The 72,089-nt window shown below is 43.1% G+C and overlaps 2 protein-coding genes across 2 annotated transcripts; one reads left to right on the forward strand and one right to left on the reverse strand.

The window, feature by feature from the left end:
- Positions 1-5,397: 5,397 nt before the first annotated feature.
- slx4ip (SLX4 interacting protein) lies at positions 5,398-34,660 on the forward strand (the record flags this gene model as incomplete). Its single annotated transcript, XM_079248752.1, has 6 exons — positions 5,398-5,532; positions 5,833-5,959; positions 18,268-18,336; positions 23,340-23,428; positions 33,773-33,879; positions 33,955-34,660. The coding sequence occupies 6 exons, from the start codon at positions 5,398-5,400 to the stop codon at positions 34,658-34,660; spliced, it is 1,233 nt and encodes a 410-aa protein (XP_079104878.1).
- A 1,538-nt stretch (positions 34,661-36,198) lies between these two features.
- jag1b (jagged canonical Notch ligand 1b) lies at positions 36,199-60,361 on the reverse strand. The gene is made up of 26 exons (XM_079248570.1): positions 60,064-60,361; positions 59,493-59,798; positions 53,320-53,371; positions 50,814-51,071; positions 50,502-50,562; positions 48,325-48,455; positions 48,125-48,244; positions 46,805-46,918; positions 46,601-46,714; positions 46,402-46,515; positions 45,899-45,945; positions 45,300-45,473; positions 44,624-44,774; positions 43,711-43,875; positions 43,504-43,617; positions 43,281-43,394; positions 42,996-43,109; positions 42,551-42,667; positions 41,789-41,816; positions 41,352-41,437; positions 40,621-40,734; positions 40,412-40,521; positions 39,563-39,802; positions 39,009-39,140; positions 38,612-38,753; positions 36,199-38,060 (listed from the first exon to the last, which is right to left on the reverse strand). The coding sequence occupies exons 1-26, from the start codon at positions 60,118-60,120 to the stop codon at positions 37,585-37,587; spliced, it is 3,651 nt and encodes a 1,216-aa protein (XP_079104696.1). The 5' UTR covers positions 60,121-60,361; the 3' UTR covers positions 36,199-37,584.
- Between the last annotated feature and the right edge of the window lie 11,728 nt (positions 60,362-72,089).

A 72,089-nucleotide genomic window follows, 5' to 3' on the forward strand; every position in this document is an offset into this window, starting at 1 on the left:
ATGTGTAGTCCACTAGAGGGGAGTATTGATCTGTGTTGCAGTTGTCCTGTCCCCACGGTGTCTTTCTGTTTATTTTTGAATAAATGTTATTCTGAGTCTCTTGTCCCCTTTTGAAATCTTGACTGGCTGCCCCCCTATGAGCATTTTGTTAATGGACTCTGCTATACAATCCAGAAGAAACTCACTCTATTAAAAAGCCAAGCTGTTCATCCTCAGTCTGTTCCTCTGTCAGAAATAATGCACCTCAGATGTTTTTGTTAAGTGCAGCAAAAGCAGCTGGTCTCTCTTTTGTTGATGTTTCATTTATTGAGAGTTTTGGATGAGGGCTTCAGACATTTGTGCTGATCTCTCACATCCTCCATAATGCCATGTGTGCCTAGTTGGCCAGATATTGCATTCACTCCTTTTTATTTGTTTCATATGCATGCCTGCATATGGGTTACCCTACTGCCCTCTTCCTCCCTTGGCTGGTTGTGGGACAGTAAAGCCCTTAAGGTTCACTGAAGGTTCCTCCCCACTGGGCACATAATGATACCGTTGGGTTAGTCTGACTGAGAAAAGGCAGCTTCTACTAAACTTAACAAACCAATAACGAACAAGTATGGTAGAAGGAACCAGTCCAAACAACAGAGTTCAAGATTCTACCTACAACTTTTCTTTCCCAAAACAAACACCACTGCTTCCATGATTCTTTTTTAAAGAGCCGATTGACTTCTTAGAATATAAATAAACAAAAGTCTCAGATATTGCTGCCTCTAAGGCACGCTGAAAACATTTCTTTTGCTAGCTTGCATGGAGAATGTAGATTATTAAAGCAGTTATTTATAATGTTTATGGATTCACTTTGTGATTTTAAGTAGGCTGCTCAGCGGTGTGTTTTATGATCCTGTCTCTCAAAGTGTTTTCAGCTCCCTCAGTGATCTGTGGTACTGCAAGAGGTGCTGGTATGCTCCTTCTTAAAGGGGCTTAGACTATATAGTGACCTGCCACATCTCAGACCTCCCGAAAAGTGCCTGCCGGCTAAAACACTGATCCACTGATGTGCTTGCTGTCTGCCAGGACATTACTGCAGCAGAGCTCTGCAATCTGCCTTCCATTAGCAATAGTCACTGCTGACTTTCTAACCATCTAAAGTAATAGGTTGAAACAGAGACTTATATGTTTTAAGAAACCAAAGTTTGAGTTATCACAGAACAGTTTAATGTCAAAGGTTTATGTGCTGTGTAGTGTTGTCACTCTGCAGATGAGCTCATAAAGGACCACACATCATGTCTCTGTACAAAATCACTGCAACTTCTGACAAGAAGCATTTTGACACTTTCCAACGTACAAAAGAAAATGTCATAACTTAGAAATAATAAGAATGCTGTCTTCTTTGATCTCAACACTGCCCTACATTGCTGCATAGATTTCATATTTCCTAATGGGCCGAAACACTTCTCAGCTTGTTATTTCCATCTACCAATTTCTCCAGGATGTGAGTGCCTCAGTTTTGTTTACTGAGTGTTACCTGGAGATATTCCTGTCTGTTCTTGCTGCTCAAATTCCACTCCTGGGCTGTGTCTCTTTTTGTCATCAAATAAAGAAGACTCAGGTGTGCTAACATTCACCTGAATGAAAAAAGGATTGTACACTGCTCACTTCTGTCCAGTGGTTTTAAATAACATTAGCCTTAGAAATAATCATGTTTCAATTTTTTCTTAGTATCTGACTGTTAGGAAAAGTGAATTGTCTTGTTTTTTTTCTTCTTCAAGGGGAAACCCAGGTGACTCACAACCCAGAAAGCGCTGGGAATGAGGCAAAAAAAGTCTGAGTGAGGCTATCACACCCACAGTTCTAAAGAGCTCCCCTGGGTTCTTTGCAGATTGCAGAAAAGAGAGAGAGAGAGAGAGAGACGCAAAGGCAGAGGGGGAAAGATGCAAGTTTTATTGAGTGAGACCGCATCTGCTGCCCCTTCTCTCCCAGTGTAAACATCTGTGGCTGGTTAGTGTTAGCCTCTGAGCTAAGTGCAGTCCGAGAAGGTCTGGTTCTTATACTGTGCGATAGCAATGGCAAAGGGCATTGGGGTGGGGAGGCGGGTAGGACTGCTTGTAGAGCCTGGGCCCCGTGCCCAACTTAGGAACAGCACAGGCGGGAGGACAGAGAGTTGGGTCTGGGAGAGAGATAAGGGAAGGTGGAGAGTGTTTTGGGAACTGAGAGTGATATAGACCAGAGCTCCCTAGACTAGAAAAGGCAAAGGAGCTGTCATTGGGTTTAAGTTGGGACTTGTTTATTTACAGACAGAAAAAAGAAAGGATTTTCCCATGTTGTTCTGTGGACTGTAGGCAGCTTTAACCTCAGTTTCTAATGTTTTTTTTTTCCATTTTTAACTTTTTCCCCTGCAGGTGATATTCATCACTTTGGCATCAAGGACACTAAGGATAGACGAGTTGAGCTTAGCCTGCAGGAAAACTCTGTCCTATTCATCCACTTTGTGACAACATATAAAAGATGGCACAATAAAGGATTTGGTATTAAGTAGCAGTTCTTGGTGCCACTGCCTCTGTATATAAGTTTGAAAAGCATGTGCAAGACATTAGAACAAAGCACGGCTGGCCCACTTTAGTATGTATGAAAGGAATAACTTCCTTCAGAGCTTTGCCCTTTATCAAAACATTTCTTTCCAACAACCCTGTCAGTTGCTCAGAGTATTGCCTTTAATGTGTCAGATCAACTACAAAAAGTAACCCTTGCTCACAGATTTGATAGACTATTTCAGATTAAATTAAATCCTTCAGGATCACAATACTGAGAAAATCTTTTGGTATTCCGATTTGAAGTGTAGTTGTTAGTTTTCATCCTTTCAAGATGGATGCAGGACTTTTCAAAATCAATACATGACTCATCCAGTTTATAATACTATAGCATGAGACTTCTTGCAGAGATTTTACTTTAAAAAAGGGTCAGAGCTGAGCCTTAGAGGATATTCAAGGGTCATGGTTCATGACATAGTTCAGCAAGGAGATCACCAGTAACTCTTTGAGCTGGGAGTTAAAATATTTAGATCACATGATGTGATTGTTGTCAGAGCCTTAGTAAAGAATTAGATTTAGTCTATTTTTTTTTGTCTTTTCTAACACCCTCAACTCAAACATCTATTGTAAAACCTCTAGTAGCTGCACCTAAGCAGCATAGCCTCAAGTCAAACATTGTCACTTTTGTAAAAAAAAAAAAAATTTTCCTCCAAATTGCCACTTTTGCAGGACAAATTAATTGGTTTCTCATAAGGATGATTGCATTACTTTGCATTCCTGACAAACTCCCCCGTTTCTGAGAGGCCCACAGAATCACATGCTGTTTTTGTCTAAGGGGCTGACCACTGTTTATCATTGACGTCCAGCTCTCAGTCGAGTCTTGTCTGCCGTTCTAATGTGATAAAAGGAAGTTCGTCTAAGGCTCGCTCAATGTCTGACTATCGGCACCAAAACACACTCAGTCAGAAGCACTGAAACTATGTTAGAGGGTTCACCATGCTGTTCTTCCCATTCTCACTATACTATACTATTTAGTAACCATTTTCATTTAAAGATATTTATCTAATTAATGTTGCATCACTTCTAAGAATTTGCACATTAAATCATTATCATTTCATTGAATAAGCAAAATTAAATTTTTTATAAACATCTGTAAAAAGCTTTGTTAAGGCTCAAAAGTTAGAGACTTAAAGCAGTTTATGAGAGGCAATTCTGCCTGTGTTAGGTCCACTAGTAGGGCCCTGTGTTTTGATTGACAAGGTCTGACCCTTTGTTGCTAGGCTTTTCCACGCCTGGGTAAGCGTAGGAGGCCACCAGTCATCGGTGGGCTGCTGTGAGACAAAGGTCACAAAATGAAGAGAATGCCGATCTGCAGGGATGATCTGATATTGACAGGTCACATATACGAGGAGCTGACACATCACATGGGTCTCCTGGTCTGTAGTATTGTCTTTTGAAAGAGCGGTTTTGTATAGCAATTGTATTTTTTTCTTTTCTTTCTCCAGCATGAATGAACATGCAATAGGAGTTTAGGGTGGACGTGTTTGCTAAAAGAACAGCAAGATGTGACAAGACAGTACTGGAGAGATTCAGTGATCGGTCATATGGGGGCGCCCTTTCCTCTGGTTGAACTTGCAGTTGATGGAAGGAAGCAGCTTAACTTTTGTTTTTTTTTTTCACTTTCAACAGAAAGACAACAAGAGTGAAAAACGCTCTCATGGGAAAAGAATAATGCAAAGTATTTGGCAGCTTGATTGGCTCATAGTCACTGCAGCCTTTTAGCACCATTTGGCTAAACAGTTGCAACCCATCTTAAGTCACACAGCAGTAAATTATACTTTATCAACTTCCTTTTTAACCAAGACCTAAGATTATTTTTTTTATTCAGAGGATGATATAACTGGACAAAGTCTGATGGGTGAGATGGGAAGACTTTTTCTCAGAATTAGGACCTTCCCCTTCACACCTTCTTAATTCATTGTCACATCTTCCCAAGAGTGAGGCCAGAGGAATATCCCTCAAGTCATGTTTATCACTTTAAAGTCATTCTCTGTGACAGTTAAACCCACAGGACCAGCATGAATCAGAACAGCGTGTTTCAGTATTTCCCATTACTACACATGTAACCTCAATTTTTTGTCCATGCATCTTTTCCAGCTCAACAATGTGAGCCCAAAATCTGTGTCAGCATTTTGTGGCTGTGTTTTTGCTCCCCATTCACTTCAAGTCAATGCTTTCTGCTGCATTATCACTGGATTTTTTTTTTTTTTTTTCTTCAGGGCATGCTTGTTTCTCTTCTGAGTTGTGCCGTGGGTGGTCTCAGTCCATCCATTACTTCCTTGTCCATGGAGAGGCGAAGTTCACACGAGACCCACATTTATTTGCTCACTGCAGCAGGCAGCTTTTGCACTCATGTGTAAACCATAACCAAGCTAGCCTGAGAAAGATGTAACAGCAACTTACAGCAGTGCTAACTTTCTTGTCCCTTGCAGCTAATTGTCATCGACTATGATGACTCTTTCTAACTTTTCTGCAGCACGAGGAAGATAAAAAAAAAAGGCAGTTCTGTATGTTTCCAGAGTATGACAAGCTTTGTTTTTCTCTTTGAGGATGTTTTTTGCAGCCTATTGTAACTTGAGACAGTTACTGCATTACAAATACATAGACATTTTTTCTGTGCTGTTGGAGGTAAAATTTGAGGTGGTAGAAGGGGGCATACCTTTTTAGTAAAGAAATTGGTTGAGATATGACTAGACAGAGAAAGAGGAGAGTGGGGACTGCTGTGAGAGGCCCAGGGGTGATGTTTCAGGACACAGGGGGTCGTTGTGGTTTGTCTCGCTGTCAATCACCCACACTCTGATTTTCTTTGTTGCCTATGTGCTCAATGCCCCTCATCAACCTGTTGCTGCCCTTTTTCTTTGTATTACAGTGTGGGAACTTTGCTGTGCTGGTGGACCTCCATGTTCTGCCCTTGGGCAACCAACAGGACACCAGCTGGTTTACTACAGGCTACATCGAGGTACTAACATAGGGTGTGCTAGTAAAAATGTGTGTGCAGTAGGTATTTCAAAGGATGGGACCAAAGAAACTAAAATGACTCATAGCTTCTTTTTTTCTTTTATCAATTAGTTTTTCTTTTACATTCTCAGTGTAGTGCCAGGTGCTTGAGGCGTTCCTGTACTCATCTGTCGCTTCATATTTCTGTCCTGTTATTTTCCTCCTCTCATCCCAAATCTTTGCTCAAAAAGTCAGATTAAATCTTGCATTCTCTCATTAATTTGACACCCTACTAATATTCAGTTGGCTCACTGCTCTTTAGGAAGTTACAGCCCTGGTTCAAGATGCTGTGGAGCAGAGGGTAAAGCAGTACATGGAGCTCCTGACCAACAGAAGGCAGCTTAAACAGAAGAGGGACCTGCCACCCGCTTCAGCCTTTTTGGTGAAAGGTAACAGTCTTGTGAAGCCAAATAGTCTAAACATTTACCTTTGTGACATATCAACTATGGACATCTTCATGTACTTACTAGGAAGTGTAGATTTGCTCACTTCCTTGGAATATTGAACATTTATTCATTTTAGATGTGGTATTCATTTACTCAGGAAAACTTGAATGACATACTTGAGCAATAAAGTCAAACCATTCTTTACTCACCGGGATCTTGGGGTAGATATATTGCTGTGAGTAGGATGGAATGCAGTTGCTGAATACTGTTTTGTGTCCACCTTTTTGAGAAGATTGGGGGTGGAAATACAACAGGAACAGTTGGGATGTGGAGGCACCGTACACCCAGGGTGTAACCTGGGAAGGATAGAGCTGATAGCAGTTTTTATATTGTGCTCCACTGTTTAACTTGGCATGTCTCCGATGCCTTTTTATGTGCAAGATGTTAGTCTATTAAAACCACTAACTTTTGTGTTCCTTCTGATAATAAGATGTTGCCACACCTGCCTTTTCCTGTTCTTGTAGATGAGCAGATAGTTGCAAAAAAAGCTGCTGCTGCATGTGTGGCTAAATACGGATGAATAACAAAAACCTTTCTGTAGCAATTGAATAAATTCAGGCTAACCCTTCTTATCAATTGAGAGCACATTCACTCAACTACTCATACACTTGACTTTGAAACACTTTAAACCTAGCATCTGAGGAACCTCCAGCTGCGTGCTGTAAGACAGAAAGGTTTGTTATAGGTAGCAGTTAAGGGCAGTTAAACTGAGCTCACTCAGCAGTGCAGTCCTGAATGTGAGAGTGGGATTAAAGGGCAGTCAGCCTCGTAAAGTTTCTCCTGTGGCTACAGCACTGCCTCTCACGCTAACCCCCTTTCACACACACTCATGTAAGTCTAACCATCAACTCAGTATTTTATTCACATAGTTATGCTCTTCAAGTTCTGTGTTTTTTTTTTTGTTGTTAGACATAACTTTTGGTTGCATTTTGCAGGTTCTTGTACGCATCACTATGAGAGAGAATCAGAAGAGCGATAGTGTGTTTGAGAGCTATATCCTCCCCTTGGGCAAGGTGTGAACAGGCTGATAGTGTATGGTTACTGAATCGCCTGACTCATATTCTCTGTGACAGACTGGAGAGAGACAGACATCTCTAATGATGGAGATGACAGACTGAGGCTTCATGCACACACACACATACCCACACTGATTCACTCCATTGTGTGAACTAGGGAGTGATCATTAGTTTATCAGTGAAATCTACATGTAAAAATGATTTGGCTCCTTACAGCTTTGCTACAAACAAGGTAGCTACTGCAACAAAACTCCATTCCATACCATATTGTAGAATTTATGAACATAAAAAAATCTGGGTCCTCAAAAAAGCCGGTTCAGTTTGTGTGCTTTGGTCTTATTAAAGGTCTTAAGTGAGTGTAATGACATTCTTGGTCTTTTTATTGTCCTGTGTGAGAGGGGCGGCACAGCAGTAAAGACAGAGACGGTGACTTAAAGAAGTGAGCAGGCAGGAGCCATAAAAAGGGGAGGGCAGACTATAGGGAGGAAAGCCCAGGACACCTCAGGGTGGGTATTAACAATGGGCTTTTCTATTATGAAAGAACATCAGACGCTAACCTGTTAACCAATACAGGCCTTCCAAACTGTCTGAAAGCTGTTTTTTTCTTTTAAGAGAAGCACATTATAACTTTACAGTGAAATTAAGCTGAAGTTAGACATGTGTGTGGGTTGGAACATGTCGTCATTTACTGTATGCAATTGCATTTAAGAAGAGGGTGTCACGTATGGGAGCTGATGTGTAGGCCAAGAATAGGCAGGTGAGCTGCAGTGATATTGAGGGAGGGGGATTGGGGGTCTTGTGTAAGGCACTGAGCCGGTGCCAGTGTGAAATCACAGGGGCTTCTGCCAACAGACAGCAGTAAGAGCAGCGTAGCAGCCTCAGCTGTTGGCACTTCAAATGAGCCATCAACAGCTTTAAGCATACCAAAGCTCTTCAGTTCAAGTGTTTGTATCCAAATTATCTCTATGGGTTATTGTATCAACATACTGTATGTATGCCGTGTTAGATACAGACAATGTATGTCTGTTTATAGCAACCAATGGATGTGTTGGGAGAGGTTTTTAATCTAATGTCTTGTACCAATGTGAAGTTAAACTAAAAAGAAAAAGAAACTCAGCTGCAGAAGCAAATTCCTAACTGTCAACCCACCATCCCCTTTAATTCTCTTTTTTTTATACCCTAGCTACTTGAGGCTTCATGATTAGCTCATAGTTTTGTGATTTATTTATGTTTTTCAAGAGATGACCAGAAGGAACTTTTCCCACCACACATTTTGGCTCTGGACATGCAGAATGGACATGCTAGACTTTAGCAGTCCAGGGAAGGGGAACTTGGGAGAGGCCTCATGCATTCTCACTGGTAGACCGTGTTGAACACACCCACATTTCTTAGAGTAATTACAGATTGAAATGGTGTATAATAGGTTCTCTGTGCTTTGAGGAAGACATTTTTGTCATTCAAAGTGATATTCGAGTAAAAAGAGCTGGAAGTTTTGCTCTACAACAAAAAGAGTGTTGTAATTATCTTCATAAAAAAAAAAACTTTTCTCCACAACTTTGTGCACATTAAATATGTATGTCTTTAAAAAAATAATATGTCACTGAATGCAGTATCTTTAATGATATTTTCCAGTTTCTGTCTACTGATTGTGTTTTCCTGAAGCAGAAATGTTTGATCAGTTCTGTACTTCACAATCCTGTATATATTTGTGTGCGTAGGTCAAGTGTAAACTGATAGGTCCCATATTACACGGATTTAGTTAATATGCCATTTCAAATTCACAAAGTACATTCCCAGATGTGTGCTTCTACCATTGGTGTATTGATATGGCTGCATTGATCTGTTGAACACAACAGGGCTCAGATGTAACATGGTTTGGTGTTTGAGAGTGTTCCTGCCAGTTTGTGGTTCAGGGGCCGCTGGCAGAGTGGTACCGAAGCATGTTTGAGCTCAGGGCCGAGCTGGTTCCTTCTTCCTCTACCCGCACAGGTGCCAGGGCTTAGGGGGAGGGAACACCTGCCAGCCTATTTCCCCATGGCCACGGCAGGCTGAAGAGGCATTTTCCCAGGCTCCCCAGATGAATGGTCACTAATAGCCGTGGGAGAGGGCTTTGCGAGTGCTGCACAGTGTACCACTGACTCCTCTTGGCAGGCCTATGAAGGGGGCTTAAGACAGCCTGGCCACAACCATTGCAAGGAAAGAACAAGTGTTGCTGGATAACTTTACTTTTAGAGAATGTGTTTACAAATGACCATCTCCCTCCTAAGGAAGAATGTGAAGGATGTGTAGGGGCTACAAGGGTGATGGTCCGTTTGGGATCTGTCATAGATTTATCTTTGTTCAGCTTCTTTGACCATTTAAAGCTGCATAACCACAAGCTAATATGGTTTATGTTATTTAGAATAGCTTCCCGGTTGATTTGTGAGACTCATTGTGAACAAAGCACACACAAATTCCTTGTGTGTTTTAATGGAAAGTCAATATCTGCTAATCATTTGGCCTCATAGTGCTTCTTGTGGGATGAACTTAAGAAGACTGTGCCACAAGCAGTTTTGTGGTGACAACCTGTATTAAACCAAATTCTGTTTAGTGCTACCTCTACTATAACCATATATGTGAGTGGCTATTCTGCAGGGGCAGCTCTGTAAATACAGAGGCATGTTTGTGGCAGAGTTACCTGCTCTGCTCTGTTACTGGGTGTGAGGCAGGCTGGGATTAGGGCAAGAGGGAAATGGAGACCTGTGACAGGAACAAAGGAATTCCAATGCCCAGGCTGGAAATGGATCCTGATCAGAGTAGCCGCTCCAGCCAGCCCCTCTCCCTTTTTGCTTTCTCTCCTTTGCTTCTTTAGGGGCAACCCCCTTTCCCCTGGTGTTTTGTGGTGTTGCTGTGGCTCTTTAAATCCTCCTTGTAAGCCCCTGGCCTTACCCAACAGCAACACATAGGACATTCTGACTCCACTGCTAACCCTACTCCTTACAATTGCATAGACGTATCTGCTCCCACAATTTCTTTTAATCTCTCTCTCTCTTTATACATATATATATATATATATATATATATATATATATATATATATATATATATATATATATATATATATATATATATATATATATATATATATATATATATATATATATATATATATATATAGTTTATATACCTTGTGTATGTCCATTTGTGCTCTGCATTTCTGGCCTTCCCTATATGATCTCTTAAAGTTTTTCTCACTCTCTGTTCTTTTATTCTTCTGCAGGGTCAGCTGCAGTCTTTTAGGACAACCGCAAGCCCCACCATAGCTGTCACACCACACTCTTTTCCCATATAATTAGGGCCTAAGCCTAAGCCTGAGCCTGAGCATGGATCACATTCATGTGACTGTTCCCTTTTACCACAATCTGGTCTGAGAGACAGCAGACACTCTCTTGAACTAAAGCTAAGTGTTCTGGCTGACCAGAATGCCATGTTTCAAGACTTACTGAAACGTTTCAGAGGGTGCCACTGTTGTTTGGCTCCACTTATAAAGAAATGGGCTTGTGGCATGTGGTCCTGTGAGTGAGTGAGTGAGTGAGTGAGTGTGTGTGTGTGTGTGTTTGTTTGCTCTTACTGTAGACAGGTGTCATTATATAGTCAAGTCTTGTGGTGTCAGGAAAGCTTGGCCTTGTGTGATCTTAAATAATAAGTGCAGAGTTTTTTTTTTTTTTTTATCCCCTTAGTTGTCACCTAACTTGCCTGTTATCATTTGACACTGGCAGCAAAACTGAAGTAAAATCAGACTGTGTGCTATGGCCATGTTTGGATTTCTAAATGCAGATTTGCAGAAGACCCAAAAAATCAGAGGCATCTTCCAATGAAACTTTGTTTTGGGCCTTTATGGACCAGCACAGTGCATAACTCCCCGAAGTGCTCCCTGCGCACCACGAAACCAAAGGATCTTAATGCAGAATTGTATCCTCCTCATTCTGAATACTCTTAAACATAAATGGTGGCTGCACTTTGGGGGATTTGTGGCCTTTTAGACTGATTAAGGTATAATTATGATAGAAAATAACATTTAGTATTGTGAGTGCATCAGATTATGCTTCTGCAAAAACACTTTTTTCCCTTGATAATTGTTCTGTGCTCCAAAATGCTCCCCACCACTTTAGTCACATGCTGGATTATGGGTTGGCCTGAGCTACCATGCTGCGGCGTATTTTGTAACTATGATGAAGGGGTCACCCAAATGTTAAATTGAACACTCGTGTGCAAATATTGTTTCAGGTGGACATTGTGCAGGACGATAAGGCGCAGTGCTCTGTTACGGCCGTAGTAACAGTTGCACACACAGAGTGATGTCCTTCCAGGAAAGCCCCCACTTACATATGGGTAACTTCCTCAGGCTCTCTCATCCTTCACCACTCCACCCCACTCTCTCACTCTAAGCCCCAACTCTCCACCCACACTTGAGGACAGAGGGAGGGGGTCCACATCAAAGCTGAGATGTCAAAAGAGCAGGATTCTCAGGCGCTGATGTCTGACTGTCCTGCTGATTCAACTCCTGTTCATAAGGGGCTTGCGTGGGAATTATTGCTCCTCTGACAGTCAGTCGTTGCATTTATATGCACACGAGAAAACATTTATAATGAGAATAAGCTTATAGGAAGAAACTGGATGATGCCTTTAAAGTCCAATAATTGATTTCCATTCAAGTTGCATATATTTGTCTTAAATAGTGCAAATTATCTGCGGTTGCAAACATGCCGAAATTTAGCTCTAAAACCGGTTTTTGTATAAGTCACATTGGTTATGGAAACTTGGCTTTCCATTTTAAAATGACCTTAATGATATCAGCTTGTGAGTAACTTAAGGGCTTGAACAGTGAGTACACTAAGAGAAGAAAAACACTGAAGTATTCCTTGTTTTTGTTCATGGGTTAGCTGTGTTCAGGTTGATGCATGGCCAAGACCTGCAAAGAAAATCCTCCATATCGGAGCAGAAATTCTAATGGATTCCTGCATGAGTCACAAAAGCAGCGGCTGCCAGGAATACAGATGACGAGCAGACGAATGCAGTGTTTTCTGTGGCTGTTTAAATGTTCTTGTCAAAAAAAATGACTGAAGTTAATGAAGTCTGTTCCATGGGGGGCTTACCTTTGACCCTGGACTGAATGCCTCTCGCCTATGTTCCATTTCACAGTTCTAGTCGCTCTGGAAGCTTTTTAGTTTGTTGACTTTTCTTTCCTCTCATTGTTTTCCCAGGAAATGGTGAAAGCTACACAGTGTGTGTGTGTGTGTGTGTGTGTGTGTAATGTTTGTTGAAAGTACAGTATTTTGGTCTTGGCCTAACTTTGTTGAGTCCAAGTCTTTTCTTTTCCTTTCTGTGGCATATTACAAGATGGCATAAGTCTCTCCAAACAAGTGGTTACAATATTATCTACCACATTTCTGGAAACATAGCATGCTGGGTTGTTTACTGCTGAATTGACCTGTCATAATACTGTTGTGGATTGGATTTCAAAACAACTAAGCAAGACCTTCTTTATAAGGGCGTACAAATGAAACCTTTTAAAGTCCCTGCCCTGCAGATTTGGGTATTACACCACTGTGGGCTACAATTGCCACAAGAAGGGGCCACTCGTTCCCAGAGGAGGCACCAGCAAGCTGTTTTTGAGACAGAAACATGAATGTAAGCTTAGCACGAGAGAACCCAGGCAGAGATCCAAGAGCAACTCTGCGTTGCGCAGGACGTTATAAAGTTAGAGCAACAGCTGATGTCTCAGGCTATGTCGTTGGTTCCCACTCTGTGTCCAGACATCCCTGTCAAATTTGTCCTGGGAATTGGCAAGCTCAACCCACCAAGGAAAAGCAGTGAGAACAGTTGTAAAGCTAGACAAGAGGCTAAAAAGTCTAACGGTCTGAATCAGAGCCTCTAAAAACATGAGAGCCATGAGTGTGCAATGAAAGATGTTTGGGTCCTCGTCCCTGTTGGACCCGTAACGGATTGAGAAAACAAAACACAGATAGAGATCTGTATTCTTCTCTGGGGAGACATCCAGAATGTGTGATATATGACCACTGCTTTGCTGTTTAAGGAGTAACAGAATATTTGATTTCCCCTCCCCCCAATAAAGGGATGTTGTTATTAACTAAAACAATGCTCTCAACATACCCATGCAATGTTCTAATACCATTTCCCTTGTGGGTTAAACCAATCTATTTTGAAATTGTTGGCTCTTTTGTTATTATTATGATATATGTTTCTGCATGAAGTTCAAAAGGGACAGAATTTCAGCTGCAAATAGACAGATGATGTGGTAAGCCAGGGCTGCCCAAGTCCGGTCCACAAGATCTGCCATCCTGCAACTTTTAGATGCAATCCTTTTCCAACGCACCAGAATCAAACAGCTGAGGCCTGGTAACGAGCAATTCCTTTGATTCAGGTATGTTGGAGATGGGTTACAGGATGGTAGAGCTCGAGGACTGTACTTTGGCACCCCTGTGGTAAACCAATAACATGTACTCATAATTCCACCTTTTAAGCATGTTTGCTGTTACATATATATTCACCCAGTACAATGTAGCCTATATAAGGGGCAGAGTCAGAAACAAGTTATTTAATTTTTATATATATGTTTACACACCATTTTATTGATCCTCAGGTTGTGTGGTATTTAACTTCCTGAAGCATTAAGTCCCTAGGAAAACAAACAAGGGAAAATGGCCCCATTACAGGCCTGAAAGGAGTCCACTGGGGGAAATTAATGAGCTGATTTCAGATTTGAGTGGTGAAAAACCTTTCAAGCATCATTAACTGCAAAGAATTTGTTACCAAAATTCTAAACACTATGAACACGACGAATTAATCATAGATATAAACCCTCAAAATGGAAAGTTGGCAGTTTAACATCTTACAAATATATGGTGACGGAGCAAAAACCCAGGAATGCAAGAATGTGTCACATGTTAACACTCTAATTTCAGAGCTACAAGATTATAGTTAATAAAACAGCATCAAAACTATTTGTATTATTATTCACTAAACATGTCAGTTGGCTGCTCTTTTGCATGATTTTCTTACTACAAGGCATCCATCCATCTTCTGCCGCTTATCCGGGGTCGGGTCGCGGGGGCAGCAGCCTAAGCAGGGAAGCCCAGACTTCCCTCTCCCCAGCCACATTTGCCAACTCTGCGGGGGGGATCCCGAGGTGTTCCCAGGCCAGCCGAGAGATATAATCCCTCCAGCGTGTCCTGGGTCTTCCCCGGGGTCTCCTCCCAGAGGGACGTGCCTGGAACACCTCACCAGGGAGGCGTCCAGGAGGCATCCTGACCAGATGCCCGAGCCACCTCAACTGGTTCCTCTCGATGCGAAGGAGCAGCGGCTCTACTCTCAGCCCCTCCCGGATGACTGAGCTCCTCACCCTATCTCTAAGGGAGAGCCCGGCCACCCTGCGGAGGAAACTCATTTCAGCCGCCTGTATACGAGATCTCGTTCTTTCGGTCACGACCCACAGCTCATGACCATAGGTGAGGGTAGGAACGTAGATCGACTGGTAAATCGAGAGCTTCACCTTCTGGCTCAGCTCCTTCTTCACCATGACAGACCAGCGCAGAGCCTGCATTACTGCAGACGCCGCACCGATCCGTCTGTCGATCTCGCGCTCCATCCTTCCCTCACTCGTGAACAAGACCCCGAGATATTTAAACTCCTCCACTTGAGGCAGGACCTGACTCCCGACCCGGAGAGGGCAATCCACCCTATTCCGGCTGAGGACCATGGTCTCAGATTTTGAGGTGCTGATTCTCATCCCAGCCGCTTCACACTCGGCCGCGAATCGCTCAAGCGAGAGCTGGAGATCACGGCCAGACGAAGCCAACAGGACCACGTCATCCGCAAAAAGCAGGGACCCAATCCTGAGGCCACCAAGTCGGATCCCCTCAACACCTCGGCTGCGCCTAGAAATTCTGTCCATATAAGTTATGAACAGAATCGGTGATAAAGGGCAGCCTTGGCGGAGTCCAACCCTCACCGGAACCGAATCCGACTTACTACCGGCAATGCGGACCAAGCTCTGACACCTGTCGTACAGGGACCGGACAGCTCGTACAAGGGGGTCCGGTACCCCATACTACCGGAGTACCCCCCACAGGAGCCCCCGGGGGACACGGTCGAATGCCTTCTCCAGGTCCACAAAGCACATGTAGACTGGTTGGGCAAACTCCCATGCCCCCTCCAGGACCCCAGAGAGGGTATAGAGCTGGTCCACTGTTCCGCGACCAGGACGAAAACCACACTGCTCCTCCTCAATCCGGGATTCGACTATCGGGCGGACCCTCCTCTCCAGGACCCCTGAATAGACCTTACCAGGGAGGCTGAGGAGTGTGATTCCCCTGTAATTGGAACACACCCTCCGGTTCCCCCTTCTTAAAAAGGGGGACCACCACCCCAGTCTGCCAATCCAGCGGTGCTGCCCCCGATGTCCACGCGATGCTGCAGAGGCGTGTCAGCCAGGACAGCCCCACAGCATCCAGAGCCTTAAGGAACTCCGGGCGGATCTCATCCACCCCCGGGGCCTTGCCGCCAAGGAGCTTTTTGACCACCTCAGCGACTTCAGCCCCAGAGATAGGAGAGTCCACCCCTGAGTCCACCAGCTCTGCTCCCTCATGGGAAGACGTGTTGGTAGGATTGAGGAGGTCTTCGAAGTATTCCCTCCACCGACCCACAACGTCCCGAGTTGAGGTCAGCAGCTCCCCACCTCCACTGTACACAGTATTGATGGAGCACTGCTTCCCCCTCCTGAGCCGCCGGATGGTGGACCAGAATCTCCTCGAAGCCGTCCGGAAGTCTTTCTCCATGGCCTCGCCGAACTCCTCCCATGCCCGAGTTTTTGCCACAGGCCAAGAAGGCCCGATAGGACTCCTTCTTCAGCTTGACGGCATCCCTCACTGCTGGTGTCCACCAACGAGTCCTGGGATTACCGCCACGACAGGCACCAACGACCTTACAGCCACAGCTCCGGCTGGCCGCCTCAGCAATAGAGGCACGGAACACAGCCCATTCGGACTCAATGTCCCCCGCCTCACTCGGGACATGGTTGAAGCTCTGCTGAAGGTGGGAGTTGAAGCTCGCTCTGACGGGGGACTCAGCCAGACGTTCCCAGCAGACCCTCACAACACGTTTGGGCCTGCCAGCTCTGACCGGCTTCCTCCCCCACCATCTGAGCCAACTCACCACCAGGTGGTGATCAGTTGACAGCTCCGCCCCCCTCTTCACCCGAGTGTCCAAGGCATGTGGCCGCAGGTCCGACGATACGACTACAAAGTCGATCATCGAACTGCGGCCCAGGGAATCCTGATGCCAGGTGTACATATGGACACTCTTATGCTGGAACATGGTGTTCGTTATAGACAATCCATGACGAGCACAGAAGTCCAATAACAAAACACCATTTGGGTTCAGAGGGGGGGGACCATGCCTCCCAATCACTCCCCTCCAGGTCTCACTGTCATTGCCCACGTGAGCATTGAAGTCCCCCAGCAGAACAATGGAGTCCCCAGAAGGAGCACCCTCCAGCACTCCCTCCAAGGACCCCAGAAAGGGTGGGTACTCTGAACTGCTGTTCGGTGCATAAGCACAGACAACAGTCAGGACCCGTCCCCCCACCCGGAGGCGGAGGGAAACTACCCTTTCATCCACCGGGGTAAACCCCAACGTGCAGGCACCAAGCTGGGGGCTGATGAGAATGCCCACACCTGCTCGGCGCCTCTCACCATGAGCAACTCCAGAGTGGAAGAAGGTCCAGCCCCTCTTGAGGGTACTGGTTCCAGAGCCCAAGCCATGCGTCGAGGTGAGTCCAACTATATCTAGTCGGAACCGCTCAACCTCGCGCACAAGCTCAGGCTCCTTCCCCACCAGAGAGGTGACGTTCCACGTCCCTAGAGCCAGCTTCTGCAGCCGGGGATCGGACCGCCAGGGTCCTTTGTCAGTTTTGTGTCTCTGTAATTGGATGTCATTGCCCAAAGACAACTTTATTTTCTTTTAAAGAGGGTAATTAAATGCTGTGAGCTGTACTGAAATTCCATCAGCCAATAGAAAAATGTTCACTAAGGGCTCTTCTAATGTTTGCCTGGGCCAGCACTAATAATATTCTGTCTGCTCTTTATGTTGAACCCTCTTGCTAACTCACAGTGTGGGACATATTTGTCCTAGTTGTAAGCCAACTTTAGGAGGAGACTTGTCCAAGTTTTATTGATGGGTGTTTGTGAGTGTTGTTGCCGATGGGGGAATAGCCTCCCCACTTCCAAAATGACAGCTTTTCAAAAGTTAAGACTGGCTGGTTTTTAGTTTAATGGACGTGCATATTTGACATTATCCAGGGATGTTTGAAAGAACTGGGAGAGCAAGAGGTCAGGATTTTCTGTCACTGTGGAGGACACATAATCCTTTAATTGAAGTTAAAACACTAAAATCCTCCCGAACACTCCACAGATTGTAGTTAAGGAGTTTTATCTTGCAGCAGCAACACAGGATAGAGTGCAAAATGAGAATAAGAAATTGTACATAAAGAAAGGTGGTGATAAAGTTAGGAGTAGTGTTTTACAGTTTAATGTGTCCAGAGGTGCAAAGAGTGCCAAGAAGGTACACAAGAGTTAGGAAGCTCAGCCAGCCTCCCAACACTGTGGTTCTCTATATGAAAAAAAAAAAAGGAAGGATAGCGTGTTAGCCAGATCTTTGCTTTTAGTCAACAAATTCCTGCCAGATTAGGCAACAGGCAACTATTTCTGCACAGCACATCTTACATACCATGACAAACATTCCATGAGAACTAAAGGGCAGACCCATAACATGACTTGTCTGCATGGGCTTAACTGGGAGCTAATTAAGATAAAAATGAGTTGTTTCACATTCAGTAAGTTTGTTCTTCTTACTGTGCAAGACATGAAATCTAACATTTTGCTGGATTTTATAGGAAACTGATGTTTTTATGCAAATCATATCATAAACCAGCATTGTTTTCTGAATTAATGAAGCTAAATTTACTGCATTCTGACTTATTTGTTAACAGCTAGTTAATCAAAAAATCATTTGAGGACCTTTTTATTAGCTCAAATGTTTGCATAGCATGTCCATTAATTTGTTTGTCTGATCAGTGCACCATTGCTTGCATGCAGCATCCAGAATGACAGTAAAGTTGTCTAAATGTTGACAGTTCAAATGTTAAGTCTTTTTGGTTTTTTTTGGTTTTTTTTATAGGGGAAAACTTCAACCTTGTGGCCAATTTTCTGAAGAGACACTCCAATCTCAGATGTGCTGTCAAGCAGAGTACGTGACCTGCATGATTTCCGACTTTGTTCTGAATCTAAGGATCAGAAATAGACGTCTCAGTGGTTCATTTTGAGCCAAATTTCCCACAGAAAGAGCAAGTCATCTGTGGTCCGCATGTTGATTTTTCTCCCCCTCACTTGTTTTTATGTCCTGTCCCTACCTGCTCAGGGTGCTGTTGAGAACAGGCAGCCAGTAAGTGGTTCCCTTGAGAGGCTACTGGGAGTGGGAGAGAGAAAGACTCCGAGGCAGTATATGGAGGGCAGTGAGAATTTATCTCCACGGCCCATCTAGTGCCTGTGACCCTCGGTCACCTTTTCATGAGACCAACATGGTTCTCTTCCTGTCAGTAAAGTTAATATCTGCTCCCTCAGGGCCGAGGCCTGGATGTTAAAGCATCTCTGACCTGCTGCAGAGCGAGACGACGGCTTCTCTCAGCAGGTCCGTTATGCATCAAATTAGACCCGGTCTTCCGGGGTCAAAGGTTGTGCAATTCAGTCCACTGCATTTGCCAGCCTGCACATGTGATTTATGTGATGATATGTTGCATAGTTAAAAAGTTCTTATTATTTGCTGGACTCCTACCCATTCAGCTTTAGCTAAAAACTATTTTGAGAATTACATGGTTAAAACATAGTTAGTCTTTTTAAGTTTACTGCTGCTGTAAATAACAAATCTTCATTGTCCTATTGAAAGTATTCATTTATTCTGTAATTATATGTTCTTGAATCTTTTCTTTGTTTTTGCCAAAACAAAGCAAAGTGGAAGGAAAGTTTTTTTTAAAAAAAATTAAAAAAAAATCATTATTGTTATTTTGTAAAACAAGATAGCATTAAAAGTTAGCCTGGGACGCCAGACTGGAGTGCTGTATATATATTCAGTACAGAGCGACTCAGTCTGGAGTCCCTCCCCTTCACTGAGATTCGCATCGGTATTAAACAAACCAGCCACTCTGATTGGTTGATCTGAGGAGACTCTTGCCTCTTCCCTTGCATCACCACGTATTCTTCAAAACATTCAAGATGACGCCCAGATGTAGCGGGAGTTTGTTTCTTCAAGGATTTCTACGATTAGGTTCAAAAAGTAACACCGAATTGCCAATAATGTCATATAGCCTCAGGTTTTTACAGCGAAAACGACACAGGTCATTTATGTCTTCTGTACTGCACACCATATTTATTTTCTTCTGTTGCATTCACTCTTCTGGACATTGTAGGCTACCACTTTACTGACGTCACGTCCGCCATTTTCTGATTGGTTTACTCCGTGTTTGTTTGTCCCACTCTAAAAATCTGTTGATGCAAGTGAGTCCCCAGACTCTACGCTGATACAGCGAGAGAGTCTGGCTTGCCAGGCTAGTAAAAAGTACTCTCCTCCATCACTTTAAAGAAGAATAAGAACTTGCAAAGGAGGATGCTCATACGTTTTATAATGCTAATCCAGATAGTTTTCCTCTACTGCAATGGAGAATTTTGGTTTTTGCATTGGATGCACTCATGAACACGCGTGAACAAGACCCCGAGATATTTAAACTCCCCCACTTGAGGCAGGACCTCACTCCCGACCCAGAGAGGGAAATCCACCCTATTCTGGCTGAGGACCATGGTCTCAGATTTGGAGGTGCTGATTCCCATCCCAGCCACTTCACACTCGGCTGCGAATCGCTCAAGTGAGAGCTGGAGATGAAGCCAACAGGACCACGTCATCCGTGTGGCTTTCCCCGATGTCCACGCAATGCTGCAGTGGCATGTCAGCCAGGACAGCCCCAAAGCATCCAGAGCCTTAAGGAACTCTGGGCGGATCTCAATCACCCACTGGGCCTTGCCACCAAGGAGCTTTTTAACCACCTCAGCGATTTCAGCCCCCCCGAGTCCCTCGGCTCTGCTTCTTCACCGGAAGACGTGTTGGTAGGATTGAGGAGGTCTTCGAAGTATTCCTTCCACCGACCCACAACGTCCCGAGTTGAGGTCAGCAGCTCCCCATCTACACTGTACACAGCGTTGACGGAGTACTGCTTACCCCTCCTGAGTCGCCAGATTGTGCGCCGGTCTGTCGTGCCCGGACACCCGGACACAGTGGCGGTATTATGTCTCTCGGTTGGCCTGGGAACGCCTAAGGATCCCCCTCCGCAGAGTTGGCAAATGTGACTGGGGAAAGGGAACTCTGGGCTTCCCTGCTTAAGACTGCTACCCCCGTGACCCGACCCTGGAAAAGTGGTAGAAGATGGATGGATGGATGGCATTGGATGCATTTTCCTGCTTTTCTTTCTTGGTGCATGACTGAAAGCTTTGGCCTGAAAATGGCTTAAGAATTGTCTTCAAAATCCTGAAACTTTTCACTGTGTTACAAAGCAATCTACCCTTTGGCCCCCAACCCCCTCACACATACACACAACTTTTAAAATCTCATTACAATCCATCTTAGTTGCTAATTCTCATTAAAATCCCTCCTAGTCACATGCAAGTATTTGCAGGTAGTTGCACAAAACTGAGGAAAACCTACCAAATATAAAATGAGTTTTTCTTGAATACAGTCACAATTATAAAATCTGTGATGTTGCCAAATAAAAAAAAAAGATATCATGCTAGTTTCTTGAATATGTTGATAATTATATCACAGGCAATATTTATGTTTTTGGCCACACATAAAGTCGTGGCAGTGTATTATCTCTCCACTCTTTGCCTGATTTGACATGGTATGTAGAGGAAAATAAAGCATCTGCAATCGCATAATGTTCTTCTTTGGTTTGTTTTTTGCCTGTTGTCTCCACCAATGGCCTCCTGTGAGCACTTAGCAATGCAGGGGTCGACTACAAGTTGCTGCTTGTTGAAAAGAAAAAAAAAATACACGCTTTCACACCACTCTCCACAAATCTCCAAAAACACCTGGAAAAGTTGACACTAATTGTGTTTTTTTTCATAGAGCTGCTGGCAATGTCTGAAAAGTTGATAAAAATAGCAACTGAGTTGCTAAGTGGGCAGTAAATTTAATCTGTCAAACTTCAAGCATATAAGACCCTTTCTGACCACAGAATCAGCTAAGGCTTATATGCACGCCATGATATTTAGTCATATCACCTACTGTTATACCACTTGGTCTCACACTTCAGAGGCCATTTTGAAGCCACTAAAGTCCCTCTTTAAGAGAACACTGAAAACTCTGGACAAAAAGCCATTACACTACCATTATTGTAACATTCTAAGTAAGTATAATATTTTGGATTTCGAAAGTTATCAAATTTTTATGGATGCTTGCCTTATTTTTAAAGTTGTAAATGGACTTGCTCCTCCTCCCTTAATGGATTTTATAGGTAAAAAACCTAGTGATCGGCCAAATACCAGAGCATCGACCAGAGGAGACTGTAACGTACAGCGGCGTAGGACAAAATTTGGTCAAATGGTGGGGTCAATCAGAGGCTCACAAACCTGGAACACACTGCCAGCCCATGTCAGGAACTGTGGCACGTATTCAGCCTTTAAAACAGCTCTGAAACACTGGCTGAAAACCAACCAAGCATGCTCACACTAGGTTTTTTTTTTTTTCTTGGGGCCTCTTAAACTCTGTGAGATTTGTCTATTGTTGTCTATTGTTATGATGTAATGTCTGTATTGTTTTTTTGTTTTCTTGTGTTGGGACTACGTGTTATCTGTCCTTTCCTGCCTTAGGACTACGGATGTAAATTAGCTTTGTGCTAACTCCGGCATATTTACATTGAAGCTTTTGCCGATGTGTTGATGAATATGCATTGTCCTAATTTAAATAAATAAATAGTATTAATTAGTAGCAATGGTGGAGGATCACTTCCGGTATTTACCCAGACACGCCTTCATAAGCAGCGGAAATGAGCGTGACTTATCGTGTATTATCACAGAGTGATTTTTATCGAGGAAATTTTTTTTAATTTTATTGTCAATAACACTGTTTGTGTTTTGTTCTGCCATATTTCCTTGCTTGCTTGCTTAGCTGAGCTCACCTATACTGCTGGGGTTGAAGAAATGACGTCATCCCACCAAAAATGTGCAATAATGTGATTACACATTTTACGTTTTCTGCCCGAGTCAAATGATCAACAGCAGTATTGGTGTGAGTAGCACGATATTGCTCACCCCTAGTCACAATGCAGAAAAACCTTAGACTTAAAGATATCATCCAGGTTGAAGAATGTTATATTTCTGAAAATTGGAAACTCTCCCTCGGATAGCAAAAAAAATGTTTGGCACTTATATAGCTCAAATATGTCCCAAATGCCTTTGTTTGGCCTTAACTTACACTGGTGATTAATGTGATTTTGGCTTGCAAAACTCAGCCATATGATGTGGCCATATTGGCCATAAAGAAATTGCCAAAAGCAGGCTTTGTATTAGGACTACTTCGGCCCCCCAAAATACTAGTCATAATCCACATACAGGCCAACAAGTGGCATCTGGTCTAGTTCTGGTAAACACAACACTTGCCAGTGTTGTAACTGAGCTGTAAGTGCCACAAGTAGCCCAGATTCTACTCAAACATGTCTGCCAACTCAGTCCTCATTCTGTTAGCTTACCATCTTATGTGATAATGCAGATACCTGACTTATGTTATTGTGCAGCTTGTTAATTTACAGGATCCATCACATCTATCAGATAATACAGGTTTTCTGACTTGACTGTCCATTTGAAGTCTTGTGTTCTCACAGACAGATTTATTATAATGATATGAAACATGCAATTATATTGTTGTGTTGTGAATTATCTCTCCCATTAAACAGTCATATTAGTCCCAAAAGTCACTGTTAATGTAAAACCTTCTAATATTTCATGCTGTGTACTCAGCTCGTAAAGTTCAGGAATTAAATGTAATCTGCCATTTTCTCTGTGGTCTGAGGGATAGTAAATACTTGGTGTTTGTAGATGTTAATTTAAGAATCCACCACAGTTCCATCTGTCTGAATCGAACTCATAATTAGAGGTAAGCCTTCATTATTAACCATCAAGCTCTGTGTTGTTTCCCCTGCCTGCTTTCAGATTTGCGCTTGTTTCCCGAACGATACCTTGTGTGTGCGAGCTGTCCAGAGGATGCCTCAGTGCACCGGAGAAACCCGAGCCTGGCCGCAGTGAGTGCTGTTTATGCTCCTCTATTTCCTCTTCCAGTCGCTTGGCAAAAAATCTGGCATTGGTCTGCATGTTATTATAGGGATGTGTTGCCAAATTGCACTCTCACATTATACATGCTGGTACTTACAAAGGGGTTGGGGGGACTGATCCCTACTCAGGCTCCTCTGAGACTCTAACAGACGGATGGTAGGAGGTTGCAGGGGTGTGAAGCAGAGTCTCAAGCTGCAGTCACCCAATTTTGCTAATTTACCCACACATTTATGGTCAATTGTGGGTTTCAAATAGAAAGGGCACTATCATTTTATTGTTACACAGTCTAAACTTGATCGAATTCTTTTCTAACTTCACCCAAGTGCTACAACCAGATTGGTGCACTAAACTAATAAAATGTGCGTTGTCCGTTATTTATCAACTTATACATGATAGTTTAAGAAGGATCTAGAAAATGTCTGTATATCTCTGTTATTTGTACATTGTTTGGGTTTTTAAAACAATTTAGACCTGTGGTTCCCCACTTGTTTTCCCTTAAGACCCCCTTTATGCAACAACCAAAAAGCTGTGGGCCCACCGCTGTCTTCGTGTTGAAACTATGCTCAGCTTTATGATTTTATTATCTAGCTTTCCACCATAAGTGATACATTCTGGCTGACTGCTTTTCTGTGATAAGAACCAAAGTTCATTCATTCATTCATTCATTCATTCATTTTCCTAACCACTCAATCCAATTCAGGGTCGCGGGGAAGCTGGAACCTATTCCAGCAGTCTTAGGGCGAAAGGCAGGGTACACCCTGGACATCTCGCCAGTCAATCGCAGGGCTAGAAGAACCAAAGTTAACAAAAAATTTTTTTTCCCAAAATAAGGACATATGTGCACTGCAGGATTTTTAGACACATCCCACATCCAAACTGGAAAGTTACTGTTCTCAGGGCCCCAAATATTATATGCAAGTACACCTCAACTCATCTATGTGTGGACATGGCCTTCATGTTAATCACATTGGCTTTGAACAGTCAGAGCCTTAGACCCCCTGAACAGTTAAAAGACCTCCTGTGCGCTTTGGGGGTCCCTGGGTTGGGAACCACCAATTTAGAGGATATTCAGACATGGTCCTTAACTGGAATCAAGTATTGACTGCAGATAAATTATGGCTGGAAAATTGCTGTCAAGTAGTTCAGTTCTTTTTGTCCCTTTTTATTATAATCAAATATCCTTCTGTCAGTGTTCATTTGATCCCGACATCCCCAGAGTATTCTGGGAAATGGCAGTGGAGCCTCTCACCTTGGCACACACATCAAGCACAGACATCTCTCCCATCACATCCCATGATCAGTGGCCTGCTGTTTGTCTGTGGTGTTTTTGCTATTGTTTCCCTTTGAAATATCTGCACTTTCCACAGTTTCCCTTCCAATGAAAGCAGCGATTGTAATATTTTTAGTGGAGCAACATAGTCGTCAGTGAAAAGTTCAGATTGTGTAACCAATTTTCCAGTTCAAGGAGGCATTTCTGTCGATTGCGTTCCTCCACTCAGGATGTGGTTCTCTGGGCTTATACAGTACAAGCGGAGGCAATTGGAGGGTGGGAGTCTTGTGGTGGAGCTCTCACTAGCTCTCAACCTCGAGCCTGGTTTGTAAAGGAAAGATACCAGACAGTGTGGCTGAAAGTTTTTCAAATGACAAAAAGAAGAATTTGTTTATATCTTTCTCTCTGTTCTTATATATCACAGAGGGAATTTTTCTCTCTCTTTTTTTTAATTTAAATTCCTCTGGTATGTTTCTTTTGAAAACATGAAAAATCTAAATAAAAATTGGTCCCAACCGTGAGTCACAGCTGATGTAAGGTGTGGTAATGTTGTAGTAACGCCATGTCTAAAAATAATGTGGTCTTTGGAGCTCCATGTCAGAGTTAATCTCATTTTCAAGAGCGGGTCTTTCATCACACAAATTTTGACACCTTGAGTGTGCCTCTGCTTTTGTTGGATTTAGTTTGTGTGACTTGTTGAACAAAAATCTGTAACCGCAGTGGAAATGTTGACTCATCAAATGAGAACATTTCAGAAGGTCAGAGGATTATGTTTTAGGGAATGAAGCTAACATGACTGTTGTCCTTATTGTGCCGTGAGAGCAGGTTTCTTACTTCTTACTGTTGTTGATTTGATGAAAAGAAAAGGGTTAGATTTAGTCTCCTTTGTTTGGGCAGAGGTTGCCATGATTTTCAATACTTAGGAAGAGGCATTTTAAGTGAATGTATTGTCTCTTTTTCTGAAAAAGAAACATCACAGTGTGTTTATTTGTAGAAGGGTTATAGTTAGGAAATCATGTTTTGCTTGCTTTAGAGAAAAATTTACCTTGCGTTTCCACTTTGACCTTTGCACAGTTGGCCACTTTTTGGATAATAGTTGCAGAATAACTATTAGTTTCTGACTCACTTTTGGCATCCACCACAGTCTCAGAATACCCACCATATCAGGTTGACTAGGCTACCCTACCAGTTCCCAGCAACAAAGTGTGAGTAACATCTAATGGGGCAGATGGGGATGTTAAGTAGGTAGTTCTCTGAGGATTGCTTGCTCAGCAGGTTTGTTTGCTGATGGTATTTGTTGCTGTTTGCCTGTACAGCATAACATTAAAATAATCACTGATATTGTTGATAGTTCCAAATCATTGCAGGTTTCTCACATTCATCCTGGATGTGGTATGAAGCAAACACTTCCGTTTTCACCATTTTGTCATCAGGTGTACTGAACCACTGTGGAGGCTTATTGTTAGTAGACCATTTCTAACTTGAGCAGTTGTCTTTAGTTTAGTACGAGGGGACATACATAGTCCAGTCAGGATTCTTCTGGAACCGTCTATGATTTGTAAGTTGTCCAATATGGCTGCCCTCATTTAATAATTTGAAGTTAACAAGCTGTGAAGTATCATGCAACCATCTAACAAATGCATTGCTCCGAACAGAGATATCTTTAGAACAGAAAAACATAAATTCAGATGTTTGAATGAGAGCACGTTACTAATAACCGCTTGCATCATGTTACCTGATTTAAAACTGTATTGTAAAGCTAGACTGTTAAACAGTTTTTTCTGTGTTTTTCTGTTCAGGAGGGATTTTAGGGTGGGTCTGAAATCGTTTCTCTACAGAGCGATGTAGCAGGTATTCAAGGCAAGTGAGGGCAGGTCCTGCACCTAACACTGTAGCGTGAAAAGTTTGCCTCGAACTGGCCAGCCATGACACCTAGCTGTGCATTTTAAAACTAGCAAGCTAACCATTCCCGCTTCAATCACAGGAATGAAACTTTCCAAGAAACATTGATATGTGGAACAATTACATTCATTTTGTGGAGAGAAAAATTGAAACACAACACAATAATGCAGGTGTTGGATGGGCTACACAAGAATTTTGGGCTCTGTGCATTGAAGACCTCCATCGAATTAACAATCTCGTACAGCAATTGTTAAAAAGCAACATGTTCACTGTCTTACTGATGTTACTGTAAAATAATTTAGTGATGAACTGTTAAGGCTGGAGGAAGACTGTATGTCAGTGTTTGGATTCTTACTGTCAACATGTGCGTCATGTTTTTTACCTGGCAGTTTTTTTTGTTTGTTTTTTTTTTTTACAAACTTCCACTACAAAAACTGGGATTAACGGATACACCTGTCACAGCTGGATTAACTTTACCCCTCCCATGCTGACATATTGGAGAGATCATTCCCTCCATGTGACTGTAAAGTGAGCAGTTTAACAGGGTTGGCAGCTTAGTCCACAGCTGGAAGATGACAGAAATGTATCATCTGCTGTGCATGTTTATGATTTCACATCAAAATAGTTTGAATTGGAGAAAATGAGCTCAGTTTGTATTGTTTTTAAGATGGTCCTTGATGGATTTTTCTGTGTTTCAGAGCAGGAACTGTTGTTCTTGATTTCCAGACCTAATTGTATTTATTTTGTTGTTTGTTCCAATGCTATAACACATTTTTATGTCACAATTTCAAAATGCAGTCATTTCTGTTTTGCTAAGACTTTCAAAGTTGTGATTTTCATGTCTTAAATTTAGTAAAATCCTCCTGACAACCCAAACAGCCTGATGCATTTCATCTCATATGACTTAGAAATCTTTAAACAAATATTGCTGTGTAGAAGTAGACACATTGCAAGTACTTTGCATTAGGCAGTGGGAAGCAAACAAGACGTTTTGTGTGACACAGTTTAGTTTTTTTTTACTTGACATTTGAAGCTTAAAATCGCTCATGAAAAGTTACTTGTTGCTTGTGAGTCAGGGCCTGCAGTTAGCAGGCCAGCATGGGAATTAAGAGCAAGTGTTTGGGATTGTGGCCGTTGTTTTTTACTCAGGCAAAGAATGGGCAGCTGAGGTGAGTGGCGTGCTGTGCTGAAGAAGTTTGGATCAAAGGGAGCACAGATGTGTTTCCAGTCCCCCCCCCCCCCCCCCCCCCCTCCTTTCTCTCTCTCTCTATCTCTTCTGAGCTCTGGACGAGCTCTGTGTGTTTATTCATGACCTCAGCACGCCTCTGTTCTTCACAGATCGCAGCAGCTAGCAGCAATCCTTTCCCAAGCCTTCAGTGTCTGCTGACCTCCTGGACACCTAGGTCATATGCTCGGGTGTGATCTCTTACAGTACAAAGTTGCGTCCCTTCATCTGGTCTGAAGCTGTTTTCATTGATTTTTCACAACGTGTGTCCAAACAGTTAACAGCTCATCTTAATCCATCCACAAGGGTGGATAAAAACGTTTGTCATTGTTAGGGTATAAGAGCTGTCTTCTCTTTTTGACACATATGTGCCCATGCATGTTTGTTTTTTTTGCGAGGAAGATGTGGTGAGCTAAGGCAAACAGGGCATACTTTCTTTATGGGAGCGGGGTGGGTGGAGGAGGATGGGTGGAATTTGTGGACTATATTCTCAAACACCTCTTCAGGAGGTATCTTTGCCTCAGGAGGTTTTTTTTTTTCTTTTCATAGTCCCCCGATCAAGGAATTTGTAAACTTGGCTTACTGGTAGAGAGATTAATGTAATGTTTAGAAATATGGCTGCTTTAAGGGACTCGGGCATTTGACATTGAAATAAATTCTTATCTTTGTGACTGATGAATTATCGGATTAATTGGATGACATCTAACTGGCTATGTATTTGTTAGGTAAAATATAAAAACATTAGACTAATCCAAGAACAAACTAAACCTGACTTCTTTTATGTCAGCTCAGCGATGAAGCTTCCAACCCCAACATGTTTTGTGATTTATCATTATGACTTTTTTTCTGCTGAGTTTTATTGTCAGCTCCCGTGCTTGCAATGCCTCCAAGAGGACCTGAGGAAATGTAGCTTTTGAATATCTTTGCAAACCATTCAGATCAGAGAAAAATGGATGTTTAAGAAAAAGAAAACCTTTTAAAACTGTACATGAGTCTATGCACAATTAATTAGAAACGTATTGCAGTTTATTAGTCGTCCTGTGCAGCGGTGGAGTCTTTAACATCAGTCAGAGACCATTTTGCTGTATCAGTGCATTACTCTCAAGTGCAGCTGCAAGAGAAGATAACCAACCTAAGCTCCTTGTCTGTATTCTGTCTTTATCTGAGGTGAGAGAAGAGAAACTGGTATTTTATGGAGTCTCTTGTTTGTTATCTTTTTGAAGTTGTATCCAAGAGCCATTTAGAGTTGGGACAAGCTATGAGAACTTGCACTGGTATCCTTTTAAGCCAAATGATTAATTCTCTCTGCGCTCCTTGCCCTTTTGACAGGCTTATCTTCATAATCTGACATCCAGATGTGCTGCCTGTGATGGAGCTGTGTTGTTTTGGAGGCAGAGAGGGTACTGTTGGTCTGCTTTGCATGTTAGATCACGAGGAGCATTTTCAAACTCTGTGTGGGGGCGAGCAGACTGGCCGGCGGTGGTGGGGTTTAAATCCTTTATGCTCAGGGAGAGGTGGCAGTGGTTAGGCGTTCCTGCTTACCACCATCCCTCCCTCCTTTTTCATGGACCTCTCCAACTATTTGCTGTTTACATCATTCTGAACAAGATTATCCCCCTTTGGTTCCCACACAATACTTACTGTTTTATCCACAGACCTTGTAATAAGTGCAATGTTGTTCATGCACCATCTCTCATCCTTTCAATCTTTAATCTCTGTACTTTTTTTCCTCTACTCGCTATGCAAAGAATGTGCAATACATGGAAGCCTTGAAAGGCACGTGGGAAAATTGGCATATCTGGGAAAATATTTTTCTAAATCTGGCTTAAATTCTTTTCCCTTCTTTGTGTATGACTTGAGAAAAGATTTTAAAAAAAAAAAAAAAAAAAAAAGTTTTAAAGTGATAATCTTTAATAGTTGAGACATTTCCTTTAACTCTGAGTGGGTATTTATATTGTTTTAAACCAGCATAATTTGGTTTTATGTGTGAAAACAAAGTTTACTTGGAGACCTGGGATCATTTCAGAGATGTTGCACAAGCCTCCAAAAGCTCCTAGAAAGTAAAATCCTGTTGGGTGGAAATGTCAAACTCTGTGGCTAACCTGGAAACAGAAGCTAAAAGCATGGAAGTGCTAGCTAAAACAGACCTATTTGTTATGCATACTGAGACCTTTTAATAAAAAGCTTAGGCATCCAGAATATCCAGTATCCATTCATTAACCTTTAATAAATAACCATCTCTTTCAGCTGTCTCTTTTACACAAAATATTTGAGATTTGGTGTTACAAAGCATACATAATCTTTAGACTGATCACACATCTGCTAGCTTAGAGCAATTATGTAGGAAATTTCGTTTAATGGGGACTCAATTATTTTACCATTTGCAGATTTAGAACTTTGCTCAGAAGAAATATTCTAATTTTCCAACTTTTCCTCCTCCAACCAATCTGGACTCTTTGCTTTATGTTAATAAGTAAACACAGTAAACTATTATTTACTCCAATATTATCCCTCCACATTTTACATCAGGGTGGGAAGTTTATTTGGCTTTTTCACTTTAAGATGAGGCTACAACCCTCTTGAATGTTCACTCATCTTCCATATGTGCCAGAAATGATCTGATACAGTTTAAAATGCCTTCACTTCTCTTAAGCCAAACTTGCCAGGTTATTCCCAAATAACCCATCTGTCATAGGTGTAAACAAATCCCCGCAGTCATCTATTACATGTTTAGTCTCTGTTCTGAACACACTTTTTTTCGTTGACCTCTTTGAGGCCATTTCTCAGGCTTATAGTTGTAGCACTATGCCATACTCAACAATCGCATTGTTTGGCGCAATGCCAGCTCAAACAGACGTTATCTTTCCCACTCAGTTACAGAGGGTCATCTCCTGCTACTTTCTGTTGGCCAGAAGATTATTCAAGTGGAAAGATGCATGTCCTGAGGACGTGTTTCTCAGCTGTTTTTTCATTTGCCAAAAAATGCTTTCAGTCTTTTTCATGTAGTAAATAAAACAATAAGGACCTTGTTAAAACCTTGAATCCTCAAGACAATAACTGATGCAGCACCTCTCCTTCTCTCCATCTGCCTTTTTTTTTTTTTTTTTAAATCTTCCTTTGTTTACTATGTATATTTGACCTCTTCCTCTCTTCATGCTTCTTCCTTTCCATGACTTGCCTCTTTCACTCACTTGTTCTTTTGAAGTTGTGCCGACAGGAACAGAAAGACACCAAACTTTCCCAGAGAACCTCCCTTCGCCTTCTTGTTGATCTTTCTTTCAAGTTCATTTTCAAACGGGATTTATTAATATTAAACAGATGATAATGCGTGTCAAGGCATTACAATGCTAAGTGGTGCCACCCACATTTTTCTCAGAATTGTTGTTGTTGGGGTGGGTGTATGCTTGTGTAGGCGAATGTAAGTTTGTGCGTGTGTCACTGTCCCAAATCCAAGGCCAGCTGTAGCTGGAGTAAAGAGAGAGTGTAAAGACAGAAACTCTGCCCACACTGTAGCATGACTCCATCTCTGCACAAAGAGCAGCTTGTGTAGAACTTCCTGTGTGAGGATTCTTGCATTTGTGGGCATGCTGGAGAGACGGTAGAGGTCAGGCAGTATGACTCTGGGAGGTGCCTCTGCTTTTGTTGTGCTCCCCTCTAGCACTCTTTCTCTTATTCTCTCTGTTCTATCTTGTCTGTTGTTCACTCCCCATTACTTGCCTGTTGCCCAGCCTCCTTATTCACTCCCCTCACTCTGCCTCGCCCCTCCATTCCTATTACCCTATTGCATTGACCAGAATGCAGTTGTTAGGTCTCAACACCCAGAGCAAAGCCACAATACCCCAGCATGCCCTTACAGCTTAGGACAATTATCCCTTTCCTTGTGTGTGTGGGTGTGTGTGGGTGGGGGGGTCATATGTTGTCACTGGTGTCATGACATGCAGGAGAAACGTTAACGATTCTTCTATTTGTTTTTTTGGGACGCCGAAGCTTACCACATCTGCCTGTCCTGTCTTAAAGTGTGCATTGATCGTTTAACAAACCAGTTTATAGGATGGCAATGACCCGAAAAATGACTGATATTAAATAAACATAGAAGCCACAATGTTGAATTTTCCAACATTTAACTTCTGTGTGGTTATATTTCCCCACTACAACAGTCTATAGAGCTTTCAGTCATGCAAGGGCATGAGTCTGTGAACTGCATTAGCATCTGGTCTAACACTTTAGCCCGGAGTGAAATACCCTACTGGACCAGCAGTATGTTAGGTTTTACAGGTACCTGTCAAATATCTGGATTTTAAACAGACATCTGTAGCCACAGTGGCCTTAATCTAACTGCTAATCCTCTAAAATTGCAACATCAGGTTGTTTCTAATTGAAATATTGTTGCACAGACAGGACACTTGGCATGGATGCATATTTATAAAGCCTTCAAAGGTTAAAATTCCTAATTGGTAATTCTGTCAACTGCCGCTATCATTCGGTTACATCGTTTATCAAATTCATCAGCTTATTGCAACTATGACTGCAAAGCTAACAATACCCAAATCAGCCTTGGAAAATAATAAAGATCCTGGCAGAGCTACAAGTTGAAGGGCGATATGCTGCTTATTTTCATGAAATTTTGATGCAATTAACTTGAAATAAATAGACAGGCTTTCAACCTCAAAGTTCTGCTCAATTTAACATCAGTATCTCTTATAAAACCAGAGTCTGTTCCCGCTCAGCCAAGGAAAAGACCTGTGATTAACCTTCATTAGTGGCCTGTTGAGGGCACATGTTGGTGAGATCCAATTTTCGGCAGCTTGCACCTTGTTCTGCCTCAGAGATTTCACTTAGTATGTGGATATAACCCCCACCGCCACCCCTACACACACGCGCGCGCGCGCGCGCGCGCGCACACACACACACACACACACACACACACACACACACACACACACAATTAATTTAAACAACATAAACTCAAATTTCTTGTTGCATGACAGCATTTGGAGTAACAAAGTTTTGCCATTAAGGATGCAGATGAAGCCATCAGCACTCAGATAACTATTCAACTACAGCAGTAGAAATCATAACAAAGTGACGTTTTTCATGTGTATGCATGTAATTGGATTAAACTCCGACGACATCCACAAGCTTGTTTAAATTATCTTTCTCTCTTTTTTTTCCATTCCCATGCATAGTTTCCATGTTCTTTGCCTTGCTCCATTATCTTATTAAATCTTTGCTATTTTAATTCACTCTTATTTCCACTGTTGAGTAATAACTGTCACGGTGGCTGTAGTGATGTGGACCCAAATGCAGGAGTCGGGAAGCCGGTATGCAGGAATCAGACATCATTTTAATCCATGCCAAAGTGAGGGCCAAAAACCAACAAATGAACCAGCAACACAAGACAAGAAGTGAGGGGTATAAATACACGGAACACAATGACAGGTGAAGTAATTAACAAAATGAAACCAGGTGAATTCAATAACAGGAAATCAATGAAGCTAAACGAGAACCGAGGGAACTAAACAGGAAACTACAAAATAAAACAGGAACCCTGAAAACAAAGCAAAGGGAGAAACCCAAATCCTGACAATAACCCTCTGGCAGAAGAGATTATTGATATTCATCACAGTGATAAGACTAGTTAGTTTCTGAGACTTTCAGGTGGCTGTTTCAAGCCGTTTTAACCTATTCTCTGTGCTGCTTTGTGTTGCTAAGTGCATTTAGAGATATTCTGTAGCAGTGAGTTGAAACTATTTGGAATAAAGACAAATCAGAGGATAAAATAAACCTATGAAAACTCATCAGTTTTCAATTGAGTGTCTTTGATTGTCAAACAGTGTCATATGATGAAAGCACCATCAGGTCAACGGGTAAGAGGAATAATATTTTTGTTTGCACCTATCCTGTTGTCCTCTGTAGACTGAACTGAGCCAACACAGCAGATCAGAGTATTTTCTCAGTGCGGGAGAAACCCAAGAGCTTTTAAACAGCCTGACAAAAACAAAGAAGTCTGTGCTTCAAAAGATGTAAGTATGATCTACTGCAGAAATTTCCAACCCCACAGGTCAGAGAGGACATTCAAGTCATTTGTATTTTTTCAGAGCCAAGCAAGCTAGTGTCCAGCGAGAGCTCTGTGGTTCTACGACAGGAAAGCAGCCGACTGACCAGAAGGCCTTGCCCAAAAACCAAAGACTTGAACTTAAAGCTGGAGAGTCAGAATCAAGTCCAGAGTCTGTGCCTGGGTCTGCACAGGAGGCAAATCACAAGGTGCCTTGCAACAATGCCTTAACTGAATCTGAGGCTCTGATGTGGAGTATCCAAGAGCAGCAGCAAGAGGCTGAGAGTGAAATAAGGAATAAGACCAGCAAGAGGTGTGAGCCCAGTGATGGTAGGGTAGACCCCCAGTCACTGCAGGCCAAGAGAACATGCCTTGGAAGACACCCAGCCACAATGCCAAATTTCTCCACCCTGCACTCCATGCAAACATCCAAACATGACCTTCCTTCTGTGCCGCCCCGTCCTCCAGTCGAAGCCAAGGCAGAGTCCAAGGCTTTCCCTGTCTCAGAGTGCAAGAAAACCACAGTGGAAGTAGAGCTGCTTACTCCAGGGAAACGGGCCCAGAGGCTCCCCCTCACAAGCAATAACACAGCACAGACAAACCAAAACAGGCTGGCCACAAGTCTGAGGGGCCTATCTGTCAAGCCTGCATCCTCAGGCACTTCTATTGGTTCCAGATCCACACTCGGAGAGGGGGGAAGTGAAAATTTGCCCAGAACCTCGAGATTACGACGACTAAAGAGGTCCTGAAGGGGAGACAAACTTCAGTAAAGATCCCTGACGCCACGGAGATAGAGATGATATTCTGTCAGGCTACAAGTTTGTCGCCTATGTGGTCTCCTTGGATGACTATACATGTGTTGTTTTTAACTCCAGTATCTATTCTTTTTACATATGCTGCTCATATCATGCACACACACACACAAAGACAAATGCTGAACACTTCAATTGATACATGAGCATTTGAGTTATGCTTTGTCAAATACTTGAAACAGATTTTGCCTCCACCCTTAAGTCGTGGCGGTCAAGAGAGGCTTGCAAATGAAAGTAGAAAAAAACTTTAATTGGAGTTTAGATTTGGTTTTGTGTTAAAGATTGGGGATTTCAGACAGGCAGGAGCCGTGCAGTACGTCATGGCTCTCAGACTGAAATGCTGGCTCCTACGCGTCTGAAAACTGTCCAGTATCCCTGCTGAAGCTCTGATGTGATTGATAGTGGTTTCCAGATTTATTTCATCACCCCATTTTCAAAAATGTACTTTTTTAAAGGCTTAATTCATATACAATTTGCTAAATACTTAGTCGCTAAGCACCTGAAATGAATCTGTAAATTGGAAGGTATTATGCAGCTTTTCTTTCTGAACCCGGGCCAAGTATGTGTGAATATGTGAGCAGTGGTGTTTTTATTTCCAAACAGTCGGACAGCTACAGTATGGCAGCCTAAAAAATGTAGCTGGTTTTGCCTCCTCTTCAAATGCTGCAGCAAAACTCAAATTTATTCCTTTTGATTACATATTCTTGCCTTTTTTCTATGCTGTTTTTATATTTCATGATAAATAAATTGGCTTTTGCGAAGGAAAAACCTGCAGAAACGCTTGAAATAAACGCTTGGACCTCCTTGCATTTCTTTGATTTCCTCAATAAGTCCAGAAGAGCTAATGCTTGTTACAGTTTGTAAGTGAAGTCTGGCCAACAGTATTAGTAGCAGTAACCTGAGATGAGACAGCACCAGTAGCCCGTTCTGATCTTTGAGACAGTACAGTAGATTAGTGTCACTGGTCCTAACGTTTTAAGGTCATCCTGAGGAGGTGTCGCCAATCTCTTGACCAGGCTTTAATCCTGTCAAACTCATTCTAAAGCAGAGATCATCTTTAAACTCTAGTTTGTGCTCAGATCTGTGCGTTCAAAAGGTTTTAAAGAAAGCTGCTACTTGAACCTAACCGACAAGAGGAGCGTTGTCTGAGGATCATGAGGAGCGAGGGGAATTTTTGTCTCAGGGATCAACTTAATACAAGGATGGCTAACTGCAACGCAATTAGCTGTAAAACTATTTGGACAGGGACCTCGCTGGACTCTATGATGTCTCTCCAGCTCCAGTCCCAATAGCAGCTGAATGGGAAAAGTTTTCAGGTGATCCAACATGTTTGAATGCAGCACAGACGAGACTCTTCAGTCGCTCTCCAGAACAAAGACAACTTTAATTCTCTTTTCATACAAAAAATTTAATAAATATGACTTTCAAAAATATATTGCCAGATCAACACATAATTCTCAAGTTCATAACACAAAAGTCAAAAAAATGGGACAAAATGTTGCCATGATCTCAAAGGGTTAACAAATGAGATAAAACATGTTTGTCTTTAAGAGCCTCATTTAAAAAAAAAAAAAAAAAAGGAAATGTGCACAGAAACAAAGCAGACTCTAGCAGAGCAAGGCGGTGTACTTGATTTCTACAGCAATCCCATTGCCCCCCTACTGTTCAAGTACTCGTGGTCTAGCTTATGATCTTACGCTGACTAAAGCAGATGGGAATTCTGGTGCGTCATATTGATGCGAGTTGCCTTGCAAATTGGTGGATTTTGACAGCCTTTGAAACGTGTCGATGGGTTCAACTGCAGCTGCTGAAGAATTTTTGTTCCCTTAAAGTGTTTATCCATTAATGGCAAGCAATATGTCTGCCACCATGTCCAACCCTTGCAGCAGCTGGGATCTTTTGTTTTCCTAACCTCACTTGCCTTCAGTTAAGGTCCTAGCAACAATTAATGAAATGTCAAATGTACTGAAAAACAAAAACTAAAAAAGAAATAAAAAGAATCATCAGGCCAAAAAGTGCCCATCTTGCATTTTCTATAGTTTTTGAAAATTTGGCTTTTTTATTGAATTAATTGGAAAAACAAGATGTAGTCAAAGAAATGGATAGGCTTCTGCAGCTATCAAAACCTTCAAACTAGACAGAACATATAAATAAAAAGGAATGATATCTTAGGGCTCTTGATTATTAAGTTAATAAATCAAATATACACAATGATTAATAAAAAAAAAATGTACATATCTACATGTTCTAATTTGTCACATAAATTCTTCATATTGGCAGCAACTGCTGACATTGAACCCTTTCTTCTCCTGACCCTCCCACACAAAAAGTAAAAATAAATAATAAAGTGGATTTCTTTTTTTTTTTATTTTATTTTATTTTTTTCTAATTTGACAGTTGCTGAAGTCTAAAGCTGAAAAAGGCACTTTCTCCAAACAGAACTAGAAGGAATTCAAGCACATACTAAAAATAATTAGCTCTAGTGTTGAACACATCAGACAGTTTTAGTCATTGTACAACAATTACACCAGGAGCGCCTTCCATGTGTCCACTAAAATTTAAAAAAAAAAAAAAAATTTTTTAAAAAGTGAAATGAAATGCACAGGAGGACACTTTTGCGAGTAGTTCTACAGTGAAATGTAGACCAGTGCCTTGTGTTTCCAGCCAAACAAAGCAACTGTCACTGCCAGTGTAAGCCAGCTTGTCAAAACTTAAATTAACACGGGGAATATCTGAAAATACTGTGAGGGTCACAGCTGACATGACCATTTACTAAACTGCACATGCCGAAGCTCCCCGGTTTCACCCACCACCTGGGTGTGAAGGCGCAAGACTTGGTTGCACAGCAACGCAGCTGTCTGCTATACAATGTAGTCCATCCTGTTTATGCTGTTTGCTGTCTCCAAGTCTCTGTTGTCCTGTTTATTAGTCCAATTAGGATGCTTGGATGTTGAGTTGGGATTGGAGATGGGCGCCTTCTCGTCCCTCTCCACCAGTGTGTATGCTGGCTGTTTGGCAAAGCGGCCCTTCTGTAAGTGCCTCTCCTTGTCGTCGTCATCCCCCTCGGGATGATTTGTCCTTATTTTGGCAATGATAGAGTTCTTGTTCTCGTAGTCTTTGATGGCCACAGTGAGCCCCACATGCTTCTCTATGGGGTTTTTGATTTGGTTGAGCTGCTCCCGGACATTGTTAGTTGTGTTGTCCTCAGAGCCCGTTGCTGTCGTGCCGTTGTGGTTGCTCTGTTTCCGCCGACGCCGCATGCACCAAAGCAACATGGATATCAGCAAGAGGACCCACACGACGATGAAGATGGAACTGAGGAGGGGCACTAAGTAATCTGATGAAAGAGGACAATCATGTCACAGAGGTATCAGGTTTAGTAGAATTCACTGCCCCATCATAAAACGGCATGTTACATTGTAAAGTCACATCAGATCATGGATGTAAGATGTATCAAGTAATAGATGTAAGCTAATTTTACAGCGTGACCTCTGAGCCCCTAAGAGGGGAGGAGGCTGCTTCTCTTTGGCTATGGCAGTAGTCTCCTGTCAGCATGCTGATGAATGGTGGACACATGCAGGAGTCCAGCCAGTTGCAGTATGAGCCAATCTAAAACCATGCAGCCAAGCAGCTCTACTCTTTCCATCGAAGTTCTGGCTAGATTGTCATACAGCTCTGTTTCAGCTACCATCAGAGGGCCAATCATTTTTGTGTGGGAGACAAGGAAAAACACTTTCATGTAAATACATTTTTCCTTGGTACTCGGCATTGTTGTCAAATTCAGGCCTTGGGTTTATCTCTTCTAATCTTTACCAAAAAACAAACAAACAAAAAAAAATCCTCCCACCCATTTCCACTCAGTCATGAAAAGATGGTTTTGGTACATACCGGTTTTGCTGGGGCTTGGCACACGGACTTCGACGATGGCAGAGATGATGGTGTTGTTCCCGTTGCGTTTGCTAACCAAGTCGATTATCCTGTCTGTGATCTCTTTAATGGGGCTGTGGTCCAAGCGATGGTCTTCAGTGGACTAGATAAAAAGAAGTGAGGTTTAAACTCCCATTTGTTTGGGTTTGAGTTCCATTTTTCTCCGCAAAGAAACGATGTTCACTTGCTGCCAACGGATGACACAAAATAACCCAACCTAAATTCATCACACATATCCCTACTGAGCATCTTTAAGCGCTGCTAGGACGGCATGCTGCAGGCTGTAAATCACAAAGGACTTTTCTGGGTATGGATCAATAGAGCAACATATGGCAGACAGGGCGGAGGTTGTGCTTACGATGCAGACGTGGATCTCGTTGCTGGCGGAGAACGACGGGTCACAGGTTATAGACACAGAATGCTCCAAGGAGAAATTCTTTACTACGTTCAAGTTCCTCAGCTGCTTACATACTCCCTCCACAGTCAAGCTCTGCACACCGACAGGAGACCAAGCACATGTTAGCACATATGGAAATGGGGGGGTGTAATCAAGATTAAAATAGGAAAGCTAGGTTTGCATTTTGGCAGAAGGTTCAACATCCTATCTGGCTGAAATCCCCTCAATTTAGATTAAAGACCACAGGCTCATATGCTTGTCACCATATGCTATCATGCATGTTAAAGAACTGGCGAGTGATCCCGTGTGCTGACAGAGTCTTGTTTAGCTAAAATTCATATTATCCTGAAAACAATAGCAGTTTTCTTCATTTTTTTTTTCTTAAAGCAGAATTCTAAAACCTGATCTTTTACAGTTTACTGCACCCGTTCATTTATGAGTGGTGCTGCAAGCCAGGCATGAAAAATGACCCTAAAATCTGTTCATTCAATCTCCCCGGTGCCTAGGTAACTCACTGGAAGCAAATTCTCTTTGTTAAAGGTGAAGGTAATGTTGGCGCAGCTGTTGTCCTGGTAACAGGAGCTGGGGTGGCATTTGATGGGAGACTGGGGCGGATTGGAGCGCCAGCACTCTCCGAGCTCGGGGCAGGGCTTTACAAAGCAGTGGCCCTCCCTGAGGGGAACGCAGCTCTGACCCAGCGGACACCCGCCTCGTCCTTTGGCACTCAGCTTGCACGAGCAAGGGCCACACCACATCTGCAAAGGAAAATGAAATCATTTAGATTTATGTCAGATTTGTCTTTGGATGTATCAACACAAGCCAGTTTCAGGATATTTGTAGCCTATATAGTCTCTTCTAACCCAGAGATTTATGCTCCAGTTTGCTAAAGTACATGAATATCACTGCCATAAATATAGTGGCCCCCAGTATGTCTGACGACTCCAGATCATTTCCACCCCACGAGCTGCATCAGTAATGGCCCATTGTTGATTTGCTGGTTAGATGAGCATGATAAGAAGCTGCTGCTGTAAATCACCACATCTTGGGTTCATCCAGTGTAACTGTGGGAGATTCTGAAATTGCATCCGACTCCAGTTTCTAACAGCACTATTGTTTCTTTTCAAAACAAAACTGCATCATCCCTGTATAGAATTTGACACTCGTGAACCAGCTCCACCCAGACACACACACTGTTGTGTGGAGCCCAACATGACCCTACCTGGGACTGAGAACAACCACAAATGCAGACGTTGAGTCCAGTAAAGTTCTTCCACCAGTAAACAGTGACATCAGTAACAGCTGTACAGTCAGTGGAAATGCTTATTTGTTTGCAGTGTGTCTAAGTGTGTGTTGTTTAGACATACCTTTGTGCACACAACTTTCCCATTGGAGCATTGGCATGTGTTGCAGTCCTCATCCCATGTGGTTCCATCAGTGGACACATGGCCATTAACAGAACAGTGTTTTTTGGTCACTGTGTTGAAAAGAATAATCGAGTGAGGAATATATATTAAAAAAAAAAAAAAGCCAAATTGTGTGTGGATCATTCTTTTATCATCCTGTGGAGTCGTACTTTCTTGACAGTGTGGTCCCGTCCTGTCTGGTGGACACAGGCAGCGATATCCGTTAATCTCATCCACACAGGTGGAGCCTGAGGCACACGGGGAGGACTGGCACTCATTAATATCTGTCGCAGAGGAGAAGAAAGACAGAAAAAATAATGTTTCTCCGTGGAATAAAAAGCATAGCCAGACAGAATTCAAATATTGGGTTAAGCAAATCAGCACACAAATCTAATTCCATGACTGCATTTGCTGAGACCATGTGTCATTTGCACAGTGCGTACACAGACACGTTAATAAGAAACAAGCAAACATGCTTTGAATCAGCACTGGCTTGACTTTTTTTTTTTTTTCTGTGCCCTCGCAGCTTTCATAAAAAGACAGCATCATTAGCAGGTATGCAGGAGCTAAAGGCTGGACTAAGCAGAACAAAGGGTTTGCAATGGGAAAGAATGTGGCCATCTGAAAGCCTTTAAGAGGGAAAACAATCTGTATAATCAGTGTCAGAGAGCATGGCTGATTAGCTGCTGGCCTGCTAAGCTGGTTTACCCCAGGGACAACAGCACGGCCCGGTGAAGTGACACCAGAATGGCTCAGCCTGGCCTGAAGCCCAGTGTGTTGATAATTAGCCAACTAACCCTGCCATTTGGAGGGACTGTGATGGTCCTGCTGCTTGGATGTGTTCTAACTTTCTGCCTCAAACGGGTATCACAGAGAAGCTGCAGGCGGGATTAATACTCACTGCTTCGACAGTCTGGGCCTGCGAAGCCTGGAGCGCACTCGCAACGGTACCAGTTGTCCCCATCCACACAGGTTCCACTGTTGTAGCTGCAGGAAAAATAAAAAGAAGAAATAATTCAGATGCACCATGTTTGTTATTTTAGTAATTCAGGTTGGAATTTTCTCACCAATTTCAAAGACAATAAAACTATCAGTCTTATTATTATTATTGGACAAGTGTGCGGCAGTGTGGGCGTGAGCTCCACAAGTGTTTGGATAAATAAGGCTTGCATATTATGGGAGTTCACAAAACAGGGTTTGCTGATTGCGTCCCAGGAATGACAGACAGGAAAGGGTGTCTGCCTGGTTTCTCAGAGAGCATGCACGCAGGTGAGGAACGACACGGGAGCAGCTTGTTTACATCTACAAATCTACAGGAAATGTTTGGTTTTCACTTACCATGGGTGGGGACTGCAGTCGTTGGTATCTGGGAAATAAGAAGAAAAAAAAAAAAAAAGACAGAGACAAAAAGAAGTGAATGTGTTGTTTTGAATTTGTTGCCTCACGTAGGAGTGTTCAGTGCAGATGGCAGTAAAAAAAAAAAAAAAAAAAAAAAAAAGCATGTCAGAGCTTGTGTGTGCAGAGGTGTGGTGCGCCGGTCAGGCTTGGACGCCAAGCTGCCTGGTTAACCTGCCTCATTAGCGAGAAGAGTCGACTCCCGCCCTCAAAAATTTGTTACAGCCCACCACCACTAACCTACAGCTCCACATCCAGATTCCCACCTCCCTTACATGCAATCGTTACAGTACAAGAGGAATTTATGTTTTGGAGAACATGCATACAGGGCAGGGATCCCAGGAAAATCAGGGAAATAGAGGAGGGCTGCAGAACAAGGAGACATGTCACTGTTTGGACAGGAATGTAATGACAAGAAGGGGGGTGGGGGGACTAGAAGAAAGAGGGAGAAACATCTGTCTCCACTTTCCTAAACCCTTTTCTCCCTCCTCTGCTTTTTTCCCCCCTTACCGGCAGCAGCCAGCAAGCGCAAAGAGATGAAAAAGGTAAAAATAAATAAATAAATCTATAAATAAACAAAAGGCTGTGTATCAAAAGATGATGGGAGAGTCGGATTTAATCAGATGCAAGATTTTAACCTCTGCACTGTGTAGCTTTATCAACATTTATTAGCCATAACTGTCCATCTTCATCCAATCTACTCACTCTGGGTGCATGTGGGACCCTCCCAGCCTTCCTTGCAGACACAGGTGAACGAATCCCCCTTCACCACACAGGTACCTCCATTCTCGCACGGGTTGGGAAGACAACTCGAGTTTTTGGCTGAAATAAGGAGGGGAATAAATGCAGTCACACTCATTAAGCTGTTATGATACGAATAATGGCTCGACTTTTTTTAAAAAAATATAGGTTCTGTTTGAAGTGCACCATCAGTGCAGTGAGGGATTATAAACGGATATCTGTTAGCACTCAGAAGAGATGGTGAAATAGGAGAGAAGGGAGTGTTGACAGTCTGAGGGGATAAAAAGTGTTTGTAGAACTTGCAGATCCGACAAATGTGATTAAAATCCAAGACAAGACGGAACTCTTCCACTAAACAACCTTTTGTATATTTGAGAATGAGGCAACACGCCGTGACCACGTGACTCACCTATGTTACATGTCGTACCCTCCCAGCCTGGGGAACACTTGCACTGGAATGTATCGCCTTCATCATGGCAGGTGCCTCCGTTGTTGCATGTGGCTTCATCGCACTGACTCTCACCTGAAGGCCGCATCCAAAAAAAAAAAAAAAAAAATTTTTAGAAGAAGGATTTAAGGTTACTAAGGTAATATAATAGATAATTACAAAGAGCCATGAGCACATGAGCCATGAGCCTGCGAGGACAGACAAGATGGGTGTGGAATGAAAGAAAGAAAAAAGGGAGGCTCTCACGGGAGTGGCAGGTTTTTCCCTTCCAGCCGTTTTTACATTCACAGAAGAAATCAGTCACCAGGTCTCGACACGTTCCTCCATTATGACAAGGGTTGGTGCTGCAGTCATCAATGTCTGGACAAATTAGATGGGAGGCTGACTTATATATGGCATATCAAGCACAAAATCATGCTTTTGTTAGACTGTGAAGACATGCATTTGGCAGGACTTTAAGGGAACTCACTGATCTCACAGTGGTCACCCTCCCAGCCGTCACCACAGATGCACTGGTACACGCTGACTTTATCGATGCAGGTACCTCCGTTGTGGCACGGATTGCTCTCGCAGTCGTTGATGTCTGAAATTCAAGTGAAGGACAGGAAGATGAGTGAGATATGGTACTGCTTGTGAGCAGTCATGCCTTGGTCTCTGTATCATGCACGAGTCTTACTCTCGTGGCAGTAGGTGCCTCTGAAGCCCTCCTGGCACTCGCAGCTGAACTGGCCCCCGGCTTGGCTCCGGCAGCGGCCGTGAGGTCCACACACATTTGAAGAAATGTAGCGCTCTCCTCCGGGTGTACTGTTGGATGCCACGGCGACGGTGCAGCTGTCAATCACTGAAGACGGGGAATTCATGTTATAACTTAGTTCTAACCAAAGTGACAGGTAAAATGGGACCCAGAACAACGAGAAAGACAGGAAAAGATCTACGTGAATGCAGATGTTTACAGTTCACAGCACCTTATCGGTGTGCCAATGAGGAAAAAGAAATGATAGCAGATAAAGCAATAAGCCATTATGCTTTCATAAGCAGTTCCGAGTGATCTTTTCACTGCACTCCTAAATCCTTTCCTTTCCCCTTGTCTGATCAGGTTAGGCAAACTGGCTGAATTTGCTCCCCTGTAATCACTTAATGCTTGCCAAGTGCAGAGATATTCTCACTGTGTATCTGACTCTGTGGTTGGTCCTCTCACTCAATTACACAGACACACACAAAGAAAAACGTGCACATTCACTGAAGGGGAAAAGAAGAGGTAGCCCACCAAGTCGTTACCAAGAACACACACTGCGCTATCAGTCTATTGCCAGAATTCTAGGGAACTTAGAAGATGATAGAACCAGTGAAAAGCTCTGCTGAGGAGAGCAGGAAGAGGTGCTGCCTTGAAACCTCCCCACTTTGGCCAAATAACTTCCCTGCATGAAACTGAAACATAGGTATAGCCCTGATGGGAAAACGTGGCTAAAGCGATCAGGCAAATAGAGAAAACCTGGCCTTAGTCAGCGTATTTATTGCAGCACGCTATGTAGATTATCTTACGGGGGCCCTCTGGAAAAGCTTGTGGTTTCTGTAGGTGGGAGACGTACCTTTGCATGTGGTGGTGCGACAGTGGTCCTTGAGGTGGGAGCAGTTTTTGCCCTCGTAGTCTTCCGGGCAAGAGCAGTAGTAGTCCTTTGCCAGGTTAAAGCAGGATGCTCCGTTCTGACACGGGTTAGGTGAGCAGTAATCGATATCCAGCTAGGAGAGAAAGGTATTGAATAAAGCGGTGAATCTGATAGCTGACAGTTTCTGCTACAGAAAACAGAGCAAAGCCCACAGCATCCTCCCTGCAGGCCTTGCCAGGAACACACACACACACACACACACACACACACACACACACACACACACACACACACACACACACACACACACACACACACACACACACACACACACACACACACACACACACACACACACACAGTGTTAGGAGGAAGGGGGGAAAACAAGGCAGAGACATAGGAGCCGTCCTCTGAGTCCAGGCTTCAGCGCTGAGGAATGTATCCCACTGTAGCCAGGAGCAGCTTCAACAAAGAACTCCATTTTTTTTTTTAAAAAAAAGGAGGACTGTGGAACAACAGCCATTTAACAGGGTGGAGCAGGAAAAATGTACAACAACCCCGAAAGATACTGCAATCGCAGCAGAAAGGCTTAAAATGCTAAATGATAGAAGGGAGGATGCTTGCGTTGGTGCTTATTGGTGCACGAGGCCCGTCTCACCTGGCAGAGATTTCCGGAGAAACCGGTCAGACACAGACAGTGGAAGCTGTTGACTTCGTCTTGACAGCGGCCGCCGTTCAGACACGGTGAGCTCGCGCACTCGTCAATGTCCCTCTCGCAGTGTTCGCCAGCGAAACCGGGAGGGCACACGCAGCGATAGCCATTTACCAAGTCCTGACAGAAAACAAATATCAGCCCCGTCAAAGGTGGAGTCAGGACAACAACCGTCGAGCCAGGAAGCAAGGCGAAGTGAAGTAGAGTGGGTGGGTGGGGGTAATATCACAGCTTTGCAATTATTTCAGCACTTTTTCCTGGCATGGGCTCAACACAATAATGTTTATGGTAATTCAATCTAGTGTGGTCAAGAAATTTGTGTGTCCTTCCCTGAGAAACTCCTCTGAAGCCGTTTCTCTCAGATTTGATTTCAGAGGAATTCCACAACAATTCCACTGCTGGTTTACAGCAGCTATTTATACAACCACTGTAAATGTCTCTCTGGCATAGACAAAAAGGACACAATAAAACAAACAAACAAGCAGCTTGCCAAAGCAGCAGGTACTGCAGCGATAAAGCTAGATGGATTTTGACCCGTCACCTACCTTGCAAGTTCCCCCGTTCTGGCACTGGTCCTTGCAATCGTTTATATCTGCATGGGAAAACAAATCTGAGGATTAATTCTGAACAGCCTGACTAAATAGTCTGTCTTTGAAAACAAGTCTGCACTTTATGTTTCCCATGCTAAGGGCCTTTAAAAACAATGTCGGAGCTGGAGAATGCAGCGCGAGAGTTGGATAAAGCGGCTGCAAAAATCAGTGCAAAACAAGAGTATTAAGCAATCCTGTCTGCTGCCAAGTGAAACTAGAGCTGGGATCGCTTTGAGCCACCCCTAAGCACCGCAGCCTTGGCCACACACAGGTCTAATAATCATACAGCAGACAAATTTACACTGCAGGAAAAAAGTCTGTGCAAGAACAACTGGTTCTGCTTTACGCCTTCATGTCGCAGCTGTATTTTGGCATGTACTGAGCAAATGGAAATGAATGTATAAAGAAAGCAAGAGCTGGACATGTGTCCTGCTCCGCAGCTGCAGCTTTCAACTCACTGATGTCACAGTTCTGTCCTGTCCAACCGGGGAGGCATTCGCAGAAGTATCCACCAATCAGGTTGCGGCAAGAGTTGGCATTGACGCAGGGCTTGCTATCGCACTCGTTGGCATCTAAATGTGGGAGGGAGAGGGTCAGTGGTATGTGCGTGCACAGTTTGCAGCCATGAAGGGGTGGGGAAGAAGTTGAGTACCCCACCTATTAGACATGTCTTCCCCGTCCACTGTGAAGGACACTGACACTTGTAGCCGTTAACAAGATCTTGGCAAGTACCGCCGTGATTACAGGGGTTTGGAGAGCAGTCGTCTACATCTGCACAGGATGAGGGATATTTGGTTAATCGAAATGATAATAGCCACGAGTGTGTTGAGGTTCAGTGGGTGTGATTCCATGCAGTCTTACTGATATTGCAGGAGGGGCCGCTCCAGCCTGGCGCACACTGACACTCGTAGCCTTGACTGGTTTCTGAGCAGCTCCCTCCATTAGAACAGGGATTGGACAAACAGGCGTGTTCCGCTAGGAAGAGAAAGACAAAGAACTGTAATCTCCAGCCAACTCGTGACACTTATTTTGCAATGAAAATATATTTCTTTTATTGTGGCTATTGAGCGAATAAGTCACTGCAAAGCAAAATCAGATGCTAAAGCCTCTGACTAATTTGCGGAAAACCTCACTACTCTGCCCAGTTCCACTTTGTTACCACAAAACACCCAAAGGTCGAAGCTTTTCCTCACCCAATGGCAAGAGCCGGTTTGCCCTGCTTTAAAACCCCGCTTAAGACAAAAAGAACTATCTCACTCTCATTACCCGCCTGACAGACCACTCCGCCAGGAAATCATCTTTCATGCTATGTTGACCTGATCAACGCACCGTGACTTCCCTCTGACTCCCCGCCACTCTTCGTCTGCATGATGAGAGTGGCGGGAGAGGCGGTTCCTCCTTTACAGGTCAGTTAAGGATGAGTGCTTCCCAAATTTATCAGAAAATGAATGATTCACTCAAGTTATAACCAGGCAGTTAAGGGTGATGAGAAAACATCTCTTGGGGTAGGAAGAGAGAGGGAAAATGAAGGGCTGCACCCTGAAGCCTTTTGCGTAACAATAGCCTGATGTATCCCCCTGGTTGGCAGACCTCCCGCTATAAAAGGGCGCCGTCCTGACATCTCTGCAGTTAAGCTTTCAGCAACCTGCAAGGCTCAGATTTAATGAAGAAAAAAAACCATCATCTCTATGGTAAGTGTTCGCAACAGCTGAACCGCAGCTCCACCTGTCTCAAGGAGCAAAAAAAAAAAAGGGAAGACTGGCCTCTGAAGATCAAACCGGTGGATTACCTGACTTGGGGAGGGGGGCACTTAGACTGAAGTGGAAACAGATTATTGCGAGTTATCACCTCCTCTGATTACAAACTTAAGGCACCTCTGACCTTTTGTCTGTGAGCTCACTGAGCCCCGAGTCCTCCCACTAATTGTAACTGCAAACATGATTTCAAAAGTTACCCCCCCCCCTCAAACCACACACACAGTCCTACATTTCAGCCTTATTTTAAATACAAATAGTCTTCCAAGGATGACATCATAATAAATCCTCACACTGCTCATCTTCCTTCATAACCTTCCATAAAAAGTCCAAAACTAAATTAAAAACCGAACAATAGTGAACAAACTGTGCTGTGACCTTTTAATGCTAAATAAATACAATTGTAAAGCCCACCAACAGCCCTCACCTCTCTCACAGTTTGCACCGGAGTAACCCTCAGCGCAGGTACACTGATACTTGTCGGGCCCTGTGTTGATGCATGTCCCTCCGTTCAGGCACGGCTGGTGAGTGCCACAGTAGTTCAGGTCTGTGCCAGAAAAGATTTAGTTTATTTAGACACAATATGGATTAAATCACTCTGTGACTGAAACTGGGAAAAAAAAGTACCTTTATCACACAGGTGTCCACCCCAGTTGGTTTCACACAGGCACTGCCATGGCTCCACACACGTGCCGTGTACACAGCCAGGGTGAGGGATACACTTGTCACAGTACTGGTCCTGCCAGCCATACAGACACCTGCGAAGAACACGGAAAAGCCTGCTATCAACATGAACTACATTTAAGAAATAAACTCAAATAGAAACGCTCAGAACGTTGAAGAAAACCGAAAACAATTCGAGCGAGGTCAAATCCTTGTGGTATTTAAAAATGTTCAGATTTTAATCTCACACTTATTCCAGATTCCTTCGCAAGAAATGCGGCAGTAATCGGAGCTTAATGAACGACACATCAGCATTTGCAGCATGGAGCCGCACAAACGAAACAAAGAGGCAGTATTCTCGCTCTACCAACTGAGCTGAATCTTTAAAGACCGCAAATGAATTTTGAGCAGCAGTGTGTTTACGCAACAGCTTTTTTAACAATACTTGGGCACAAGGACACAGGATTATTTAGCATTTTACCAAACAAAGAAAAAAAGAAAAAAGTAACAAAACACTAGATTACAGTTCCAATGGGACCTTTTGCATGGCTAACATTAGCATGCGGCCAGACGCTCCCTTTAACAACACTGTGCCTGTGGCTTGGCAGTGGCGACATTCTTGCAGGGAGGAGAGTTCAGCCCTCCTCTCGGCTGCAACGCCGCTGCTCGTCCTGGTTCTCATGACTCAGGACTCAGGCTTGTGCCCTGAGGCAGGAGGAGGAGAAAACAGTTTGCTGACCACTAAAATATCCAGGTCCATAATTACACTGATAATGCTGCCCCTTTTCTTCTTCCGCTCCACAATTAAGGCAGCAATCGGGCCTGGCTGATAAGTCTGCTCTTTTAGAGGTGGCAAAGTAGTGATACAGTTGCTGCTGGGGAGTTCAGCGACAGGAAACACGGAGTCCCTGTGGGGGGGTGGCGCTCTGATTAGCCTCAAGTAACGGACGGACTGTAAAAATAAACGTGGTGCTTAAATAAACTTCAGTCTGTGATTAAGGGGGCCATTTTTAAAAAGTGTGTTAATCCTTACAAAGAACAATAGTGCAAGAAGCATCAGCAGGATCCCAAATCATTTAGATAGCACGCAGCCTAAAGACTTGGGGAATGTGACGTTACATAGTGACACACTGCGGATTCCCATAAACACATTAATGGTCTTTACGATAGTCGTCTCCCTTCCACAGGTGCGATGTTTTTACTCCACCCCTCAATTAGAACCCAAAGCTTGAGATTCGAGAAAAAGCTTGAGCATCATGAGTAGCAATGACGAGGAGGCTGCCCTTCCCTGCAGCCAATGTTTCTATGTACCGCTGCTGTTAAAGCCAACCATGGGAAACACATCGCACACTACAATAAAAAAAAAAAAAAGAGCTTGCTTGGAGCTCTCGGTAAATAAGAGCTAATTCCTGAGCTTTGACAAACGGCCACACCTGTGTAGAGACTAATGCAAGTCAAGCTCCTGTTCTGCCAGTGGCCACACAAGCTCTTACAAGAAACCCGATCAAGTCAAAAGCTTGGGAAAAACAATAAAGCTGCTGCATAAAATGTACAAACTTGTGATCATCCCTGCACTTGATTTATGGCCAAATCAGAAAACTAAGAAAGCCGCCAATGGCTGAACTATGGGAAGAGTTGGACAGTTGTTGCGAAGCAACACGCCCCAGCTCTGATATCCATCTGAGCCCGGCTTTTCCTCTGGCTGTGTGCACAAACAGCATTAGGAAGGCATTAGCTACATAAACAGTACACTTTAAGGCTCATCCGAAAGTTTCACCTGATTTGACTGATAACGCTCACCTCATTAGAGGGTTAGTTACATTTTTCTTTAGCTTTAAATTGTGGCAGCTGAGCTTCTTTTTGCTCAGGCTGGCAGCTCTGGCTTAAACCTGAGGCAAAATCTCTGTTAGAGCTCCGATACCGAAAGTGTTTTGGCCGGAAAACCATGCATGTACAGGAAAAGTTGAGTGCCATGGCACAACTGGTGCTTGGACACAATCCCTACAGATGTGCAGCAGCCCACACTGCAAATTTCTGGCTGCATCCTCCATAGCAACACAAAGGCACTTAAGCAAACTGTCTGACAGTAAAATCAAAGATGGCAGGCTAATAAATCATACAGATTGGCCCAGGCTACTTACTTGCATTCACCTGGCTCCTTACATGATCCATGTTCAGTGCTGCAGCCCTGTCGGCATATCGCTAGAATGTAAAGAAGAAAGAGGTGATCAGCTTAACTAGGTTTCTTGTTTTCATAGCTTACCAAGTATGAATGGAGAGGAAACAGCAGTGAGAGCTCAGGAACAAGCAGTCATTCATTGCAGACCATGCAGCAGACAGTACATCAGCATGAATCACAGATTAGTCTGGCTTTATGCTTAGAGAAGAACTCTTCACAGACATATTCCTTTAGCAGTGATGCCTTTCATAAGTGCCACCTCAGCAGGGCTTACCAGTGTTGCAGTCAGGTCCAGACCAGCCTTCCAGACAGGTTTTATTTCCATTGTAGTCGCAGGTGTAATGCCCAAAGAACTCGTCCCTGGGCCGACAAAACTTGTTGCAGCCGAAGCCATAGTAGTGCTCATCACAGATGACTCGGATTTGGTATTCAAACTGGGCGACGGGGCCGTTGTGAGTCAGCTTCTGCCAGTGTGGGCTGGGGTTGATCATGCCTGAGTGAGACGCTTTCTCTATCAACTTCCCATCAGCACCTAAAACATTTAAAGACACAATCAAATGAGTCTCCAAATGCATTTTGGTTGAACCCCACTCAACTAAGCCAGAGTTTGAATGTTTAAGCGAACAGTGCAACGCTTCTGGGTGTTGCAGTGTTCTTAATCATAAATTGGGAACCCAAAAGTGGCCCAGAAATTCTGACACAAATTGCAGAAGATCTCAGTGATAGCAGATTATATGTAATTAAGGCAACTATGTGTCCTAAAGAGGAAGAAAAGTACAAGGAGGAAATGTAGAAAAAAGGGAAAGGATGCCTGTAATGAGCACTTTTAACTGCTGTTTTTCTCACGCTCCCAGTCCAACTCTGCCTGGTCGGTTTCTGAATCCAAGCTTTACAGCCTGAGGATAATACCGGTCTACGATGCTGCTCGCTGCATCTGCTCAGGCGAGGAAAGAACCACAGTCGCCATAAATTACAGTGTGATGCCGCAGTCACTGCTGGGAGGCCCGCCAGCATGCCATCAGCACTTTTTTCCCCTGCCTTTTTTTTTTTCGTACGCATTTTTGTCAACATTGGAAATTGTATTAACGTCAACACTTTCACACACTTCACAATTGTCCATCTACCGTTCGCATGTAGAGCAAAGTCGCAGCCCATGTTGCGACTGCAAAGTACACACAGACTTAGTCCCAGAACCAGACATATTTTCTTGTCAAACACAAAGAGGTCACAGCTCTGTCAAACGGGAGTACCGCAGCCAAGAGCTGTAATGAGCTTCACACACAGCAAACACACTTGAACTGAGCAAACATGCTCAGCCCAATCTCCAGACACTACACTGCCGACTTACAAGCCCTGCGCATTTGCTTGCACATGAAGCACTCGCTACTCGATGTTTAAATCTTCCACCTGGGAGAGAATGAAAAATATGTCACAATCATTATTTACTGTGGCTCACACGAGCAGAGGTGGCTGACCACGAGGCCAATCGCTCCTCTGTGTAGTATGACGCAATGCAATGCAGGGGGAGGGAGGGGGTGGCTGTAATTTATTTACGTGCATAGTGGTGTGCACAGGGAGGGAGACCGGGACGTGGCAGCGTTCTGAAATCGCAGCGCCCGGTAACATTTCGCAGGAGCCTGAAATCCAGAGTTCAGCGGTGTGGCATTTCTCTACCGACTGCTGGCCTGCAGTGTCCGGAGTAACACTGCCTCGCTACCTGCTGCCTGGCCTGGAGCCACACATAAATCAAACAAAACTTTAAACGATGAATCTCATTCTCCAGCATAAACTTTCTAAAAACTTATTAGCTACTTTAGAGCAACATCTTCCCTCAAAACTCACAAATCTCCAGAGGCAGGAATCTGAAAATGCTGCTCCTCTCAAACTGAAACAAGAGCTCAGCTGTTTTATCATGATTAGGAATCTATTTCAATCTTAGGACGGTCGCAACACACAAGGCTAACAGGACTGTGACCTAACCTAAAGGTGCCCAGAAAAGGCTTAACCACCGCTGAGTGTACATTCAGTGGGCTTTTCACACCAGTGCCCTAATAGTTCTCTGGGGAGCGGCAAATACAGCAGAAAAGACCGAAACCTTGTTAAGCTCAAACAGACATAAACAAGCATGGAGACGAGGCCCTGCCCTTATCTGGGATCACCACGCTGTCGCCAACCTGACCACCAACCAGCAGGAATCCCAACAGCAGCCAGAAGTAAGATTTCAGCATGATGTTACCACTGTGTCATCTCAAGTTTCACGATGAAAAACCAACCAAAAACTGAGTAATAACCTACCCCCCCACAACCACCACCACCACCACCCCCAAATGGTTACTGGTTGCAGCACCAGGCTGCAGGGTCTGGACGAACTGTGTTTCACGCCTCAGTGACAGTGAGACAGTGTGACCTCAACCCCAGCTCAGTCAGTGGATCAGTCATCGGCCAAATAAAAACATTTTTATAGGTTGGTGGTGGTGGTGGTGGTGGTGGTGGGGGGGGGGGGGGGGGGGGGGGGGGGGGGGGGGGGGGGGTGTTCAGCCTCTCCTCTCCTCTACCTCACCAACCAACCCCTTGTCTTGTTCGTCACAGGCACCTGTCAGCGAACTTTAAACGAAGAGACACACATATACACAATGTGGGCCTTGTGGAGGGGGGTGTTCAGGAAGACTAAACTTCCTTTACTGACCTTCAACATAACTGCTCCCAGGCATCGCCACAAGAGATAGTAACAGAAAGAGGTGGGAAGATGAAGATGCCAGACAAGCAGGAGAGGTACTCACCACTGGTTTCATTGTTGAAGTCCCAGGCCTCCACTATCAAAGTGTAGGACCTCTGATGGAGACAAAGACAGATAGAAGACAGAGTTAATGAACAGTGAGGCATTACGAACATCTATGCATCACCCGTACTGATGAGTATCAAATATTACATACGTTGCCTTTAATAGTCAGTCAGGTCTGAAGTTAAATACATAAAGAAATTAACTTGTGTTTTCATCATAAATCAAATATTTGTAAACGCACTAATCCTTAAAAACACTGAACTTTCCCGTTTCCCATAACCTCACCCGTCATGCTGGTGACGTTTCATCTCCCTCTCATGGAGTTAGCTTACAACAAAGCCTGGAGCAGATTCTGGTGTGAACTTACAACAATGGCCCTGTTGATCTGATTAAGAGGATAAGCCTGAGGTGCTGCAGAGGTCTCGCAACGATTAGAATGGCAGACACACGGCCAGTGGTCTGGCCTAGCTGGTTGCCCACCCAGTGGGAGGGTGTCTGATGCGCCAAAAAAAAAAAAAAAAAACCCAGTGCAGACCTTCTGCGGAGGAGTGAAATACATCTAAATGAGACGTATAAAAGGAGACTTTGCCCTACAAGGCCAAACTCGTGTCTTCATATTAGTTACTGTAACCTGTTTTTCCATGTGTTTATTAAACGTGGCACAAGAAGAAAGCGCACGCTTTTTCCACTGTTGTGAGAGAGTACACAGTCCTTTTATGGAGTATGCAGAGAGATTTCAACATGCAACAGATGACCATTTAGACAGAAGTTCTGCAGCACTTTGTGGAAAGAAAATGAGATAGAGAGGTGCATATAATTAACAGCATGACATAAAATGAATAAATAAATAAATATATTTACATGAAAAGATAAGGCCAGAGGGACTGAATGGCTGCCACACTCTAAAGGGCCTGTATGGATTTCAGCACTCCAGAAAATGCTTTTGTCTGATTCAGAGTTGGTCGCGCTCACACCAATATCAGCTTACACATTCACCCTGCTCTGTGCTGCAGTCAAGTGGGGCAAAGGACGATGCCTCTGCAAGCACACACACGACAGATTCAAAGGGAAAAATCAAATCCTGCTGCAGCGCTCTGGCATCCACCAGAAACGCCTATTATTTGCACACAGTTCCTAGCAGAGCTGCATGGAGGCATTTCAGAAATTTGGCTGTGCCACTTTGCTGTGATGACTTCATGGTAAACAAACCTGCTCGAAGGAAAACCCCTGCTCACTTTCCACACAAAGAAAGAAAGGGTATGACTCACTCCCTGAGCCCCCCCCCCCCCCTCCGCCCTCTCCTAATTCATGGTTTTACCTTGTTTTCTCAGGCATTCAACTTTCCATCTTTTCAGAAAACATTGCCAAATCATTGCCTGCCAGTTCTTTACTGCAATCAGGGCAGATATTGTTTAAATGCTGTGTGCATCACCAGCAGAGTACACAGTAAATTCTGGCTCACAACTGGTTGCAATTGCTTGACACAAAAGTCCAGTGAATGAGTCACTGATCAAGTGTAGCCCACTCGGCTAACAGCAACAACTGCAGCCTTCCTTTGAAGCATTGAGTAGCATCATGTGAATGCTTTTGGTGTTCACAGCTCACGTGCAAAGCTTAATACAGCTGCACACACACCGGAGTGTTGCACAGACTTTCCATCAAGACATCAATTTTTCCAAGCCTAAACCATGGCACTTAAATGCATCATAATAAGTTTTACTGAATGACTTATGAAACCTCTTTGAGTTTAGGGATGACCAACGGAAATGGCGCCAACACATGTGACTATGCTGTTGTCACAAGCGCTGACTTCATCCTAAAAATGGGAAGTGAAATGCAAACATCACTGAGCTCACGTCGCACGCTCATTTAGTTTTGCACAATTATTAAATCAAGTCATCGTTGTGAAATTAGACTGACGCGTTTGTGACTTTTAGGTGTGGAAGAAAAAAAAAACGAACAAAAAATGGATTTTGCTTTGGGTATGTCTCTTCTCAGCAATCTGCACAATCTGAACATTGTTTTGATTCTACTGGCAGTTGCACTGGGAACAGTTATGGATCACTGCCAAGTGAAAAACAACGGCAGCCCCGGTTCACCTGCCACACAAGGAAAATTTCATACTGTGTCTAAGACGGAAAAGATCGTGGGGAATCCTATTAACTAAATAGTTCTATGTCAAACATGTACCTGTCCCTCTGTGTAGAAGTTGCCTGAGGTAATAAGACATTAAAATGCAATGCAGAAAAACAAACACGTACCCACGTCTTGCATGACTTTGGCTCAGTGCGGAGGCAGTGACAGCATCACAACTCTCACCACCAGATTATTCATATGTAAATCCAACACTAACGTGATGAAAGGCCATGCCATTAACTAATAGCGCAGTTGCCTCAGATACCAACGTCTGGATTCTGTGATTTGCTGATTCAGCGCCAATCACAGAATCCTGCACCATTAAGTTCATATCTAAGAGAATGTCAGGATGTTGTTGGGATGGCAAGTTAAAGACAAAACAACTGCTTGCAGAGAGTGAGATATTACCCGACTCCTCATTCACTAACACTCCATAACTCCTTGGCTCTTATCAGCTTGGAACTGTCTGCCACTGCCAGGTTCACTTTTCCCAGGCTCCCAGCTGACTCACTACTCCTCTTTGAACTACAGAGAACACACTCCCTTTCCTTTTCTCTCTCTCTCAAGCACACATATACTCTGTTAGACACACACACACACACACACACACATACAAGAATAATAAGTGTGGCCGTATGTCTTATCTTTCCTGGCAAAGCAGACACTGTCCAACAGACAAGCAACATGAGCGATAAAGATCCTTCCAGTTCAAATCACACTTACTTGCCAAAGAACACTACAGAATCCTTTCAGTAGGGGAATTTTCCTAACACCCATTCTCATTCTGCCTTCCACTGACAACTAACCCATCGAATGTACCAGGAAATATGAGAAAATGCTCATAATAATAATAATAGTAATAATCAGTTATGTCTCATTGACCAACAGGGAGAAGCCAAAGGTTGACATCAAGGCAAGGCAGAGCAGATTAGACTGTTTTAGGCTCAGCATACAGGAAATGTAAACAGTCTGGTCAAAGATATGTTGACCCTCTGTATCAGTTTTCCTGAGCCAATCACTTCAACAGTATCAAACTGCAGTCTAACCAATAAGCAGGACTGCTTGGCATGACACCCTTTTTGCAGTAAAGCCCTGTGTCTTGTCATGAGAAGCCAACTCTCACCTTCAGAGCCACTGAAGGGTAAGAATGCACCATTTTCCCAAGAGATTTCCATCTCAATCCAAGAGTTTAAGGAAGACTGTTGCACAATGAAAAGCGTTTTGAATATCTTGTAAAAGTGTGTCACCTGGGAATACACCGGAATCGCACCCAAACAAAAGAACATCGCCTGTTGCCAACTAAAACAAAAACAGGTTTCTCGTAAGGAAAATAAGATCCTGAACCATGGACCTGAAACCAGGAAAGAATGTTGTTTCAAGCATTTACACAAGATGTAATCCAGCTTCTGCATTGTTTACTAACCATTAATACACAGGTTATTCAACAAGCATGATAAGCAGTGGAGCGTCAGAAGTCATTCTGCAGCGTCACAACCGCAACGAACCACCAGCACCCCTTACGAGCCAAGAACAAGGTGAGGTAGAGAGGTAAAAAGGATTGCATTTTTTTTATGTACTTTTCATTTGAGCAATTGCGATATTAGAGCCAACTTCATAACATAACATGTCATTATTCTCACAGCAGCCAGTTTCACTTATCCTCAGGGCTCAGCTAACTATTGTTCTGGGACACACCTGATTCAAGTTCTCAAGACTGCACCGACTTGTTAACAGACTCAATCACGCAGACATGGACCCATCTGTCTGAGAGGTGGAGCGGCGTTGTGTGTGAAATGAAAGGAAGATAATTATACTGCTTAATTCAGATGTAACAGACCTGAGAGGAAAAGACAGGGGAAGCTTGAGGAATTAATAAAGAATAAATCTAAGAAATCTGCTCCCAGAGCCGCTGGATTGATTCCCTCAGTTCAAATATGCTGAAGTTGCCAAAGAGGCAAGGTCACAGTTTTTTCCTGAGAGCCAACTACATCACTGCTGAGTCTACGACAACTGCTTCCTGTTGCTTGCCCTGTGTTGGTATTACAGCTGCGCTGCCTCCATTATGCTCCATAATCCTCACTGTAGTCACCGAGGGCAGACCATTGTCCCTGCTTGATACACTGTGAGGGCCAGTGGAGCTGGGCCCTCACTCCTCTGTGAAATAAAAGCATGAAGCAGACACTATGAATCCACACAAGGCTCTGAAACCCCGGCTAGCCTGTGACAAAGATGTCCGGCCAACATCACGCTGTCCAGCTGGAGGCTGGGCTCCTGCCCTACCTGATCTGAGCACATGTGTGTAGCCTCATTAAGTGCAGCAGTTACCGTGGGTGGCAAGGTTAAAGCGATGAAATGCCTGGGGTCCAACCGAGCGTGACTTAAACAAAGCCCTTGGCCTGGACAAGAGGCCAACTTCATGCAGCTCACAAGAAAGGATGAAGGGAAAGGGAGGGGGAGGGCTTCGTGAACTCTGAGTACCCAACAACCCAATTGCACCACACTGCCATCTGTCCACAACAGCCAATCAACTGATGAAAAGGACAAAGAGTGATATCATACCAAACCTGACAATTGTTAATGTGCACTGAAGTAAAGCACTTGAAGTGAAGGATGAGCGAACATGGTCATTCTCCGATTCTCAGTCTGGCTGTTTGAAACTGCTTTGTACAACTGAGCTGCTTTAAATGCAGTTACCTGAGCTCCTCCAATGTGGAGTTTCTGGCATTTCTATTTATCTGGAACTCATCACATGACAAGAATTCCTCTCATTAGTTTAAGGATTTTTCCTTTCAAGTTCCTGGTCAACTGCTGCACAAGTCCATTCAACAAATGGGACTGATGCTCAAGCAGTAAGATGAGACTAGAATGGCTGTAAGGGTTTCACGCTGACTTAGTGTTGCCACAGTGCGAACATAAACAGAAAAACTCAGGAAAAAAAAAAAAAACAGTGGGGCGCCAGTATGCAAGTGGAGCGCATATAAAAAATACAGACAATATCAAATTGCATGTGAGCCTCTGGGAGACATCGTTTTACTGGTAGATCATGGGAAAAAGAAAAAAACATACCTAAATGACCTATTCTCACAGGTAACATATACACAAGGAGTAAAGGGACACAGTGCAGTCCAGTTCTTTCACACATCTGCTCCATCAGTGTGGACAATGCTCAACATCACAACCAGAACTTCCATCGAGATTGAAGCAAAAATAGCCTTGATGTAATTGGACACACACATACCACCGGACTGTGCCTTTCAGCTATCAGGCACAGTGGAGGAGTTTGCGGGCCAAGCTGTGGGGCCAGTCAGTCTGTGCAGTTCTTTTTTTCCCCCCCTTCACAACATAGAAATGTGCTCCAGCATGGCAAATCATCCCTCTCACACAAAGCTCCAACACTCCCACAGGCCTGTCAGGCCCATTTATTTACCCTAGGAAGAAGAGCTGACACTTAAAGAAACCAGAAAGATGGTTTTCTCTCTGGAGCTGCTGCAATGTGCAACAAGACCAGCTGCCAGGGAGGCAGAGCAGGGGGGGGGGGTTCTGGGAGAGAGAGGCTCACCCAGCTTTTCATCTCACTTTTAATCTGCTGGATCAGGTCTGGGAAGGCAAGATACAATGCTATGAAAGAAAAGTGATCTCTTTTGTTATGTTTAATCTTTAAAAGGCAATTATAAGTAGGCTCCCTTACAATAAACTTTTGGCACTGTTTTTTTTTCTTTTTTCCCACTGATCCCAGAGGCAAATTTAGACATTTCAAGGTTAATAATATGCAAAGTAGTTCAGCAACCTGAAAATGCTTAAATGCACAGGCCTAGGTCTGATGGAGAAAAATACCTGCACATGGTAAATTACAGGCTGAGACCAGAGGCGGAAAAAAAGACAGTCAGAGACACTTTCTATGCAACTTTTTAAGTGGAGGTGACTCAAAGCAACTGCACTTAACTGTCCTGCACACAAGACATTTTCTCTTTCTTTATTTGGTTTGTAGATGTACATCAGGGAAAAGTTTGTTTGTTTTATGAAGTCTCCACTCACCGGCCAGGCAAAACTGAAGGGCAAAACTATCCTGGATTTGTCATTCCTGACAGAGCTCCTGAAAGAAAACGTATTCCCTCCGAGGACAGGCGTAGATCCCATTCCGAAGCTGCATGGCCCAGCAGCAGAAACCCTCGACTGGTATTCCTTCAGACAAACTTTAAAAAACGTATCGCACTCGTCCCGCGTGCACTTTCTATCCGCCGTGTTCCGCGTGCCGTCGCAGCACATGCCATTCAGCAGCTCTCCGTTCACATTGTGCATCGACAAAATCTGCAGCTCGAATTGTCCCGATCCCTCTGACACCTGTTGGGGAAGACACAGCAGTGAAAGCAGGGGTGAAACTTTGAACTTGACACTCGTTTATTTAGCCTTTTTTTTTTTTTTTTTTTTTTGCAGCCCTTTTCACTGACTGAGAGCAACTTTTCTTGTTCGACATGGTTACATGTTATGTTAGCATAGCCGTGCACGTAGAAGAAGAGACGCAAGCAGTTACAGTACATCCACACGGCTGAACCGAGTGACCTTTCCCGCTATTTTATCCCCACTCCCAAAAAGTGCTCCAACATACCTTTACAAGAAAGCAGAGCATAAAGGCAGCCACGACGGAGCCCCGTCTTAAAATCATGCCTCCGGACTGCTGTTGCCACTCGTTTGTACTAGTCGTCTGGCCGACACACGGCACCAGAGCTCTCCTCTGGTTTAAACATGCACGAGTGGGGGAAACAACACTTTGCTTGGCGGAGCACGGGGTCCGGATTCATAGAAGAGCTCTCCCTTTGTATGTCCCTCAACCACTCCGAGAGTCTGCTCTCCTTCGATATCCGACTGTCTCCACTTGTTGCTGAGGAAAGTTTCAAACAGTAGCCATGCAGCCCACTGCTGACTGACTGACTGCTCCGAGCTGGTCTGCACAGATTCAGCACAGACGAGAGAGAGTGTGTGTGTGTGCAGGCTTCAATATTCATGAGAGCAGCACTGAGCCCGCCCCCTTCTCTCTTATTATGAGGATAATCACACACTTTCTCTCAAGAAGAGTTGGCTTTAAGGACTTTCTGGCACTACTTTTGTGGAAAATAAAAGCGGAAATACTCTATGACCTGAATTCATATTGATGCACATAACTCTTCACAACCACAAACCTAAACAAAAATTAATTATATTTTCAGACATGCCTCAATTCATACCCCACCCCTCTTTTTAAGAGACTGCATCTTTCTACATCTTGCATTATTGCATTCTGCACTAACCGCAATTTTTCCTGTAATTTTACCTCATAAAGATTTATGTCGGCTTCAAAGGTGGAAAGACCCAGTTTAAGCTGGGTTTTGCTCTCTTCTGCCTTTGTGCCATTAGGCAGCACATTAAATCTTTCTGGCCTGCAAATAGAACTCACATCAAGGCCAGTTGCTGAGCCAAGGACATTTTCTAAAAGCGTGGTATGTTTGATGAGCCTTGGATGAAAAGAATGAAATTCTTCTGCACATTTTAAACATATTGTTATGCTCAGAGATGCTTAAAATCTCTGAATGTCTGTAATTGCTGAAACCTTGCAGACCGCTCAACATTTATGGAGAGAAGACAGACCTGCAGGTTTTTATCTGCGCCTAAAGAATGTAACACGTTTAAACCACTTGCTGTTTCCAGCTATCAGCCTGCCGTTTACAGCCAAACACAGTAGTGCCAGGTGGATGTTTGTTTGAATGAATTCCCTGCTGAGCAGATTCACAGCTCCATCATTCAGTTTATGTTGATGTGGTTACAGATAAACTCCTTTTGGTGTCAAAGGGTAATTGTGGCCAGGTGTATTTCTGCAAGAAGGTAATCTGTGAACTAGATCAGTGACTGGGACAGCACACACACACACGTACGTTTTAAAGGAGGGATGGGAACCCCCTCTGCCCTGTCGTTACTGATTTGTGCAAGCCAATTACACAGGTCATTCCATGGGTCACAATCAAGGAAATGCAGTTGGAAACTGTGGCATTGCATAGCAACGGTGCAAATAAATCAGTAACTACATAATATTTCATCATCACATTTTATGACCATTTATGAGGGCATCACACATCCCACATGTGTGCATGCAAATCTGATAAGCAGATCCCATTTTCTTGTTTTATTTCTTTGAAACTGTACAACCGGGGTGTAGTTCATTGTTTTCAGTGAAATGAAGTGTAAACGTCTTTAGGTGCATCAGTAACTCAGAGATATGCTCAGTAGCCTTGAGGTGGATTTAAATCTTAAAAACCTTGTATTTAAGTAGGAGTTGGGAAGACGAAAACATACATGAGCTATTTTCACTCTTTTAAATCACTGCTGTTAATATTCAAATGTCACATTTCCTGTAGTTGAACTTCAAGATGAAAGATGCAACTTCCTCCCTGCCTGCCTCAGTCACAGAGCTGATAGACATCTCAGGTTACAGGCTTCACTGAAATTCTCTCTCTGGGTAATTAGGGTTAATTGGAGAAGTTTTTAACCCGTGGAAGCATTTCTCTCTTTTTTTCCCCCCTCTTATTCCTTGATGGCAAGAGCCAAAGTTGAGTCTTGAGATTGTAGACGATTTGGGATGGGGGATGTGCGGGGATCCTGTCGGCTGTGCCCCCATGACCTGCCCAGAGGTGATGCTTGTGTTGGGATGATGACAGGGGTGGGAGAGAGCTGTGGTGAAAGAGTAGCTTTTGTCAGAGGGAAAACGAATGGCATAACAATGACCTTATATATAAAAACAACAAAAAAATCATTAGTCTTTTTCTGTAAATTTAATCAAAATGCAGTTTTTTGGGTAAATTTACAGAAAAAGACCAGAAAATCTGTACACAATTATAAAAAATATAATTATTTTTTAACAAAGATTATCTGTGTTTCCAGTGGCATTTCTGAAAACCTAGACCTCTTCCACTCAAGTGCTGCTTCTCTCATCTATCATTCAGCTAATAGGTATGTAAACAGCATGTTCACTGTTCCCCTGTAAGCTTGGTGTGCAGTCGTCATGGAGCACAGACATGGTTTCTCCTCTGAGACTGTGGTGCTAATCTCTTGCAGCCTTAATGTGATTATGGTAATGATCACACAAATGACCCCTGGGCTTTTTTGTGTTTGGGGGGGGTCATACATCGTCACACATAGGCTAGGCTGCACAATCACTGTGACTCCAGAAGAGACCAGTAGACTCAGCCAGTCCTGGTGGCCCTCTCCCGTTCTTATGTCCTCTCTAAGCTTCGAAGAGACGAGTGAATGAACAAATAAATTCCAACCAGCTACAAAAGAGCTGAACAGCCAGGGGAAAGAGATGGATATCTTTTGTTGTCTGGCAATCAATGCCGTATTCCAATCCAATTACCTCAGCCTTTTGCAACCTCTCCTACCACAGTGCATGGCATTGAAGCCTGCTGGAATTCAGACTCCTAACAAGAATGTGGTGGATTAGGTGCTCATTGAGTATCCACTACTTGTTATTAAAAAAAAAGAAAGTATACTGTCAAGTTACCAAAGTCAAAAAACTAGATCTTGCATTGCTTAAAGCAACATGGCTGTGTTGCTTTAGCAAGGATTTTTACTGTGAACACACAACAATAAAAGACGAGAGAGTACCGTGTGACAGAGTTTACCTTTTCTGCATCACAGTGAGGGCAAACGACGCATACAACAGGTGCTTTTTTAAAAAGTCACCTACATAGTTGTGGTATGAGGGTTACTTGACTGAGTCACTCACAACTTCTTGTCTTCTCCTTTCTACTTCTAGAGGTTTGCTGGTAGTAAAAAAAAAAAAGCTTCTTCATTCAAAGATGCACTTTTCTCATCATTGTACCATCTGTACGGTTCAATGACACATTAGAAACTTGTGCGAACATTCAGCGATCATTAATCCTCATAATGTTCATCGTTCTGAGTTAAATGATGTACTAGTAAATTATATCTTATAAACATGACCCACTCACGCTGACTGTGAACACAGAGCATGACCAAGCATTGCTGGCTATGTGTTGCTTAAACAATCAACAACGAAGTATCTTTATGAGCTCTACTGTTTTATCAAGCATCATGTGAGAATGCCAGAAACATTCCAACATATGACTGGTGAATGTGTGGGGTGAAACATCACATCTGAAGGAGATTTATAGCTCAGACCACAGAACGAAAATAGACGCTTTTTTTCCTCGTTTAGTGATTTTTTTTTTTCTATTTAAAGATGCGCCAGTTTTTATATGGTGTGTTTATAGGAGTTGCTTTTACAAAAAGTGTTGCAGATGGAATCGCCATTCTGCACTCAGATAAATTTGATCTTCCACTCTTAAAGGAGGCCACTTTTCTGCTTTCATCATGAGGTGATGGGATTTTGATGTCTGAGTGGATATGTGGTGAGTACCTCAGTGCGGTTAGTGCACAGAGAGTCCAGCTGCTACGTGAAGGTTAAGTACAAATTGGATTATACTATAGAGGCTTTGGTTAAGAGCTTGGGTTTTGATTTTCATTGGTTCAAACTGTGCTTAATTGTTGTGGTGATGGTGCAAGCGACTCATTTATGCTTTGTTTCTTGTAAATGTCTTTCCACTGTCTTTTTCCCTTCTGAAATGGTTCTGCACGTGTCTGTGGCATTGGGGACCAGCTGCGAAAAGATTTTGATGGTTACTTTTAGTGTGCACGTCAACAGTGTCATAAGAGATGAATGGATCAGCATTCTGCTTAAGCACATAAGTCAATATGTGAATGGATCATCAGTCTGTGTGTGTGTGTGTGTGTGTGTGTGTGTGTATGTGTGTGTGTGTGTGTGTGTGTGTGTGTGTGTGTGTGTTTTCTCACATGCTTAATGACCAGAGCTGTTACATCCTGCAGAAACTGCAGATTATGCTGTTTTATGCTAGTGGCCTCTTGCTTCACCAGCCTTTCCACCTGGTCTACAATATCAGGTCTAATACGGCTGAGCTGTAGGTCACTACTTATCACCTGATCAAGCCATTTGTGTGTGCTGTCATAGAGGAGACGTGTGTGTTCGAAGGGGCACTTTGAAAATAATCCAGAGTGGAGAGGAATGTTTGCAGTCTTATTCACTGATCAATGTGACAGCTTCTGAGGTGGGAGGATGCAAACTAGTCAGACGAGAAGATTAGATCCATTGCACATCACACCATCCAAGGTGGTCTCCTAAAGTTAGGAGGGCCTGTGAGTTGTCCTCAGGATCAGTGAGTCAGAACAGTGCACTCTTCAAACAGGATATTGGCCCTCGCTGGTGGTGACTGCAGCTAATTACCTGAACTTCCTATCTGGAGGAGGTGACGCTGATAAAACTCTTCCTCTGTGTTGTTACTGTTGTTGTCAGTCATGTTACACTTTAGATTATGAGGGTAAGTGTCACAGAGAAAATCCCCTCATTATTGAACCCGCACTCATTCTCAGAAAAATGGTCCGCAGACTTGCCGAGAGCAACTTGAGCCTCACCAAAACGACATCCGTTGCCAGCCTTGAGGGAAAATATTGACGCTGGCAACCTCTTGACGTCCCATGCACCATGACGTAGCGGTTTTTCCATGACACATTTGATGATTGCTTCCAAATGGGCTTGTCAGTTTTAATATAGATGACCCCTGCATTTTGCTTTCCTCTAAAGTAAACAAAATCCACTGGCTCTCCCTCCCCCCAACACACACACATACATAATGTGTGATCACACAGCAGGAAAGAGCCTTGAGATAGAACAGGCATTTGCGAGTTGATATATGCTTTCATGTTCAATCTTCTCGTCCATGAGTGAACAAGTTTAAATTGATGTTTTTGTAAGTTTGTAGATCGAAAGCCACAGTGTTATTTCAGGAAACTGGCTGTAAGTCCATGAAATGACTTTAAACTCTTGTATGTCATGGCTGTAAAAAGGAGATTACTTCAGCAGAAGAAGTCTGTCAGAATGTTTACCTTATATGCTTTTCTTGTACTTCAAGAGAACTCTCCTAATTTTATGTGACAATAAACCAATTTCTTGTCACAATAAGCCCTGGTCTTAGACCAAATGCCAACAGTTTGGTGCGTCAGTACGCTTATATATACATTTAGATTATACAATGTCAGCTTACATGCAATGTTAAGCATTCAGTTTGCCTACCGGTGTGTGTATGACTGAGCTCCAGGTGAACTGGAGCAGTCAGCAAGAACACAGAAATATGTGGGAACAGCTCAGTTACGAGACACATGGTGAAGCTGAAAATTGGATAGGCCCACTTCACTGGAGCATATCAACAACCTGTTAATTCTACACTAATGATCCATTCCTTTGTGAGCTCGTTGCTGGTGTGAAACATTTGACACAGTGTAAATCACAATGCACAGGTGTATGTGAGCGCTGTGGTAGGAAAAGCACTGACCGAGCTGCAATGCAGTCAGCAACTTATACACACTGACACTCTAATATGAGGTGTTTTGTCATCAGAGAATCAGAATCAGAACGACTTTTGTTTAACAAAAACACTGAATAATAATATAAAAGTAGAAATACAGCTATTTTACAACTATTTTAGAAATAAGGTAAGGGCATGCAGAGAAATTAACATATATACATACATTTTCTTTTGTTAAAAATTAATAATAAAAGTGAAGGTAAAAGTAATCTCTTATGTTGACATGCAGATAATGTATGTAGAGTATTAACAGTAGCATCCGAACAATCGTGCAAATTGGCAGTGCAATAGATGAAGTGATGTGACATGACTTATTTAAGTGACTGGAGTTGGTGCATGTTCTCATTTGGTTCCTTGGTGGAACCAATGCTTGATATGAGGAAGAGAGCTTTGAGCAGTGGTTCAGCTTAAACAGGAGGAACAGCAAAGTTTTTCAAGAGGGCTAAGCAACAAATCTCCAGGGCAACCATATTGTTAATCTCTTCTCGCTTACATGGAGTCTGGAAACATCTAAACCTACAATGCCAAAAGCTTGGGACTGATGCTTTAGGTCCTTTGACCCGGTTATATTTGCAAAGTTGTTGGTGAGTATAAGCATATCATCTCTGAACAAAACGTTAACTTTACAAAACATGGTTCACAGTGTGAAAAAAAGATTTAAAAAAAAAAAAGAAAAAAACACTTTGCGCTCCAGAAAAAGGTTTAGTCTTTATAACTACTACATTGTGAGCTGACAGTTAGTTCCTTTATGTACAAAAAGTCCTTTGGTCCAAGGTTATGTTTAAAAGGAAATAGATTACTCATTTATTGTTTAAAGCTTGTTTGCAGAAGTCATTAAGTCTCCACCTTGGGGTGTTTATGTTTGCATTTCTACAGTCAAATGCAAACACAGTCATTAAAGTTTTCTAAAGTACTGATAAAGCAACAGCACTAACATCTCTTGTCTTGTCATACGAATCAGCATGCTTCATATGTGGGTTCTGTATCTTTAAAGTGAATGAAAACATTTTTAAAACAGATTTTACAGGTGAGGACAAATGCGGCGCTTCTGTTCGTTTTGTACCAAAGAGGCAGAGACATTCAACCAATATAAACCTCAGACATAAACCTCAGTGTGATTAAATTTCACCGAGCCTTAATATGCAACAGGAGGATTTTTATTGCCACATCTCTTTCTTCTTGGCCATGACTCTCAAGATACTGCAAAGTAGTCGTAAAGCTGCCAGTGGGAACAATATTTTCCGCATAGCATGATGGCAAATAGCATGTAGGGATAACACATATGGGTGACATACAGACATTAAATGACAATGTTGTTTTTTTTTTTTAATAATCTGATGATCAGTGTAGCTCGCCAGGTTGTATGAGTTCTGCATGTTTTATTTGTATATGACAAATAAACACATAAAACACAGTAGTCATGCTGTTTGCCTACCATCCCCTCTTCAATATAAAACACCCTCATTCTGGTTTTTGGATCCAAATGAGCAGTTAAAGAATTTCTCCATGTGTCTTCAGTGCAACATGTTTGCAACAGGACCTTTTTTCCTACATAATAAAAAATGGAAAAAATAATTTCCATTAATAAAAAAGTCTGGCCTTGATAACAATGATCCTTCAAACTTTCGTCCAATTTCTAAGCTTCCATTCCTGTCCAAAATACTAGAGAAAATTGTATTTTGTCAATTGGAGGCATTTCTGGATGCACATGAGATCCCTGAAGTTTTTCAGTCTGGTTTTAAAAATTTGCACAGCACAGAGTCTGCTCTACTTAAAGTCTTTAATGACATTTTGATGTATACTGACTCTGGTCATACTGTTGCACTGGTTTTGTTAGATCTGACCACTGCGTTCGACACAGTGGATCATGAAATCCTACTGTGCCGACTTGAGAACACAGTGGGCATTCACGGGGCTGCCTTGGAGTGGTTCCGTTCCTACTTAGCAGATAGGAGTTTTTGTGTGAGATTGGGTGACTTTGCTTCACCCTCGGCCCCCTTGAATTGTGGCGTGCCGCAAGGATCAATCCTTGGTCTGCTCCTTTTTTCATTGTATCTGTTGCCGCTGGGGTCTATTCTCCGAAGGCTTGGTGTGTCTTTTCATCTTTATGCTGATGATAGCCAAATTTACATTCCCCTCAAACGTCAAGAAAGCTTCAGTGCCACTGAACTCTTAAAGTGCACTGATGAAATTAAAATTTGGATGTCAATAAATTTTTTGCATTTTAATGATAAAAAAACAGAGGTTCTTCTTCTTGGACCTAGCAGTGTTGGTGATGCTGTCTCAGTTAACCTTGGATCCTTGTCACAGTTTGTTAAGCCTACTGTCTGCAATCTTGGTGTGAAAATGGATCAGGAACTTAAATTGGACAAACAAATTAGTGCTGTGGTGAAAGCAAGTTTTTTCCACCTGAGACAGCTTGCAAAAATAAGGTCCTCACTCTCAAGACATGATTTTGAAATTTTGATCCATGCTTTTGTAACCACACGGCTTGATTATTGTAACGCCCTGTACTGTGGGATCAGTCAGTCCTCTCTCGCACGGCTGCAGCTGGTGCAGAACGCTGCAGCGCGTCTTTTAACTGGATCTCGAAAGTCTGACCATGTTTTACCAATTTTGTCTTCCCTTCACTGGCTCCCTGTCCGTTACAGAATTGATTTTAAGATTCTTTTATTTGTTTTTAAATGCCTGAACGGTCTGGCCCCTCGCTACCTGTCAGACCTGCTGGTGAGGTATTCCCCTACACGCTCTCTGAGGTCCACAGATCAACTTCTGCTTGTGGTTCCTAAGACGAAGCGTAAACTGAGAGGTGACCGAGCTTTTTCTGTTATTGGTCCCAAGTTGTGGAATAAGCTGCCCCTGTACATTAGACAGGCTGAATCGCTTCTTGTTTTTAAGTCTTGTCTGAAGACTCATTTTTTCTCTTTGGCGTTTGACTATTAACAATGTGCTGATGCCCCATTATGATGTAAATATGTATGTTTTATTGTTTCTTCTGTACAGCACTTTGGTCAACTTTGTTGTTTTTAACGGTGCTTTATAAATAAACTGGATTGGATTGGATAATGAGAAAATCTGTGCATGGCAGCAAAGTATCCTAGACGTCATGAAAAATGAGAAAGTGGTTGTTCAGGATCCGAATTTCCTTTTCTCTGCAAGTTGCAGTGGTTAAACGTTGAACAAAAGACTCATGCAGGTAAAAAAACCCCATGTTTTTATGTTACCATTTATTGCACTGGAAGCTTTATGTGCAACGGCCAGAGGAAGGATAATTCTGCATGGTTGGCAGATTTGCAGCCTTTTGAAGAGGTGTCAGCTTGCAACAAACTGGAATCCATGTCAGCTTCACTGTTGTAGTTTCTCTTCACCAAGTGGTCCAAAAAGACCAAAGCAATGTGTTCCTATTCGCCACAAATGAAACAGAGAAAAATAAATCATATTAAGATACAGATATGCTGAAGTAATTCACAACAGAGGCAAAACATGATGAGGCTCCAAACCCATTAAATGCAGAAATTACACAACTAATTGAAAAACTATTTGGCAAATAAAATATGATGACTGTTAATCAGCCTTGGCTGCTTTTTCTGCATTGCAATCTTGAGACATAGTAGCTCATTAATATGATACATATGTTGTCATGTGTACAAGAATGTGCTGTATACATAAATATGTGAGGATGACAGCAACTGGGCCTTTCTGCACACGGTCTGCAGGCTGGCAGAAGCAGACAGTGTTTTGACACGAGGGTGCACGTCTGTCACTGGCCAAGTCAACTTGCGCTGAAAGAGAGCAAAGCGCTGGCAAGTCTCACAGGATCTGTGAATCAAGGTCGGCACAGCAGAAGGGGCCCAGTATTTTTTTCCTAATTCACTGACAGACGCAGCTAACTCTGTTTACGACGGCTAAACAAAAGCAGTCTGGAAACCATCAACTCTCCGCCTTGTTTTAATTATTTTTATTTGATAATGTTTTTCATCCTGATCAGAATCCCCAAATACATTTTAATGTGGTGTGCGAAGACTTGAATGTCTCATCTCCCTCAGTGCATGGCGCTTTATGTAAATCAAGGGGAAAGAGGGGAGATCTTTTGTGTCAGCACATCTGACATTCCTTTGTGCTAAGTTAAAGGCTTGTCTTGTGAAATCATGCTTCACTGCTATTGTGGACATGTGGTTTGTGCACAGTCATTATGAGGAGCCTGTGAGTGACATTATGTTAGCTCTTAAGGTTGAAAGTGAGAGGTTACGCTCATTAACAAAGCCCAGGTCTAGTCCAGTCCAGTATAGTCTTAATAGTAATGTCTGCAATTTAAATATTAAAGGAATGGACAACATGGAGGTTTGGTCATGGTTAGAGGATGCTAGCAACAAGTTTCCTCACTGGGTTATAAAAAATGTTCAAAACTACATATTAATTCTGGCTCAATTAATCCAGAGTGCTTTCACGTTAACCAGTAATCATTACGCTCCACTGATCTAAAGGCCATTGTCACACAGGCACTTGAAGAAGTCTTTTGTGTAACAGAAGAATGGCAGAGTGACCCCCGGCAGTGCCGTGCAAGGCCAGGGAGACATTTCTTTAGCCCCACCGCCCACTCTTCTCAGCAGCCTGGAGTAAGATTTCAGGGTCTGAGTGGCCATGAGTGTTGCTGAGTGATAGGTGCAGAGAAGAGACCCTCAACCCAATAGCTTTGATGATTGAAACAAAACATAGAGTCTATGCAGAATACAGCCTGCAAATCTGTGGCTAAGCAGGCTGCTTAAATGAAGGTACCAGCCGCCAAACTATGTTTAACATGTTTGGTGCATTCACCAAACATTCATTCATTCATTCATTCATTCTCCTAACCGCTCAGTCCGATGAAGGGTCGCAGGGAGCCACCAAACAATAGGAGCAATATGAAGCCCACTGACATCAGTCAATACTATCGGCAAAGTTGCCTTACTGAAGATGAGGAGATAGTCTAGACAATGACAGTGATTTTGGGATGTCAGGTGGATCTGTGAGGTGCTAATTCTCAGACCTTTTCTTGAACCAGTTCTGAATCATCTCTATTCATTATATGGCTCCAAAAAACACATGGTCATATTTTTGAACTAATTTGCTAAATACAATTTGGGAGGAAATTACAAACATAAACCTACTCTGTTTTTGTTTGTTTTTTTGTTTTTTGGCTTTTACTTCATGTTCAACACATGGAATGAGCTGCGCAGCTGAATCACCCTGTTATTTCATAAAGGTACCGGTAACTTGAATTCATGCATGAAGAAGAAAAAGACTGTCTCAGAGGCTGGGAAAAGTATAGCTGATGCATTTTTTTGGCCAGTGAAGTATTTGTTTACCCAGCACATGGATGAGGATAATACTTTCAATATTTTGAGGTATCAACCATGTCCTGTGGGTGTGTTTTCTTTAGGTGTGGTGGCCAACATTTAACTGGTTGTGGCTACTATTTGGCTGCAGCGATGGGAAATCACAAAACCGTAACAAATTCAAAAAGCAGTACCAAGAAAAAAAACAAAAAAAAACGGATTAGCATGTCTTTACTTCAGTGTCCTGCTGGGTGATTGAAAGCTGACATCTTCTCAGGAAGGCTGGTGTGATGGGTGGGAGGAGATGCATTAACATAGTCTTACAAACTAAACGGTCACCATGCAACACCGTGCAACACTATGGACCATATTACACCAACCCAGTCTGTTTAACTAGGAAATTTTTAGGTTACAGGTTTACATGATGAAAAATTATATGTTGAAAAGTGATTTGCTATGTTGATAAAACATCTGGGCAGCTGTGTACCTGCGTCAAAAGTCACAGCAAATTGGATTAAAACAGTTTTAAAGGTCTTTTCCCAAAGGAACGGCTTAGAATTTGAGCCTTTTAGACTGTAGCTTTAGGCATGGTAGCAGTCTATGTTCCCTATTATCAAATGACAAATATTTAACATCAAAGGCACAACAGATCGGACCTCTTTGAGGGCTATAAAGAAAATAATTCTCTCAGCCTTTCAACTCTGCTGCACGCTCCTCATATTCAGGATGTATGAGAGGGAGAGAAAACACTGGATGGTAAAATGTTCCAGGTTCATGGGATGTGCTTAAATCTGCTGTTGCTCAATCAAAGAGCAGATAGCGGCTCCTACTCATTTTATGACCCTTTGGAAACATGCTCGGAGTATTATGTTATCAAACTGGGAGAAGGG

Source organism: Telmatherina bonti (genome assembly GCF_933228915.1).
Source record: "Telmatherina bonti genome assembly, chromosome: 11".
In the NCBI taxonomy this organism is placed as follows: Eukaryota; Metazoa; Chordata; class Actinopteri; order Atheriniformes; family Telmatherinidae; genus Telmatherina; species Telmatherina bonti.

Excerpts from the sequence above, each read along its gene's own strand:
- jag1b (XM_079248570.1), bottom strand. The coding sequence starts at position 60,120 with ATGATTTTAAGACGGGGCTCCGTCGTGGCTGCCTTTATGCTCTGCTTT. Across the intron at positions 46,516-46,600 it reads GGGGAAGACATGTCTAATAG|ATGCCAACGAGTGCGATAGC; the intron begins GTGGGGTACTCA and ends TCCCACATTTAG. Across the intron at positions 38,754-39,008 it reads ACGAGATCCACGTCTGCATC|TCCACTGAAGACCATCGCTT; the intron begins GTAAGCACAACC and ends CTTTTTATCTAG.